At 44.9% G+C, this 72,089-nt stretch overlaps 4 protein-coding genes and 1 long non-coding RNA gene across 6 annotated transcripts in view; 4 read left to right on the top strand and 1 right to left on the bottom strand.

Moving 5' to 3' along the window:
• The window catches only part of abhd15a (abhydrolase domain containing 15a), an 8,382-nt gene extending 5,355 nt beyond the window's left edge, over window positions 1-3,027 (top strand). Inside the window, exon 3 of the mRNA XM_076282162.1 lies at window positions 344-3,027. Within this exon, the coding sequence (XP_076138277.1) occupies window positions 344-911 (568 nt within the window). The 3' untranslated portion in view covers window positions 912-3,027. The remainder of the gene's footprint in view (window positions 1-343) is intronic.
• A 10,143-nt stretch (window positions 3,028-13,170) lies between these two features.
• Window positions 13,171-27,703, top strand: LOC143121117 (uncharacterized). Its single transcript, XR_012986410.1, has 3 exons — window positions 13,171-13,913; window positions 14,740-14,833; window positions 26,944-27,703. It is a non-coding gene; the product is annotated as an uncharacterized LOC143121117 (long non-coding RNA).
• Window positions 27,704-49,557: 21,854 nt separating this feature from the next.
• On the top strand, window positions 49,558-54,934 carry aipl1 (aryl hydrocarbon receptor interacting protein-like 1). The gene is made up of 6 exons (XM_076281505.1): window positions 49,558-49,653; window positions 50,503-50,682; window positions 52,232-52,420; window positions 53,065-53,241; window positions 53,463-53,604; window positions 54,326-54,934. Exons 1-6 carry the CDS (start codon window positions 49,558-49,560, stop codon window positions 54,622-54,624), a joined length of 1,083 nt encoding a protein of 360 aa, XP_076137620.1. The 3' UTR covers window positions 54,625-54,934.
• A 5,091-nt stretch (window positions 54,935-60,025) lies between these two features.
• On the top strand, window positions 60,026-68,865 carry trarg1a (trafficking regulator of GLUT4 (SLC2A4) 1a). The gene is made up of 3 exons (XM_076281506.1): window positions 60,026-60,788; window positions 68,336-68,462; window positions 68,787-68,865. Exons 1-3 carry the CDS (start codon window positions 60,384-60,386, stop codon window positions 68,801-68,803), a joined length of 549 nt encoding a protein of 182 aa, XP_076137621.1. The 5' UTR covers window positions 60,026-60,383; the 3' UTR covers window positions 68,804-68,865.
• A 2,925-nt stretch (window positions 68,866-71,790) lies between these two features.
• The window catches only part of gosr1 (golgi SNAP receptor complex member 1), a 39,985-nt gene continuing 39,686 nt past the window's right edge, over window positions 71,791-72,089 (bottom strand). For both annotated transcript variants that reach the window (XM_076282160.1, XM_076282161.1), the window contains one exon: window positions 71,791-72,089. This exon is cut by the window's right edge and continues 2,999 nt beyond it. The gene's annotated coding sequence lies outside the window, so the exon portion shown is untranslated.

Genomic DNA, 72,089 nt, shown 5'->3' with positions numbered 1-72,089 from the left:
ATAGCATAATTTTTCTTTTAGCAAACATTGAAAATGGGTCCCACAGACCCGAACACCTTACAAGAGTTGTAATGCAGTCCTGTCTCCATGGAGACTGCGGATTGTTCAATGTTGTTGACAATTTCAGGGAAGCAGTGTGATCTCACTGATTTTGGTTTTCAAACCAGCAAGAGCACACTGCCCTACCTGCCACTTTTTGTAACAAGTCTTGTGTTGTTTGTGTGTGGGCACGTGTGCGTGTGTGTGTGTGTGTGTGTGTGTGTGTGTGTGTGTGTGTGTGTGTGTGCACGCGTGTGGGTGTGTGTGTGTGTGTGTGTGTTCTGTTCACCTCACCCTAATGTAGGTACCGGACGGTGCTGGGGGACACGGTGCAGACAGATGCCCTCTTCTCCAGCTCCTCCCTCAGGACCATGGAGGAGGTTCTATTCTGCCGGCCCGGCCCAAAGGCCTCTCCGCTGGACACCGGCGGCGGCTGGGACGCCTACTGGGAGCGCAACGACCCTCTGCGTGACGTGGACGAGGTGGCCATCCCGGTGCTATGCGTGTGCAGCCAGGACGACCCGGTGCGCGGTGAGCCCGAGTCATCCCTCCCCCTGGAGCTGTTCGAGAGCAACCCGCACTTCTTCCTGCTTCTGACCGCCCAGGGTGGCCACTGCGGCTTCTCCTCCGCACCCGTAGAGGGCGTTGTGGACGCCAACGTCTGGAGCCACCAGGCGCTGCTGGACTTCCTGCGGGCCACCAGTGACTTCTTCGCGGCCGAGGAGCGGGCAAAGCACGCGGCCCGCCGCCGGGGGCTCAGCGGCAGCGGCAAGGCGTTGCGCCACCGGACGGTCAGCACCTGCAAGAAGGTGCCCATCTGTTCGCACAACATCCATGCCATCTACAGCTGGCAGAGGTCCTACACCAGATGATGGCGGAGCGAACCACGACTCAGTGGGGCACACTGCCTTGGACTAATACAGGAGTGGGAGGACGCGGGGTCATGTGACTGAAGGCTTAGAAGTGGTACCAGTGTAGATTCACGGTGCGATGAGTCAGGGTTTGTTTGTCTGTTCAGTTTTGGCTGGTGGATGTGTTCAGACAGCTTTGTTATACCAACAGTCATGATGATCTTTCACTGCTGAGCTTTCAAATTACAACTACAAAACAAACATGTGGGAACAATTACAGCTACTGTTTAGATGTTGTTTCATGAACTGTGTCCTCATCTCCAAACCACTTTATCAGGAAGTATTTTCACAAGGTGCACTTATTATTGGTCTTGTTAAATGGCATTTTTCATGAGGTTGCCAAATTGTAGCAGTGTTTTCATGTCATATTTATCCAAGTGTTTCTGAATTCCAGCCTGTTAAACGCTTACTCATCATAAGAAGTATCCATTTACTGATGGATCAGATTAAGGACACACAGACTGGATTGCAAGGTGCTTTTATATTGGGATGTATTGAAGATTTTTTGTCCAGCTCGACAAAATTGGGTTTGCACATTGGTGAACATTAGAAGTCTGTTCTGTATCCCCACTGGAAAACGGAGCATGAAGATCACATAGACAAGGTGTCTGAACATCTGGCATTTCTGTGGGATGGCAGAGGACTCTCTGGAAAAATCGACATGACGTGATGGTCTTTTGGAGAGCAGGGCGGAACCAGTTAGTGGGTTTTCAAGATCTTGTAATTCAAGCCCTGGTTTGTTTATAACAGAGATCACAAGCTCCTCTGGACTTTGTTGCTACCCCTTTTTGTGTGTTTTCTAATGTTGTATGTCAGTATAAATTGTCAGTAAATTATCTTGGAGTTCAGTGGGGGGAAAATTAATAAAATATATGGTCAGTTAATTAGTGTCTTTTATATTTATTATATGAGTGCCCGAAGAGATGGAACATACAAATATATTCCACCTCTCTCTCTCTTTCTCTCTCTTTCTTTCCTTTCTGTACATCTTATGACTCAACTCAGTCATGTTTATGACTCGTGTGTTTATTTGTACAAAAGAGCAAATTTTTTTTAAGCTCAAATGAGATGTTATCAGTGAATGTAAACATAACATGCACAACATCTCTTGGGCAGACAGACTGTCTTCTTGAGCTATGACTGCGTCAGAGGGGAGTTGATCATATGCATGAGAAGTTTCCACCTCGGTCGCTCCTAAAGATAGCCTGGGCCCCGGGTGCTGCTGTCACCGGGAGTGTGGAGCTCTGATTCAGACAGACACTGAAGCCCCAGTCAGAGTCGCGGCGCAGCCATGGAGGCGTGGGTGCCACCGCTCAGAGAGAGTGGGTGAGAGGGGTGCAAGAGAGAGGATGAGAAGGGGAGAGGGAGACAGGGCGAAAAAGAGAACAGAAGGGAGAGAGAGATTGAAAGAGACACGGAGAGAGAACAAAAGAGAGAGCGCTACTGCACCCCCTTCTTTCTGCTCTTTGTGGACATGTCCCTCTTTATCCTAAAGTGAGAGAATCATTTTTCTGTAGAATGAATACAGTCTATGTATTATGACTTCACTAATGTGCTGACACGTTGAATTTACTGGTGGGGTGAGTTATTGGAGAGAGGGCCCTTATTGGTCGATGGGCTGGCTGAGCTGAAAGAGGGCTTTTTCATTTTGTGGTTAATCTCTTTGCTCGTGGCATGGAAAGGGGTCGAGACCGAGACGACAAATGGCGACCTGACAAATCAATACCACAGTTAAATGGTTAGAATTGGATTGTCCTTTAGTTTACATAATGCTGTCAGCCCAAATCATCAGTGAGTCTCATTTAATTAGAGCGACATGATTCACTTTATTTGCAGCAAGGGATGATGCCTTTTTCTCTTAATACTGTATCACACTGCCTAGAGATGGTCATAAAGATTACAGAGCACAACTGTCGAAAATGATTGTTTCATGTCAGTGGTTTATTTATGAGTTCTTAGCTTAAGATAGGCTGCCTGTGTTTTCATGCATTTTAAAAAACATTTAAGTCAGACTATGTATTGAAATCATGCATCGCTCCTTATCATTTTAATTGTATCCTGCATGTATGTTCAATAAATGTACAATCTACATTTGTTGCCAGTTGTAATCTAATTTTACTGGGGCCAAGTAACTTAAATATAAATTCAGCAAAGAAGACCAATGAATTTGGTAAGCCAATGAGGTTTGAATTGTCATAGAGCTCCCTCTAGTGGAGTACAGGAGGCGAACACTTCTGAAAAGGCTTTAGAGGTGAATAATATATGGATCAATATATACTAATACAATTATCATATATCTTCTATTTCTACACATATCTCTAGATCTCATGTTTTTGAAAATTCACAGGAATAAATGTTTGGAATTTCACAGGAATGTTTCTCTGTTGAAAACTAGGATCGGCTTTTGATCTATGATCTATGATCGGAACAAGATCCATTTGAATAGTTTGAGTACGTCTGTTGACATTACAAGAGACTGTTTGAGAGGTTATTCTATGCAGTAGGTGGCAGCATAAACAGTGCACACTGCGACCTGATATGGCAACTATTCCTTACAGAAGTGACTGACAGAGTGACGCAGTTATCTCTCCTTTTGGCTTGGAAACTAGGATTATATTTAGCTCCTATTTTCCTTGTAAATCACAACACCACACACAAGGTCTTTTTAGCTCTTTGGCTGCATCATAATGTCACACAATCAGTGGGGCACAGAGGCTCCCTGTGCCTCCCAGGAACAGTGAAAGCTACTGTATATCATTCACACACACACACACACACACACACACACACACACACACACACACACACACACATACACACCACACTGTACCAGCTGTGCCCAAGTACCAAGTACGCTTAAAAAAAACAGATTTCAGCACTCATCAACAACTTGTTGGTTTTTTAAATGCACTGAATATTTAAAGATGATTACACATTTCTGACTGCTGATATGATATAAAAATGGCATTTAACTGAGGAATGGTTATCTGTATGATAAAGGTAATATGCATGTGGCAACTCATAATCTGTGGGAAGCGTAATAGCTGGAAAGACAAACTGATCCTCTTCTTCTCTCCAATAAGACATTGGACATGTACAATATAGACAACCAGCAGTAGAATTAGGTTAAATGAAAAGAAAAGAAAAAATCTACATCATGTTGTTTTAAAGGGGTCCAATCACACCACCTACCAGGTGTGACCATCTTTTTCTCTCAACCGCAAATATTTGCAGAACCATTCAGGGAAATCTTAGGTATGCGAGTGACGTAAGTACAATAGGTAGGGTGATAGCAGCTAGCGTCAGTTTGGCCTCTGCAGCACATTCTCTCTCTCTCTCTCTCTCTCTCTTTCTTTCTTTCTCTCTCTCTGTCTGTCTGTCTGTCTGTCTGTGCTTGAGCTAAATAAGAATGAGAGCTGGTTAACTCCTTCCCCCTAAGCAAATGTATACACAACAGATCACACATACACACACACACACACAGAGAGAGAGAGAGACAGACACACAAACACACACACAGGAGATGTAATTCAGAATGACAGGCTGCCTGTCTTGGCCCTGGCGCATTTTATCAGTAGAGAAACGGATGCCAGCAGGCTGAACTCCACTGCGGGCTTTGGTACTGCTATAGTGAGAGAAAAATTCTGTGTATGGCCGTATATATCTGTGTGTGTGCGTGTGTGTGTGTGTGTGTGTGTGTGTGTGTGTGTGTGCGTGCGTGTGCGTACGTGTGTGTGTGTGTGTGTGCGCGCGCGCGTGTAAGCGGATGTAGCTGTTATTACCAGGAATATTGGATTTCACACTTCCCTGAGCTCTTCTCTAAAATGGTCGCTGTTGTCAGCTCATTGCATCATCACTCTCGTCTTGGAGACCTTTCACATTGAATAATATATATATATATATATATATATACATATATATAATTATTTTCTTCTTTCTCTTTCTCTCTCTCCTTTCTTTCTCTCTTTGCCATTGTGCAACTCCTGTGCCATGCGTCACGGCCTACGACCGCACACTTGCACTTTGTGAACAGATGAGCTGTAATTAAACTATGGCCGCATAGTGTTCCATTGCACTGATGTATCTGCACAGTCCTCATCCAAACGTTCCCTTTGCAGGGCAGGCTGTGTAGAGTGTGAATGTGGACTCACCCCAAGCCCCACCCTAGGACACTAGGGACCCAGACAATGCTCTGTATGAGGAGCGGATGAACTCCGGCCATGACGGACTTGATAATAGCACCTTACACAATGTTACACAGGTTATATCAGTGTGGCACCACCGGCTCCGTCTGTCTAAACAAGGAAAGCGTAGCCCTGCTGAGGTCGGTGTCAAAGGTGCCTCTCTAGTTTTGGCTGCCAAGAGCACCTTGAGCCCAGAAGGTAATGTGCTTCCGTTATCTGTATGGGCCCAACGCCTCTAATCTACATCCTCCCGCGACCTCCAAAACCACCCCAAACACAGACACACACACACACACTCGCCCATGGACAGACAGACATACGCACACATAGGCACATTTGGAGTCAGGGTGAAAGAGGGCAAGATACATAGCAGGCAAAGCCCAGCACCCCTGGAAAAGTACCGCACTCCTTTCCAGGCCTCAGAAATGTTGTGTCTCATTACCTCCCAATGAGATGACCTTGCTGGGGTAGCTCCCTGTCCTGTGCCCCCCCCCCCCACCCCACCAATCCAGCCCCCCTCGCCTCTGTCTCTCTCATTCTCTCTCATTCTTCATGCTCCACTCTCCCAGGTCTGGCTAGCTGGAGGCATCAAAGGCTTCCTCAGAGAACTAACAGAGATCTGAGAAACTATTTGTGGGGGGTTGGGGGGAGGGTGAGTACCGTGGTGCTGTTCCAGTGAACGTTATTGCCCCGTCTGGATAACAGGCCCTGGTGCATGAGATGCCTGCTGCCCACAAAAGAGATGAAAATGTTCTACACTCGGTGACAAGAGAGTGAGGGGAGCGGATGATTCATGCCTGAGGTTAGCCTCACTATCTGGCAGCAGGCTCCAGCGGAGACGCCTACAGATTGTGGACTGGAGAGGAGCACAATCACTCGGCTATCTGAAACGATTGGAGGGACGAGAACTCATACTCACTTGTGCCTTGTGAACATGACTGTCTCATTCCAGAGAACATTCTAGTCTCTTTTTTTCTGGTGAAAAACATTATATAAATCGGTCAGCTGGGTGCAGCAGAGCCGTACGAGCCGTCAATGAGCTGTCAGAGAGGAAGTGCCTGCTCGTGGTGACCCCCCCCCCCTTCCCCCTCCCAGCAGATCCCACCTGGGGGGGATGAGGGGTGAAATCCATGCCACACTGCATTCACTTCTAAAGCGTGACACTCGGAGCGCTAGACAAGGCTTTCCCGCAAAGGCACACACAGCACAGGCGTAGCCAATGTTAGAACATTTGTTCCAGTTTTGTTTCTATCCTACCTCATTCAAAAAGATAAAGCCCCTATCCCCTCCAGCACACACACACACACACACACACACACACACACACACACACACACAAACACACACAAACACACACACACACACACTCACCGTGAATGTGAGCTGATTTTTTACTGTGATCAGTGCGACACACCAGAGTGGATTGGAGGTCCAGTACGGGTCAGCAGGGGAACCATTCTGCTAAGGGTTAGCTGTGATCTGGTGTGTGCCACCCCCATGCCTATGCGAGTTATGTAAATGTGCGCTGCCGAGGAGAGCAGTGTGCTATAGTTGGACCAGAGAGCTCTATTTGTGGAAAATCAGCTGGATGGACTGCTGGAATCTGTGTCACACTTCTGATGGCCGGATTTTGCTGTGTGCAGATTTTAGATGAGTGTGAAAGGTGCAGTGTATGTGTGTGTGTGTGTGTGTGTGTGTGTGTGTGTGTGTGTGTGTGTGTGTGTGTGTGTGTATGTGTGTGTGTGTGTGTGTGTGTGTGTGTCTGTGTGCACGTGTGTGCATGTGTATGTTTGAGTGAGTGAGAGAATGTGAGTTTGAAGCGGATTGGACCAGAATGGCATTCAAAATCCCAACATTATTTAACAGCCCAGTGACCTCATCTGAGCCATGGAGGCACAACAAAGCCATGTTGTCTGTAGAAACACAACTGCTTATGACATCTGTCTGCAAGGTCATTGTATTTTCTGTGGCTCAGACACACACACACACACACACACACTCACACACACACTACCACGCACACACACACACACACACACACACACACACACACACACACACACTCTCCACACACACATTCTCTTGTACTATCTTTCTCAGTGTGTCTCTGTCACACACTATATGTGTATATATATATATATATATATATATCACACACACTCACACACACACACAGACACACACACCCTCACGGGTTTAACACTTAGAAGAACCAGTGGCTGAATGGACATGTGACTGGAATGTGGACTGCCTAAGGAGGCGTGGGCCAGCGCTTGGCTGCCTCGCTACATAATGATTCAGACCTGAAAAAAAAAGAAAGTAAAAAACCATTGCAGTTTCTCAAACCTGACACAGGGCAACGGGCTGTGACCCAGTCGGCAGTGCTCACTCAGGGGTGGGGGAGAGGGGGGTGAATGTGGGTCACCCATACCCAAAGTGTTGTCACATGTCCCGCCGACTCGTATCACACTTCCAGTCACCCTGCGCATTATGTAACGTGTTATTGATTCCTAAGTGCTCTGAGAAAGCACAACTGCAGTTCGCCTATTACCAGAACGCTGGTGTTGCAATGACTCAGGGTTCACATTATAAAATGCAACGGCTTGGTCTAAAAAGACCCCTGTGCCATGCTTTTCCCTCACCCAGCTGAGATAAGCAGGTCACTAGAGAATACATTTAGAGAATAGTTTCCACCAGCTTGCCACGCATGGTGGGTTGATCAATACTCTTCCACAGGATGGAATTGGACTGTATGCTAATTTGTGGTATGCTTTGCTACAGGGGTAACCAGGATGATCAGGATGATTTAAAAACTATCTGTCTGATTGGATTATATGCTGAGCCATGTAGTCATTCAGAAACGTCATTTAGGCATTTGAATCCTACAGGGGGACGCGGTGACGTTGTTTTTCAACCCGTCGTGTCAAAAAAAAAAGAAAAAAAGAAAAAAAAAAAATTCCACAGGGGGCACATAAGATTACGAGCTATTGCAGTATTCAAATGAGGTCTGTTTTGAAATCCTGAAAGATCAGTTTGTCCAAGGAGAGCGTGTTCCATTGCATGAACAAGGCTAATCATATCTGCAAAGTAGGCCTTGGCCTTGCGTGTGGAAACAGGGAGATAAATGCTTCTCAAACTTTCATCCCTGGTGCCTGCGGGGCAGGTCTGCGGGGGTCAGAGTCCTCTGCACATGGAGGCTGTGGCACCAGGACTGCGGAGAGGAAGAGGCCAGTTATGTGCAGAGTCTTGACAAGTCCAAAGGGGAGAGAGGGATTTTTTTGAGGGGGGGGGGGGTGTAAGGGTGGGATCAGAGATCATGTACAGTTTCCATTCACACCCCTATCTCCCTCACGCACATGACTTGGGTCTCTGCATACAATACGGTGGAAACTGTTGCTACTCCGGTAGTGTCTGGTTACTCCTCATACTCCCCAGAGAAAAAAACAAGCTCCAGCCAGACAACAAGCACTATTATGAAAATGTAATCAACTGTGCCACTGCTCATATTTTTAATACTCCGTGGTCACAGGTGTTTGCATTGATATGTTAAATAAATGCATTGTTGTATACTATATCTATAAAATGTTGCACTTACAAGTAACCATTATAAGATTTTAAATGTCACATAAGCTTGTGACCACAAAGAATGTGCATATTGAAATATGTGTTACAGTGATATGATGCTTTCTTTCCTGGTGGTTTGAAATTATAACCTTTAAAATAGCTTGTTAGCCATCAATTACCCTCTCGAATATATGGTTAAGTGAGGGGTAAACCATGAGATTATCACCTTGTGAGCTGTCAGCCTGTTGGCCTTGGGAGTTGGCTGCCTCCGGGGCCAGACAAAGAGGTAATTCTTGACTCTCCTCCCCTAAGCCCAGGCCAGCGGGAACGCGGAGGAACGCGGCACATGATGTAAATAGAACCGGTGCCTTGTCACTTAGGTGTTGCCTTCGCCGACTGTGGCTGCACTGCTGCTGGAAACAATGTCCGCCGCTCAGCGCACGCCCCAGCAAATTTCCAGAACCCTCACCAACACCCTCAACAACCACCACCCCCACACACACCACCACCACCACTACACACCACTACCACCACACACCACTACCTCACCCTTCAGACTGCTTTCTCTTCATTAACAAGTGCAGCTGTTGAGGCCTTTGTGGAAATGAAAGCAAAGTGGTGTGTTCATGTGATATCAGAAAATATCTAAAATGGCCTGCGGGGTGCGATCAAAACTAGGCTTTTTTTTCTCTTTTTTTCTCTCTCTCTCTCTTTTCTCTCTCTATCTCTATCTCTCTCTCCCACCCTGGCCATTTACACTGTGTCACAAGAACAGTGTGTTCTTCCCTGCTGGAGCCAGGAGAGTGTCAGTGAATCAGTGCATCTGAAAACCAGCCGAGCGATGCGGCTCACTCGTGCTTGCTGCTGAGTCATGGGTCGTCTGCCATGGACTGGAAGGGTGTGTCCCCTCCCTCTATGGAGCAAAAAAAAGAGGAACTTCCCAGTGTACTTTGAGTTTCCTCGAGTCACTTTGAGCTGAAGCTACATTCGCAGCATGGGGGTCTGAAAGGAAGGCAGGGGGGTTGTGGGACCAGCTGTTGAATTTTTTTTTTGGAAGCATACCACCTCTGCCTACCGTTACATATTGAGAGCTGGCTCTTTAAATTGCTGTTAAGTGTCATCTCGCACGCACTTGCCTTTGCTGAGTCACTGGGTTCAGGCTGGTTTTGTAACCTCCGCCCAGCGGGCCCTCTCATTGGCTTGAGTACTCATGCGGCCGTATGAGTGGTTGGCTGCCAGCACCACTAATCAGCTCCGTTTTTTCTCCAAAAGGCAGCTCTTAAAGTTGCAGCAGCGTCTTTTGCTGCATTCCATTGTCTCTAAACTGCAGAGGTGATTGGGTGGGGTCAGCCAGTCAGGAGATATTCTGAAATGTCACCAGAAGGAGAGGGGGGGGGAAAAGCAGGGCGAGAATGTAAGGGGATGCAAGACACGGTGCTGATCACATCAGCAGATTACGCAGTAAAAAAAAACCCCAATGGAATCAGGTCAAATGATGCAAAAAAGCAGTGAATGCATAACAAATCTCTAGAAAGTATGTGAATGAATCAAAATGAATATCAGATTCATTCATTATTTCATATGAATTCTATTTTGGGTACAAAATGCACAGTGCAAGGTACCAGTGCACCAGTCTTCCATCATGCTGCACCTGCATCTTGGCTCCAAACCCCAATCTACTAAAGCTGAACCAAGGGAAATCTTGAGTTTGCATTGCATAATGCATACTGGTTGGTACCCAGTAAAGTAAAGTAATGCACACAGCACAGGGTGGCCTAGACTCCCACATAAGCCTCAAAACAAGTTTCCCCATCTCCATAAAGACCGGTTAAAATCTCCCTATAGTCCTTAGCTACCGTGTGGAAGTCATCTGGAAGATTGTTAGGTGTATGTATGTATGTATGGGGCTGTCATGTCATTATTACCTGTGCAGACCTTCATCGGGGCAGCGTCTTGCTTGGCAAAAGCTGTGATTGATTCCTGGAATCCATTTAAAGAGTGGGATTAATGTGCCCTCAGACACCGGCGCTCTCTGCAGACTGGATGTTCGCTACTATATTTGAGCTGCGTAGCAAAAGGGCTGCCACAACACCTGAGCCTGAGCCACTCTTTAAGTGCTTGCAGAGGACAGTGTGGGAAAGCATGCTGGAAAAGCTCAATTAATATGAAGAGTGGCACTTCATAGAGTATGCTTGTATAAGAGGGAGTATTACACAATTGGACTGACTAAAAGAGATGAAAGAGGCATGTGTGTGATCTGAAAAAAATATAATGTGATTAGATTTACCACATCATACCACATGGATATGTGTGGACTGTATTATGTTACAAGAAAGATAGCTAAAGATAGCTAAAGAGGTGATCATGCTCTCCCTGAACAGTGGGGTACTTCATAAAAAAAAAAATTTAAAAAAAAATATGAACAGTATGAGGATGAGGAATGTGTTTGTAGACAGTCATATTCATAACACCAAAACTTAGGGATGACTCCTGTGCATTCTAAAACATTTCAAGATGAGGTTTACAGTCTTTTTTTTCAACTGGACTTGGCTTCAGTGCAGGCCCCAACAGACAAACTGCTAGGAATTACAGCCTCCTGTCTTCAATTAAGCTCCCACATAGCAGCAAATATTTAGCATGCCTGAAGTAATAGCCACAGTGTTTCGCTACACGGAGGCCGGAGTCGCATATTTTCACCTGATTGTGAATCGAGGGGCTATGCAGCCGCCGAGGTGGTGGTTAATGTCCAAGGGTATTCCTAGACTGCTGTGCAGTGGGACCTCTCCTTGCTCTGCCGCAGAGATATGGGTGTGGGAATGTGAGATGCAGTGGAATGAAATAGGACACTTGGCCGTGCCAGTGGTAACCAGGCAGAAGTATGCCTCTGTCTTTGCCCAGGCTGAGCACGGAAGACACACTCACACGCTAAAGGCTGCTTCGGGGCTGTGGCCGGCCGGGCCGAGTGAGCTATTTCCTGGCTACTTAGCTGCAGAGCACAAATAAATAAATAAATAAAACAATGAAATGGCTGTGAAGAAGAAACATGAATGGCAAAATAAAGCAGCGGAGTGCTACATATACTTTTACACATGCTGATAGATTATTCTTGAATGAAAGTTTTAACATTCTGGAACATTCACTCAAAAACACTATAGCAGTTTCTACACTTCAACTCCTCTTACATCCTATTCCTAGTTAGATTGTTGGATTCATTGCTTTAGGGCCTACTCTCCTTTACATGGTTTGGGGTACCAGTTAAACTCATCACTTTTCTGTGAAAGGCATTTCCTTCTGACAAGTGCTCACATATTACGGTATATTTCACTGAATTTTAGATTAGGTCTATAACAAATAATAGGTGCCATAATTTGTGTGGTATGGGGTACCTATTAAACTTGTGACTCTTCTAAGATAGGCATGTGATAAGTGTTATGGCATGATAAATCAAATGCTTGCAGATTATATAGATTATACAAATCATGAATGTTCATTTGTGTGGTAGTCTATTTTACTGTGGCATTAGTAACTGTTGTGCATGTTAGAAACGTTATGTGCTAACATGTCACGTCAACAATTGCCATCACCCTCATTATCATTCACTCTCCTAGGTTGCTATTTGAGTCGTGAAATATGTCGACAGACAAATGCCCAAGATTTTTATTAGGGTGAAAGCCTGCAGTTTAGAACGGAGCACTCTCTGAGAATGGCAAGAATTTTCAGATTAACAAAGAAATCTGTACTTTCAGCAAGACCCCAATTAAGGTTTCCATTTACAAAACAGCGCTTGTTAAAAAATGATAGCACACGTTTATAGGCTAAAAACACATCAGAAACCACAAAAGCACTTATTGCGCTCTGTTACAACCAAGCAAATGCACAGCTCTTAATATGCATATTTATGAAACTGTTTTAAGGATGAATTACTGAAGGCCTATTTTGCAGACAGGACAGTAACATTGCTTTTGTGTTCCAAATAAGCAATGTTAACGAGATATCGCACCCTACACAGGTAGTTTAGGACTATTTATTGCCCTGTGATGCATAGATGGTTGTTATTTTCCGTCACTGGTTTTCAATAAATAAAAACTGGCATCTGATAAACAATAAAATAATTTCTTAACACTGAAGTATTTGTTTGGGATATTAACCTGTCATTGCTACCAAACACGGTAGTTCTCGTGCCGTGAACTCAACTCTCAGATGGTGGAGTCTTTTCATTTTATGCAATACTATAGGTCAATGGCGAAACGCCTGTCGACTGCAGGTCATTTGATTGGCTGTTCCTACTTTATCCCCGCCTGCCAGCGAGAACAGCATTGGTGAAACGGCCTGACATTTCAGATCAATAAGTGGTGGGCGTCATAGCTGTTCTTTGACGTTAGAGTTTGATTGGTCAGCTGTTGCATTTGGCGTCATTGCACTGCCAGCTGATCGAAAAGAGAAGCCGGTATGAGGAGGGGAGTTGAAGTGAAGATCCGAGAGTCGTCGACAAGCTGGAAAGAGTGGTGTAGATGTGGTATCTGGGTAGCATCTCGTTCTATCGATTTTGTTGCACTAAATTGTAGTAGATAAGGGAATAATTCTGTGTTACTAGTGGATATTATTTGGGTTGGTGGGTTTTGGCTAAGATGGGTGTTTGGTGGGCTATTTGGAATGTCAGAATTGATTTAGGGTTAAGGTGTGGCTCTCTGTAGAAGAGAATATAAGTAAAGACGGAAATCTTTGATTAGAATATGTCCAGATTACATTTGATAAATAAATGGGGTTGTAGGCTATTCGAGGTTTAGACATTTGACTTGGTTTTATGTGAACTGTCGGTATCGAGTAGGCTAACCTTTTTAAAGGAGGAGAGGAAGCATTGGATTACACAGCATTAATCGCTGGATCGTTTTTATGAAGTTAACGTTTCTATGAATGTTGTAAGTAACCATTTTCTGAAATTGCTCATTTAAGCGTTGTTAAATGGTATTCGGATGGGCTATTGCTTAAAGACTGCAAGTTAACATGCAAACCACTGACGGACTGAATAATTGAGAGTTGACGGAACGATATAGGGCGTGTGCGAGCAGTGTAGTCCAGTCGGACGATCTTCAGCTCAGAATTTGAGGATGTCTTTTAGTTGTTTGCACGATGGAAAACCACATGAACTGAAAGCTTTTTATCAAGTTTCTTTTCGCGAAAAACGGCAAGTCATTGGAGGATGTCACAGCAAATGGTGAGTAGCCTATCCTACTTTCCCTAAGCATAGTTCAGTAAAACTTTTCACTGACCGTAGTTTAAAGCAACAGTATTACACATAAAATGCAACACAATGTTATCCAAAACAACTTCACTGCCAATAGATCAATGTTGCGTAGCCTACTATTCCAGTTTCTTAACAGCGGCCAGACGATCTGGTCCAGGCCAAGGCTTTTAAAATGCGTGCAACAGGAAAAGCCGTAATAGCATTAATTTGATCGATATTAAAAAGTGGGCGGCGCTTCATTTGATATATTAATTTAATACTTTTTTAATTAGGCCTAAGACAGATAATTACATAGCCTACTAAATGTTTTTTTCTATGTAGGCCTATTAGGCGGACAAAAATGAAACGCGCTTTATTAGGTGTAGGCAACTCTTCTTTTTGCCTGTGGAAATTCATGGAGTAGCCTAGATCATCCCTAGGCCATAGGCTATCCTACTGTTGCTTTTGGGGTAATGAGATAACGTAGGATAGCCTATAGCCTAATGCCAGTTTTCTGTTCTCTTTAAACTTACTCAATACAGCTCATTATTCGACGAAGACGTCATATTGACAAAATAGGACAATCAACAAACTTATAGCCTACAGTAAGCCTATCCTATATGAATAAATAATTATTGGATTTAGTCCAGTCCTCTCCGCGAAATGAATGCATGGCAAATTCCACCAGGCCCCACCCTGTACATTGCGATATAGATGAGCACGTTCTGCTTTCCCATTTTTCCTTTTCTCTAGACGCTTCTCATTTCTACTGTCAATCGTCCACTGGGACTCTCATTTTGTTTTCTCCCATATACAGTTCTCGTGGGAAAACGTCAGTATTTTCTGGCTGGTTTGCAAGATAGAATCAGGCATCAGGAGCAAGCGAGTCACGGTAGTCCTCTCTGCCAAAGGTAAGAAGACACCTTATCAATTTTGTCTATGATTTACTGTTTTTGTTTTTCTCCCTCTCGATTTCCAGAGTGTTCTGTATATTTAACAGAGCACTCATTCATGTATAATTACTGAAATGAATGGCTACCTTTTGATTAGCAAGGTAGACTATTGGAAGTTGCTCCCAAAATGGTCCCAATATTGTTGGACCATTGGTGAGAGCATGTTCTTTTCTTTTTAGTGTCTTGAAATTGAGGCAGAAATTATGTAATTTAGCAAGTGTTTACAAGCTCCCCAACTCATGCTTATGCAACCATAGTTTGAGGATTTCAACACTCAAAAATGTAGTTTTGAGTTGCCGCATACGTGAAACCCTAAAGAGAATTTGGTTTTAGTTTACCAAATCAAATCCTGCTGAAACAGAAGTTTCTCAACTTTGGAGTTTGTGTCATATGTGGGGGCGCGGTGCCCCAATAGCCCCCCCCCCCACACACACACACACACACACACACACAACACTTTGACTTCACCTGACTGTATTGCAACATGGGGTGGGGTGTGTGAAACTAATGCAGTTCACCCAGAAGCGGTTGTGAATTGCCGTCAAGACCTCCAGGATTATGGTGAATCCTGGCAGCCGGTTGCTGTGGAATGCCACCCTGTTCGTTATACACAGGGGCCCAATTCTATGCCCCAACGACTTGTCTCTTCTGCGACATTAGCGCTTCATCCGTATTCATGGTTGTGATGGGGCCAAAGTTTGCTTCCTGGCCTGCTGTGTGCGGCAGGCAGCTTGGATGAGTTGCAGGACCCTTTTGGGTTGGTTCCCACCCTCTCAAACATTTGAGTTGGTGCTGTGGAGAGATTGTTGGCACTGCACCACCCCAACACCCAGCCCTGCCGCCCCCATTCTACCCTGCCACCACCCCTCCCCCTCCCCCCTTCCTGTGCCACAGCTCGTCGCCCTTTGATGAGAAGGCAATACAGTTATTGAAAATCAATTGTGCCCCCTGTCACGGGCCTCTTTGAATTGCAATGACTTAATACAGCATCCGCTGCACCGGCCAAGAATGAGAAAAATGTGAAGGGCAAATTACATATTTTCAAGTGGAAATATGGCCACTTAGACAGATGAAAAAATACAATATACGTACACGACATGTATAGCTATTTTTCCACACCAGTCAAGAGCACAGTTTTAAATGGCTGCAGTTAACAGGCCATATCAAACTTTTTTCCGTCTCTTAATTCTTTTCAGATTTAGGCCTCAATCACACTTGACATACTTATGACACTCAAAAAATGAATAGGCCTGCCTCGCCCTGTTGCACGTCATATATTTTCATTCAGAGTTAGGAAAACAAATGGCCTGTCCTTTTTGCTAGATGCTTAAAGGACAGTGTGGAGCCGCCAGCCTTCAGTCTTATCCTCTGTTAATGTTTGCTGTGTGCTCCCACAGTCTGGCCATGTGTCTTGTATCGCCAGCGGCACTCGATTAGTTTAGTCTCACCTGCTGCATATACCGTATAGATTAATGCAGACATCCAAGGCTATATGTCTAGAGTGTAGTCGCCCAGTCTGCCTCTTCAGGCGGTATGCATTTGTGTGCGTGTGTATATGTCAGTGTCACAAGGAGAAATCGCTGCAGTGGCTTGCGTGAGCGAGTGCAGTTCAAGGCCTGTGCCGTCGCCCTGTTTTTCCCTCTCGTCCAGCTGCAGATATCTCCCAGAGTTGTTTGGTTTGGTGTGGGGCAGAACTCCCGCAGGCCCCGGGCTTTGTCAGTGCAAAAACACTCAGAATCCGCCGTGAGACTACAAACTGGTTCAGTCGAATACTTTGATTCCCTCTCGGCTTGTTGAAAATGCCTTTGACAAAGAGGCCTTTCCGGGCATAGGTTAGTGAAATTCTTGTGGATTGTAGCCACATTTTGAATTCCTTCTGAGGTGATCCATTCCTTTGCCGTGCTGGGATCAATAGATGCGTGTTGGCCTTAAATGAAATGCTATAACGCTCAGACCAGCTGGTTGGCATCTGCATACATTTTTTATGAGCGTACTGCCTCACAGGTCATTGGTCGTTGTTTTTTAAGAAATCCTCAAAAGCATTGATTCTGGGCATTTTTTTTTACAACTGTATGTAAATGACGACGCTACAAAAACCCTTTCTGAAAGGAAATTCTGGCTTCCATTTGTCACGCAGTGTGTGGAGAACAGACAGTGTGTGGGCTGCGGGGGTGTAGCTCTCTCCCGGCCTCTCTCTCTCTATCGCTCTCTCTCTCTCTATCACTCTCTCTCTCTCTCTCTCTCTCTCTCTCTCTCTCTCTCTCTCTCTCTGTGAAAGCAGTTTGCCTGCTCTGGCAGGGGGCCGCAGCGGCTGCCGTTCTCCTCTGATGGTGGGAGAGGTGCAGTGTTCTGACACCCTGTGTGCCTTTCGCCCACACCATCCCCACCAGTAACACCCCCCCCCCCCCCATCTACACACACACACACACACTGCTTGGTCCTGGGGGGCCTGGGTGTCAGACAGACATCCAGATCCAGACCAGGGCTGAGCAGGCCGATCTGTCCCAGAACAGAGCCACCCCCGCTGGGCCCCCTGTCCTTGTCCAGGCTGGGGATGGAGGGGCCCGGACTGGATCCAGCAGCACCAGCTGGCCTAGATCAAACCTCCACGTCTGGCCAACGCTACATGCCACCACCACTAGCCAGCATAATGTAATGTAATGTCATTCAGTGTATGGGCATGACTGCACTTTCTTCTCTGCCCACCTGTAGAATAAACTGTTGATATTTGGTGTGTGTGTGTGTGTGTATGTGTGTGTGTGTGTGTGTGGTGGGGATTGTCAAACAGCCGAGTCGCATACCTCGGCCTTGCCAGGCTTGGAGACTTGTAGCTCGAGCAGAGCGAGTGTGTTTCCTCAGAGTGCCTGTCCTCAGGGAGCTGTGTAATCTCCCTTGATTAAATGGAGTGCAGGCTTTGTGTTTCACACTGCCTTGTAAGTGACCCAGTTTAAGTTTTTTCGGGCTATTGTTCCTCATGGAATTTTAACCCACCCCTAAACACACACACAGAAACCAACAATGTAGATCTCCTGCCTGCCACGCAGTTGGAGACTCTTGCTGGCTCAGGCAAGGGTTGATTTCTCGCTCCCATTTCTCTCTCTCTCTCTCTCTCTCTCTCTCTCTCTCTCTCTCTCTCTCTCTCTCTCTCTCTTTTTCTCTCTCTCTCTCTCTCTCTCTTTCAGTCTTTCATTTTCACCCATCATTTCATTCCGCTTGCATTCCCTCACTGTGCTCTGTGTGTCTCCTTCCTCTCTCCCTTTCATTTGTGTATCACCCACTCTCTCATATCTCTCTCTCTCCTCGCTCTCTTTTCATCTGCTTTTTGTCTATCTATTCATCTACCTATCTGCATCTCTCCTTCCTGTATTTCTCCCTGTCTCTCCCTGTCTCTCTCAGCCAGTGCACTGCTGGTGTGAATCAGCACAGAGCACAGCAGAGAGAGGGAGAGAGAAATACAGGGAGAGACAGCGGTCAGTCTAGCAGAAAGTAGCTTCTCTCCTCTTCCTCTTCTCTCCTCTCCATTGCTCTCCCCTGCTCTGCTCTCCTATCCTCTCCTCTCTTCTCTTCTCTTCTCTTCTCTTCTCTTCTCTTCTCTTCTCTCCGTTGCTCTCCCCTGCTCTGCTCTCCTATCCTCTCCTCTCTTCTCTTCTCTTCTCTCCATTGCTCTCCCCTGCTCTCCTCTCCTCTCTTCTCTTCTCTCCATTGCTCTCCCCTGCTCTCCTCTCTTCTCCTCTCCCTCCTCTCACCACTCTGCCTCGCTCTGCTCAGACGGTATGAAGGGCCGCAGCAGGCGGAATGGAATTTTTACCATATGTACCAGGCATCTACGGAATGTGTGGCGCAGGGACCTGACCAGAGGAAAGGCCTTGAGGAAGGGGAATGGATCGGGGGGGGGGGGGGGGGGAGGTGTGACAGAGAAGGAACAGCAGAGAGAGAGAGGGAGGGAGAGGTAGAGAGAAAGGGAGACAGTGGGATGGCTAGGCTGCAGGAACAAACCTGTTGAGCATACTTCCATGTAGGAGCAAATGGCTGTAGGGTAAGTGATGGCGCTGAGTGCTGATTTCTGTCAAACCTTGTAGTCAAAAAGCTGCTTGCAAAAAAGGTTTGGGTTAGTGCTTGGTGTTTCCTGCTGTTGTAATGTCAAGTCCCAGTACAAATCAGAAATGAGGCATTAATGTCTTGCTATTGTGAGCAGATGCTCTTAATCACACCACTTAATCGATAATTGCTCTCGGCCGTGGATCTTTGTCTTGAAAACTGAAGCGTTCGCTGCACCTGCCATTCAAGCCAGGCTTCAGAAGACAGCAGAATTTCCCATGTTTGATTTTTTTTTTTTTCTTCATTTTCCGCTACACTTATTTATTTTTTTGTCTTTGAACTGAATCCTCCACTGTAGTCTAGTAGTAGGTGTACCGCAGAGTTTGACCGCAGCTGGACGGAGCGAGTGGAGGCAGCGGCTTGAGATAAGGGAAATCAAGATGGAGATCTTACAGAATGTCTCGTCTAGGTCATCCTAATGCGCTCGTGATCTGAGCGTGTCATTTCTACCCGTAGGTCGGGCTGCGCAAGTGGTGAGCCTGCGTGAGTGTCTGTCTGTCTGTCTGTCTGTCTGTCTGTCTGTCCGTCTGCCTGCATGGCAAAGCTTCCAGAATGTACTTCTGTGGAATGCAGGCTTTGGCCCGGTGTTATAACCACTTCAGGACCAACAGGAATGCAAGGGGAGGGGGAGGGAGGGACTGGAAGCCACTGAAATCATAGCCTGACTGAGTCACGCCAGAAGACCTTCCAGACGAATGCACACGCAGGTGACCTGTGAACACACACACACACACACACACACACACATTTAGAAGCAAACTCTTGGGAGGGGCACACAGAAGAACACCTCGGCAGACTGACACACTTAGACACACACACTCCCTCAGATAGAGGCATTGAGTCAGCGGTCATGGTGCAGTGGCAAACCCTACATCCCCATAGTCTCCCACAGCACAGAAGGTGTGTCTGGAAAACTTGATCAGCTGCTAGGAAACCACCGAATGTACAGAAAACCCATTGTGAGCGTACCACCAGCATTCGGTTTCCTACTGGAACATGAAGCTCTGCTGAAAGACACACCATAGCTAAACACTGGACAGATGTGTACATACGCGACTGTTGGGGAGTTCGTCACTCCGAGGTGGTGACGTCGACTTAAGTATTTTGTTTGTTTTGAGTCACTGGCAGTTTCCTCGACTCTGTCTTGGTGTGTCCTTCCATTTCTGGTCCCCGCGGGAGCGGAGTTTGGAGGGTGACTTTGACAAAGTCAGCTGCATAACTTACAGCCGATGAGAGGAGGAGTACATGGAAGTAGACGACGGAGAGGAAGAAAAAGGGGAACGCGGTGCCTTTTGTTAAATCTGGGCCAGATGCGCTCTGCGTCTCAGCATTGGCATGTGAAATTCCAAAGAGCAGCCCAGGAAAGCATAATTACCTGTGGGTGTTGAACACTACTCACCCATTCCATACACACACAAACACACATAGACATGCGCACACACACACACACTTCATTTGCCGAAAGCGGTCATCATTAGATCTTTACACACCAGCGAGAGCGGATAAACAATCGCAGCTGGCCTGTGGAGGGGACACCATTTTGGTCTGTTTGCTGTGGAGTTGTGCTAAGCACGGAACCTGAGAACAGTCTCATCTCGTCTCGTTTGCATGCAGATATACGCTGCTATGGCACACACAGCCCGTGTGTGTGTGTGTGTGTGTGTGTCGCATTTTGCCCTTTTTAGGGTTTTTCCAGACACATGCCTCTTGTCTGAGTGCATTGCAGTATATTTGATCAGGCTCGTGTGTGTGATTTACTGGATTAACCCTTCCCACAAATGCACATTTTAAATGAGGGAGTGTCAGGAACATTATCATGTCAACTGACAACCCACCATCCCAATAAAAAAAAAAACTCTACCCCCCCCCGCACTAACCCACCCACCATGGCTGCACACAGACCTGCGGTCCATGTTTTGGGAGAGATTTATGGAAAGTCTACTCTCCTCTCCCGGCTCCCGGGACTGATATTAGCGGAAGATTATGGGAATTCCTGGAGTGGCTCTGCTACTGCTGTGTTTGCCCCACAGTCCTTTCCATTGTATAAGCGGCGTGGAATTTCCTCTTTTGCATCTAAACTATTTTGTTTGCTTGCTTGCTCGCTCGCCCGTGTTTGCCGAGTGAGGCCTCAAGGAATGAGTGCTGCAGCATGAAGGTCAAGGTTCAAAGTTTAACTCTCACAGCTACTCTGAAGGTGGGCCCTACAGACCCATCAGTGGACAAGCATTTCAACTTCCACTCACACCAGATGCTCATTCATTTTTTAAGTGGGAATGTGGCAAGCAGGGAGGGCTTATAAGTTTATTTTAAAGTTACAAATGAATTATAAACATGCTATGCAAGGGACAGTTTCCTTTTTTCGCAGGAGAACTAAGAGGGACTGCGTTGGTGTGGATGGGGGTAGTGGCGGTGTTCTGCAGGCTAGGTCCTGTCGGAGGCAGTGGCGTGGGGTGTGCTCTCAGTGTGTCCCCTGCTGAAGGAGACAGTGCTGAGGGCTCAGCAGCATTCGAGCAGATCAGCCATTTATGATGTGTGTCTCTGTCTGTGTCTATGCAGGGCATGGGGGTGAGGAGCATCCAGCCAGGGTTGAGGGCGTTTAGAGATAGGCATCTCTCTCTCTCTCTCTTTCTCTTTATCTCTCTCTTTCACACACACACACACACTCACACTCGCTCTTGTGCTCACTACGTCAAGTCGTTAAAGGCAGGATGAGAACCCAGCATCATTACCACGTCTGGGAGCCTGTGGGCTTGGGGCTTCGTGGAATCCAGCTGGCAGGATGTGTCTGTGACGTCTGCGGCCCGGATGACACACAGCCTTCACTTCCTGTTTACTGCCACTCCCACCCCCCTCCAATCCCACCTCACTTTTCCCAGTACCCAACACCAGTGGGTCTCATGATACATCTGAGGAACCATTTATAGCTCATTCTAAACAAGTCACACTGCTCCACGCTACTTTACATGTAAATGAGTAAGATGCCGTTCTGAATGTCATAGGAGTTCGGAATGGCGTCTCTGTCAAGTGGATGTGATTCATTGGACTTGATGCATTGCATTGAGGCCTGGTAAGCAGGCGGTCCTGTTGGATAGTTTAGTGCTGTTGTTAGTGATTATGGGTAGCTAAAAGGGCAACCAATGTAAATGTATCAGGAATTATAAGTAGATGCTGTAGGTAAGTGGATGAGGTGGTGATAAATTATTTACAGTGGCCACAAATCTAAAGGGTGCACTCTCAAATCAGCCGGACAGGCAGATGCTGCTCTTCTTCTTTTTTCAAGGCGTGTGGTGGACCACTGTAAGTAAACGATAGATGTGGATAGTAACTGTTTGGTAAGGAATTTGAAGTAAAGGTGTGTATGTGTGTGTGTGTATGTACGTGAGTATGCATACTGGGTAAAATGTAGTGGGATACACTTCCGGTTGAAAAGAATCTGTGCATTTTCCGTTTCAAGTGGCACTTCATAACTAAAATGGATTCTCTGTTTTCCCAGAAGGCTCTAGCGGTTTCCATCCAGAGATTCTTGCTGCATTCTGGAGGGAATGCCAATTTATGGCTCCAACCTCAAATTATTCAGAGCAGCAGAGAGGACAAGAGTGCTTCCAGCATTTCCACCACTGGGTGTGTCTCTTTCTTTCTTTCTTTCTTTCTTTCTTTCTTTCTTTCTTTCTTTCTTTCTTTCTTTCTTTCTTTCTTTCTTTCTTTCTTCCTTTCTCTCCTTTCTCTCTCTTTCTCTCTCTCCCTCTTTCTTGCTTGTTCTTGTTGTTTCCCTTTTTCTCTGTTTTTGTACACTTCTTTCTTTCTTTCTTTCTCACTCTCATTTTTCTCTCCCCCTTTCTCACCCAGTCATACACACGCACACACACACATATATATACGCACTCTCTCACTCTCTGTCTCTCTCTCTGTCCGTCTGTCTCTCTGTTCTTTTTGGGCTTTTGCTTGAGGAGACAAGTATGACAGGAATTTCACATCTCCAGCCACGGCCTCTGTGAATGGCGTGGAGCTGCAGTTCCGTAGAACACGCTGTTCCTACTACATAATTGTTATTGCTGTTTAGCTCGGGTTTTATTTTGGAACGCTGGCTTCCTGTGCAGAGGAAAGGCAAAAAATCAGGATTTTACATTAATTAAATGGCTCTCCCTCCACCCCCACCACCCCCACCCTGCACCACCCACCCCTTGCTCTCCTCCCGGCCCCCCCTCCCCTCCCCTCCCCCCTTTCCTCCGGCCGCCCGGCTTCCTCTTGGTTATTCATCCGGGTGCTGAAGAGAAGCCTGACGCATTGATCCGGGTGTCACGTTGATAGATTTATATGGCCCGTTATTTACTGCTTTATGGCGGACAGGGAGCCGCTGGGATTGACTGCGGAAGACTGACCAGTCTCGCTCGCTCGTTTGCCTGCACTCTTTCTTTCTCACTTGCTTTCTCTCACTCTCTTCCTTCCTCCGTCTCTCTTTCTCTCTATCTCTCTCTCTCAGCCTGTCCAGATTCTCCTCTTAGTTTAGTGGTCAGATGAGAAGCAGTTGCAGGATTGTGGTTTATATGCTGTGTGTGTGTGTGTGTGTGTGTGTGTGTGTGTGTGTGTGTGTGTGTGTGTGTGTGTTAAGGGTTAGTGAGTGCACCACCTGGAGAGGTTCCCATGACTGACTCCGTGCAACGAGGTGTGTGTCGGCTCTCTTTAGATGTGCACGGCACCAAATTTGGGCCCATTCACCCGTCGCCACCAACCTTTTAACTGCCACGTCGAGGGCGGCGGCGGAGTACGGCCATTTGCGGAAGGGCAGTGACACGGCTCCCCACGTCACCCCGGCAACTGCCGTCCTGGCGGAGGGAAGCTGGTGAGAAGCAGGCAGGAGAGGAGAGGTCTGAAGCACATTTTTTCCCCCTCTCCACGTCGCCACCGGTCTTTGATTAATGGCTTCATTTGAGGAGCGGGGCGCCCGGCTCCTGTGACTTTAGGGGGGATGGGAGGGATGGTGGGGTGGGGTGGGGTGGGGCTGCATGGTGGGGGTGCTATTTAGGCCACAGGGAGTAGCATGTGGCTGAGCAGAATGGGAAAGGGGGGTGGTGGTGGTGTGTGTGTGTGTGTGTGTGTGTGTGTGTGTGTGTGTGTGTGTGTTAGGAGGGGTAGCAGAGGATAAGTCACCACACCAGGCAGCCTCATCTTCAGTCTGGTGTGCCGGCTGACTGTAATTGTTCTGGGAAATGTCCACATTGGACAATAAATCACTCACTGGGAACAGAGTGTTCCATGGCGACGACGAGCGAGGTTGTGTGCAACTGTGTGTGTGTGTGTGTGAGTGTGTGTGTGTGTGAGAGAGAGACAGGAAGAGTGTAGTATGCTTGAACACTCTCGTTTGTCCCTCGGTGGGACCAGTCCAGTATCCACCCAGCCCACCCCACCCGCCCCCCTCCAGCGGGGTCAGGATGAGGTTGGCATTGTGTGCTCTTGCTGGGTGGGTACTGGCTGCCCGGGTACAGCGGAGAGCACAACAGTGGTTTGGGGCAAAGCTGTTGTTTTGGTCATTTTGGAGGTCCAGGGTAGTTGGTTTCACAGTGTATTTTTAGAGCGTTGGACAAGTGCATCGGCCTGCTTGTTGCCCATTGTCTTGGATGATGGCATTGCCATGCCATGCTCGGTAAAGTATAATGTTCCAACTGGTCGTCAAATGTATAGTGCAGTGTTTGTGTGCGTTTGCGTAAATATTAGTGTGTGCGTTTGTGTGTTCGAGACAGATGAAGGTCTGCAAACTAAAGAACATTGAAGTGCAATGAGGTGTATCTGTGCGGGCGTGCACATAAGATAAAGTGTGTGTGTGTGTGTGTGTGTGTCTGTGTGAGTGTATGTATGTATGTGTATGCATGTGTGGGTGTGTTTGACTCCTGAAACTATACTCCTCAGTTGTCCCTGCTTGTAGCCTCCTGGACACAGAAGGAATTTTATCTCCAAACTAGAACAAAGAACAATTCAGGCATTTAGGTGTCTGATATCCACACGCCGAAGACACGGCAGAAAACACAACGGAAAACAGGGTGGGGGTGGATAGGGGTTCACCTAACCCAGTACGATCGGATTGTCACAGGCAAACCACATTTGTAAATTTCTTTTTCCGGCACACACACACACACACACACACACACACACCTTTTACCCTAGTCTGGTTTCATCTATCTGGCAGTCAGTTGAGGAGTTAAACGAGTGAGGCCAGATGAAACAGGGCTTTGCTGTTTGGCAGAACCAGCCATTTCCGTGTCACAGTGTGTTTTGAGAGAGCAAGTGTGTGTGTATGTGAGAGAAAGGCTGTGTGTGTGAATGTGAGAGAGAGAGAGAGAGAGAGAGAGAGAGTGTGTGTGTGTGTGTGTGTGTGTGTGTGTGTGTGTGTGTGTGTGTGTGTGTGTATGGTGCCTCTGGCTAGTGCTTTGCGCTCTGGCTCTTTCCAGCGTGGCGATGGCGGCGGTGGTGTGGTGTAGCTCCGCTCAGCTCCGCTCAGCTCAGCACAGGCAGGGGTCGATGGGTTCGTGCCGCTGCCTGCCTGCTTGCCTGCCTCCCTGCTCACCCAGGGCTCGTCCTTGAACCGCTTCAGAAATGCACGGCCACAAAGCAACCTTTAACACACTGGCTGGCCCAATCAATGTCTCTTTGAGGTGCTGTGTGCAACCCCCCCCACAACCTCCCCACCTCTAAAAAAAAAAAAGAAAGAAACACTCAAGTCTTTAAGCATTACTGCACGCATTGGTGTTGAGGAAGTGACTGCATACTGAATCTGCTGGTTTTATTTTTAGAATGAACTAGACATCAATTTTTAGCTTTTTCTGATAGTCGGATGTACAGTAGTTCAAATATAGCCTACTTTACTTTTTTTTTTTAAAAACACATCTTTGTAGGAGATTAGCTTTTCTCCTGTAATTCAGTAGGATAAAAGTACCCAGTTGCCTACATGTGCACAAGAGTATTCCTGTTTAAGTCGGACAGCAGGAAAGCGATCCTGATGCTTTGACGATGAGGTTTACAACACGAGTCATGAAATCTGGAGTGTTTGAGCGCTGAGGAACTCCAGAGCTGAGCTGCCGCACGCGCCCACACGAGTCCAGAACGCCTCTTAAACACACGGCCTGTGTTCCCTGGCGGCCACGCCGCTCCCGAGCTCCCGTTAAAAAAAAAAAAACTCGAATAGAAACAAAAGTTCTTCCCTGCTGATCAAACAGAGCTCCTTCTCTGTCCCCGGCTTGTCCGCAGGGCCAACCGTCTGTCTGTATTCAATTAGGAGCAGGGGCCGAGGAGGATGGGGGAGAACAGGGAAGTGGGGGATGAATGTGCCACTCAAATCGCCTCCCCTCGTGTGTGTGTGTGTGTGTGTGTGTGTGGGTATGTGAAGATATTAAGGCCCAACCAGTAGGGCCTGTGGTGTCTGTCACAGACAGTTCTCATATAAAGTTCCAGGGTTCAATCACACACACACACACACACACACACACACACACACACACACTCAAAGTCAATCTAAGCTTTGTCTGGCTAATGCCACAGTAAAGCGCCATAAACCCCGACAGGCCTGTGGCTCTGGGTGAGGGATGAGTGCACACTGTGGCCTGTGCGCTCTGAGGGCTGGGGCATTTTTACAGTGGCCGGCCCGCGGCTATCATTTAGCACTGGGGAGAGGCCCAGGAGATGGGGTGGGGCGCCAAACGGATACTTCTCAGCTCCACTGGGTGTTTTTTAGTGGAAGGATTGAATGTTCACTGGCTGAATGGCTGGAGTGAGGGGAGTTTTTTTTTTTTTTAAATGTGTGCTAAAAATAGGTTTGTAAATGGGATCAAAAGAAGAATTGAGAAAAGAGAGAGAGAAAAAAACAGAATGCAGAATATTCCTTGTCTATAGCTCTCACAACTACACACCCACTGTCTTAACACTTGTTTCGCTTTCTCCTTCCCTCTCCTCCTCCCTCCCTTCCCCTTGTCCACCTGCAGGGTAAGTCTGTCCAGCAGTGTTCTCGTGGCCGGGAGTGAGCAGTGAGTGGACCGCCATGATGGACTCACCTGAGGGAGACCGTGCTCACTGGCTGACCCGCAGCAGTTCTTCACTGGCAAGCTTTATGTTCTTGTGTACCAGCTAAAGCTGCCAGCTGAAGAACTGTTGTGGTTGGCTCTTGCCCTGCACACACTCTCCTCTCATGGCCTCCTTCCCCACCCCCCTAGCACCAGAACCTCTGATGCCCCACAGAGAGGAGGAGGAGGAGAGGATCTCTTGGGCTTGAGGGAGGTAGAGCTGCAGCTGAAGAGTAGCTCTCTCTGCTTGCTCACTGAGCCTCGATCAGACCAGACATCAGACACAACACATCTATCTCTACTACCCACCCACCGCACCTCTCGCTTTCTCCCCCTACCTCTCTCTACCTCCGTCTATTCCTCCCCTCCCTCTCTCTCTCTGTCTTCTTCCATCCCTCCTCCCCTCTGGCCAGCCTGCCTCCCCTCCTCTCCTCACTCTCGCCTGGCCATCTCTAACTGGCTGAGCATTTTTGCTCAGGCATAAACAAAGGCAACTGGGCAGGGCCCGTGCTGACTCAGCCACATTCCACACCCTGGTCACGTCCCCCCACCCTGTCCTTATTTGGGTGCGGAGTAGGGCAGGGGGCTGCATGATGCATTTACAATGCAAACAGGAACTAATAGCCTCCATACATCTGCCTCCATCCCTCTCTCTCTCTCACTCCCTCCCCCCCCTCTCTCTCTCTCACTCCCCCCCCCCCCCCTCTCTCTCTCTCTCTCTCTCTCTCTCTCTCTCTCTCTCTCTCTCACCCCTGCTATCATTACTCTCCTTTGTGGCTGATGGCAGAAGAGTAGATGATGAGGCCTCTCCCTCTCCCCATCTCTCCTCACTGTCCCTGCGTCTCTGACTGGGACATGTGTTTCTGTTTATTAGTAAAGTCACAGCGTTCTGCCAGAGAGTTGATGCTGAAAACACTGGCTGGTCATGGCTGATTTTTTTTATTTTATTTTATTTTATTTATTTTTTATTTTTTTGTAATTTTCATTGTTTTGTGTTTTGTTTTGTTCCCTTGCCCCATGGTCTGAATGCCCTTGCTGATTTTGTTGTTGTTGTAGGTTTTTGTTCGGGCTGAATGTAACCATAGACACGCACCACACACACACACACACACACACACACACACACACACACACACACACTTTCGTGCCACAGAGGCCAGCCGGACCTCGATGCGTCGTAAATCGTACTTCAAGGGCGAAAGCCGCCGCTGAAAACAGGATATGAAAAAATGGCCTGCTGGAAAGTGCCAAGCCAGATGAACACAAAGGTAGGGAATGTTCTCTAGATACCAGATGCCCACGAGGAGTCCAGTCAAAGAAAGAGACAGACTTTATTCATTTAAAGTCCATTCAGTTTCTGTCAGCATCACATGGCATAGTGTAGCAGTACGGTGTAGTCAAAGAATTGTTTTTCAAAATAGAAGATGCATAAAATATTCAGGGAAATATAATTTCTCTTCTCACTCTTTCACTTTTTCTTCTTTCTTCTTACTCCCTCTCTTGTCTCGCCCTCTACACTCATACTATACCTGCCTAGACTCGTGGACACACACACACACACACACACACACACACACCCTGTCTACAGAATTGCACACCTCTTAGATCTTCACCCTGTAAGACATCCTACTTTGCTCATGTAACAGAGCCGCCACACTCTGACCCCTGTGCAGGGTTTTCCCCGGTCATGGGCCAAGGTGCCTTACCTGATCCTCTAGGCTGCAGCCAATCTGGCCCCAAGTACATTAAAAGATTGCAGAGGGTCCTCTCGGCTCCGGATTTTAAGCGACACACCTAAGAAGCCTGTCTTTGTCAGAGGTTCACATGGTGTCCGTGGGGCTTAGACCCCAGGTTGCATTATTATTATTATTCTTTTCTAGATTAAATATAATTTCTGCTGTTTGTGTGCAGAGTAAAATATGTATATTTGTATGTATAGTGAAGATTAGCATGTGTGAGTGTGTCCTTGGGTGCTCTCATGGACTGTACCTGCTTACCTGGTGCAGTCTGCCAAGAGGATCAAGAGGTCAGACAGATCGGCTTCTCAGAGATCACATCCCTTTGTCACACACACACACACACACACTCACTTGCTCTGTAATTTGGAAACTGGGTGAAGGGTCACAAGCAGGAAGTCCTTGCTTTGTCGTATCAATAGCCATGTCAGTGACATATTTTTGAATAATCAATTCAATAAACTCCTAAGCAAATTAATTATGTTGTCTGAGTTTTTTCCCTCTTTATTATTAACCATACACAATGTTTTTCAAAGTACAATACCATTCATTTTACAGACGATTTTATTCAAACCGATTACAACAATTTCTACAATTGAAGAACAACAGTCACGCCTCAGTAAGTTTAGGGATTTTTAGAGAATCAGCACAAAGTATTACGAGTTCAAGTAGATATGCATGGTAAGTTTGAGAATGTGAGGCATGTTAGGATTGTCTGAGGTGTTCAGAATGGAGAGAGATTCTTGAAGATGGAGAGGGACTCCTGCTCTGCTGGTATTTGAGTTTTCATTTCACCGTTAAGGAACTAAGTGACAACAGTGAACCGTGACTGCCTCGTTGCTTGCCAAAGCTAGGAAGTTTAAAAAGAGACATTCAATGAGACAATGGTTGCCCCCATTCAAGAAAAGCTGAGCACTGTGTGATGATTTGAGAATCTGTGTGTGTGTGTGTGTGTCACTGTTCTGACAAGTGTGCTGTAGGCTGTATGCCCCTCAACCTCTCCAATCCTCCTGTTGGATGACTCATCTCTCTTCACATGCTCTGACAGGGATCGGGGAGCAGAGAACACATCGGGCTCCGTACCAGCCCCCACCCCTCACACATGCGCATACACACACACACACACACTACCTCTCTTCCCGTCCCAAACCATGTGAAAGCTGCTTAAAGAGATTATCCCAAGTACCAGGCTACTGGGAGATCATTAGGCCCACACCTGACAAAGACGGTGTTGCAACGCTGCTCCCTCATCCCGCAATCTCAACTTGACCTCTGCATACCAGGGTCAGCGGAGTGGGCAGGCCATGGAGCGCTACATGAGGAGATGGGATGGATGGTCATGTTTTACTCAAATGGGCTGAGATACTTGTTTTGTGTTTTTTATGATTACTAGCAATTAGAATTCTTCTAAGTGAAAGGTATAAAATAACATAAATATAAAAATGTAATGTACTTCCAGATAAAATGAGATGATCTGACAAAGATATAAAGAGTTAATTTTTACTGTTAAACAAATGAGTCTTACTGTGAGAAACTATGCTATGCAGTGGGTTCACATACTGTAACACGCTCAGTTTGACCTAAAAAAGTGCTCTCCAGCGGCCATTTTGTCTGAGTGGAAGCGAGTCACATGTCTCTAGACAGTGACTCAGTGCACTGCTTCCCTGGGTTCTTATGCTCTACTGTGGCTGTGGCCTAGTCTCTCTCTCTCTCTCTCTCTCTCTTTCTCTCTCTCTCTCTCTCATACCCACTCAGTGCACATACTGTCCCTGAGTCTACACCACATCTAAACTGACCCTTGGTAAATATGAATTCCAGCACATGAGTCACTGCACACACACACACAGACAGGATGTGGAGTGAATTCCCCTATATGTGCACTGAGAATTGCCATTGGAGAAGAAAAGAAAATGGCCGACCGCTGATATTTTTCCAAAAAATATCATCTGTAATGCTGAGATGGGGGACGGGGGAGGAATAGCAGAGAGACCCTTTCTCTCTCCATCCTCCACGCCCCCATGCATACCCCAGACCGGAGGGGAGCGTCTGTGCCTCCTGCTACCAGAGGCCAGGCGGTCTGTGGGACTCATTAGGGGCTCCTGTAAAACCCACCCCTGGGTGTCTCATGGCAGCAGATGACTCAGAGTGGATGTACGCACGCTGGCTACGCCTGCTGTCTACGCCCGCCACTGACTAACAAGCCAAACCCCCACAGCCCTGTATACGTTCTACTCAACACACACACACATACACACACACACACACACGCTAAACACACACATACACGCTAAACACACACACACACATGCTAAACACACACACACACATGCTAAACACACACACACACACACACACACATATGCTACACAGCTCGCTTGAAATAGATGCAAGAGATTTGTGTGGATGATGGGAAGAGAGGAAAAAGGTGGAGGAGTTTTGAGCTTGAGGGTGGGAGAGAGAGAGCGCGATAGAGGGAGAGAGAGTGATACAGAGAGGGAGAGAGAGAGAGCGATAGAGGGAGAGAGAGCGATAGAGGGAGAAAGAGCGATACAGAGAGGGAGATAGAGTGATAGAGGGAGAGAGAGAGGGATAAGGATCATTGTGGGCCTGAATGAAGGGAACAGGAAGAGGAGAACAAAAAATGCATTGTGAATCTTTAATCTGCCGCTTCTGTACCTTCACACTTAATCCTGATAGTGACGTCAGGTACAGGAGCTGTCAGACAGACAGACGCTTCTCTCCCCGCTCGGCCGCAGGCCGATTATGTAATCCCATGGAAAGTCTGAGCCGGGGGGACACACACACGCACGAGACAGACAATCTTGTTAAAGGGACATGGTTCCCAGGACATGCTTTCTTCCCTCTCAACATCTGCCATTCGCTGCAGGTTACATACTCCACACCCGGAAGTGGTTTAACCAATAGAGTTAAAGCTCACCCTCCTGCCCGCCAACCTCCCCCGAACTGGCGCTGATCCGGGTGAGATGGTCCATCTGCAGCTGCCCTCTACAGACACCACACCCAAAAGAGGGTCCGCACAAAGAGCAGTGGTGGCGCTGGACTCTAGATTGGACCGGGCTCCAATCGGAAACAGGTCTGGGTCCGAACCGATCCCAGTTCATACAGTGTTTAGGATGTGTGGGAACTATGAACGTACTTATTTATTTTGTAAAAACTGTCCTACTGCTGGTGGTGCTCCCAAGTGAGGAGTCTGGGCAGTAGCAGTCGAGTGGAGCTGCTATGTTTCCTAAAAGGTCAGAGGGCACAACACTTTTGGAACCTACTGGAGGAGGTAACTCAGAGTTTACTATGTTTGAAAATAGCACAGGTAATTAACACCTGCTTAACACACACACACATATACACAGGCATACAGTATGAACACCCAACTTCTCTTTTCCTATCTTTACTCACAAATGTCGTCAGAACACACACACACACACACCTTTTACCCTAGTCTGGTTTCATCTATCTTGCAGCCAGTTGAGGAGTTAAACGAGTGAGGCCAGATGAAACAGGGCTTTGCTGTTTGGCAGAACCAGCCATTTCTGTGTCACAGTGTGTTTTGAGAGAGCAAGTGTATATGTGTGTTTGTGCGTGTGTGTGTGTGTGTGTGTGTGTGTGTCTGTATGTGTGTGTGTTTGTGAGTTTGAGGTGTGTGTGTGTGTGTGAATGAGAGAGCGAGAATGTGAGAGAGTGGGTGGGTGTGTGTGTCTCCTCCTCATGTATATGCTAAGTCACACTATCCGCACACACTCACTGACATGTGTAACCTGATCTTTGTTCCTATGTTCAGTTCTTGTATGAGTTAGCTGTCATGGTCAGTTCCAGTTTCTTCGCTGCTAAGCTAAGCAGAGAACAAGCTGTCCATGTGAACATGGTGACATGGCAACAGACCAATGGGGACAAGCGAGAGAACTAATGCACAGACATTGTTTGGTAAAAGAGGAACGACAGTCTCCACAGTGACTCTTTGTTTCCCTTCCACTTTCTCTCTCTCTCTCTCTCTCTCTCTCTCTCTCTCTCTCTCTCTCTCTCTCTCTCTCTCTCTCTTTCTCTCTCTATGTAACTTACATAGAGACTGTCCTATGGTAAACCCACAGGTTACGTAGCTGAAATCATGGAATTGTGCTGTATATGCATAGTTCTCAGCTGGTTCCCGAGGCAGCAAAGGCTGCTGAGGCCTCTCTCTCTCTCTCTCTCTCTCTCCCTCTCTCTCTTGCTCTCCTCTCTCTCTGTGTCTGTGATCCACATGTAAGGCCACGTGAGAACAGTCTGCCTTTGATTTGCCCAGGCTATGGGGCCCTATTGGGATGTGCGCCGCATGTGCGCTCGCATACTTCAGGAAATTGTCAATAGCTGTTCTCGCGAACGGAGAGCACAAGTTCCTCTTCCTCTCTCTCTCTCTCACTCACTGGGGCCGACGGCACATGGAAGCCGTTACGACAGACATGCGATGGACGGATATGCCAGGCAGACAGACAGACAGACGGATGGATGGATGGATGGATGGATGGATGGATCGTTTTTTCACTGTTTTGCCATCTCAGCCTGTCTGTGTTGTCATTCTCTCTGCCTCTCTCCCCCTCTCTCTCTCCATTCTCCCCTCTCTCTATCCCCCCCCCCCCTCCCTCATGCACCCATGGTTTAATTGACCCAGTTCAGGAATGCCTCAGGAGAGGGATGACTCTGGAGGGTCATAGAGTGCGTCTGGGAGCGGTCAGCGCTGTCAGAGCAGGCCGTCAGACGCCCCGCTGTCTGCTGCCGTTGCCGCTGCTGCAGCGAGCCATCACCTGCGGCGCCACGCTCCGCCACACTCCACACTAGGCATGTGCAGGAGAGCGCAGCTGACACCCCAGAGAGGAGGCGGGGAATACTACCGAGTCACACACACACATGAGCATGCCTGTACACATGCACGTACATATCACACATACATACAAAATGTACCATACAGACAATAACATACACAATAACATACAATAACATACACAATAACATTTTATATTCATTAGGTTAATGACTTGATTTTGATTTATATCTGTGAGTTTATTTTTGTCTGTTTTAATATATAGTATATGTACTATATATGGTATCAGTGAAAACATCGTGATATACGTTCAGTATATTTCCTCTATAAATTTCAATTAGCTCTAATGGAAAATAGCTCATATTGACTCCAGGGGGGGTTGACACAGGGTGCTCTATGCTTAATAATAATAATTCAGCCCAAAAGCCAACCCTCTATTTAGAGTCAGTCTTATATTTAACCCAGACGACCAGACACACATACACACTCTGCAGTGACACCCTTGCCTTCAGCACACATGAAGATACTGGGTGTATTGAGGACACCCACTTACATTTTTCCCCAGAAGTGTTTGCAAATCCTCTGACCTGAGACGAACTCCAGATTACTCAAGAGCACAGATTTCCCCCTAAAGTCAGCTGGAAGTGCCACTCTATACTACCACAGCCTTTTGCATCACATCGAAAGTCCCCCTTCCTGTTAATATAGGATTATATCTGAAGTGACATCATTAAGCTGGAAATTCACCATATGAATTCAGGTCCCACTTGTTAAGATTAAATAGGCTTTAGGAATGTAACACTTACATATTTCATAGCAAAATTTACAAAATAAATGAGTCTCTGAGGTAGGCTCTGTTGGTGTCTACAAAATGGACCCAATTTGTGGAAGAAGATAGATAGATAGATAGATACTTTATTGATCCCCAGGGGAAATTCAAGCAAGCAGTCGAACAAACATTACTGAAACTCCCTACATCTGAAAGGGATTTAGTCCTTCTCTTAATAATTAATTGCAGCATTAGTCGTATGAATGGGATGTCCATTGTCATCAGACTCTGCGTTGTTTTCCTCTGCGTGTTTCTTCCTTAACTGTCCTGCCACCCAGGGCGTTGCAGGGTCCCTGCGTGGGAGTGTTTAACTGACCTCTGACTCCAAGGCTCTCTGTGGGGAAGAATGTGCTAATGCAGCGCAGCTTTGGCTTGGACCCCACGGCTCCCAGCACGGCTCTCTGTCTGCGTCGCCACAGTCCGCAACGTTCCACTCCCCCCTGGGGACCGGTGCTGACCAGTCACGCCAGGCGCATGCCGTACTGTGGAGTGCAAAACCACAGACCAGAGCTCAGCAGAGCATAGCCTAACTTAGCATAGCTCAATACAGCACAGCCTGCTATGCAGAGCTAACATAGCTCTCTGTGTAGAACACAACCACAGGGTACAGCAGCACAACGCAGCAGTGCATAGCTTAACAAAGCATTGCATAAGAGAGCAGCCTACAGCACAGCCATAGCAGCATACCACTGAGCACAACGGCATGATATGACAGAACAGCAACTTGAGCCATGTAGCACATGACAAAGTAGTATTGAATTATATAACATATGCTGTATGTACAGTGCATAGAAGACTGCAGAAGCTAATAACGTGTTATTATATAATGATAAAGTGTTTAGTCTAGTGTCAAGTGTCTACAGGGTGCACAACTTTGAGGAGCACTTCAGCTGATGTCACAGTGGAGTCATGCCATACTACATTCAGCAAAACAGTGGAATGTAGCAGAAATGTAGAATCGTGCAGCACAGAAGAACACATCATAGCACAGTGAACAGCAATGTGGCACAGCCCACTGGACGTGTGCATTGGGCTTGGTATCCTGTGGGACTCAACACAAAAGAGCGCATTTTTACAAGTCCAAATAGACTGTGCAGGATGAATAACAGAACAAGTCCAGTGTTGTCGGGTTAACAAACACACTGTACATTACGAAAGCCTAAACCAGAAGTGGGAGTATGTGTGGTGTTGGTCAGTGTGTGTGTGTGTGTCCTGTAGGAGTGGCCAGGCGTGTGATTAAAAAGTCCCATGCAGCTTCATCGGTGTAGGCTAGAGCACAGACTGAGACGAGACTCCACAGCCTGTCTCCACTGGGCTGAGCAGAGCAGTAGCAGAGCTATACTAGACCACTAGACCGGATGCAGTACTGTGGTGGTGGGGCAATGCACATGGTCCCGCACAACCTCACAATCACAGCATGGTGCCAAGCAGAACAGCATATTATATAAGAGCACAACAGGGCACTGTGCAAGGCCACATATTAGCACACAGCACAGTCAAGCCAGCTTTACTGTTGCAGAGGGCATTATGAATCCTGAATGGCAGCATGGTTGCAAAAAATCAACACAGCTTGGGACAGCACATAGTTTGTGGTAAAAGCAGTCCTATCTTCTGGCTGCATTTTCCAGAATCTACTATCCTATAAGGCATTTGAGACGCCACAGTGATAAAAAGGGGGGAGCTAAAAAATGACTGCCAAAATAGTTGGGGTCCAAGGACATTAAAAGAGATCAGGTTTGTGAAGGGTGCTTTTGAGATGTAATAAGTCACAGGTTACCAGTTATACTGTAAAAAAAATGTTATGAGTACTGTATTCACTTTTTCAATTACTTCATCCAAGTAATGTACCAAATCACATTTGATTTCTACATGGTAAAAAAATGCAAAACAACAGAATGTTATAGTCTACATAGAAGCCTTCAAGTCTACAGAAAAAGTAAATAATCATATTTACTGCCCAACCTGAAAGAAATATAATTTGGTATGTTCACTGAGCAGACCTAATTTCTTACCAAATGGGGATTTCTTCAACAGGACATGAGCAGTCGTAAAAACATAGTTGGAAATGCAGACATGTCTTGTCCAGCAAGCTGCAGATGGGTGCCATGCATGTCCATGGGTGTGCATTAATAGCCTATCAATAATACTGTAGCTCTAAGTATAAATCTTTGAATATTAAAGTATAGATCTTTACAGCAATGAGAAAGCCTGTCAAAATTCTGAATGATATGTAGGCTATAGGCCTATATACCACATTTCAATACTAGTTATTTTAGACCTTTGTGCTGCTTTCAAAGTATTGATCATCCTATTTTACAGACTCTAAATCCTGAACAAATCCTGAATACAGTGCCCAAACCCAGCTTTTGGTTTACCTCTCTGTCTTCCGCTGATCGATGATCATAGTGAACATTCACTCATATAAAAGTAAGTTATGTAGTTCTGCAAGGTTCACTTCTTGTAACCCTGCTCATTTCTTTGTACAGATTTCTTTCTCTGTAAAAAGCAGTGTTATGCTGTTTGATGATACCCAGCTGATGAAACTGCAGCTATTACTATTGAAGACAATGTCAAAGCATGGATGTCTAACAAGTTCATGGTCCTTTTCTGTTAATTTTGCATTTGATTGTGTTGTGTGATTGCATTTGATTTCTATAATGTTCCTCATCGTAAAAATTCAAAGAACTTGGGGATTTCATCATCTATAGTTGATAATATCATTCAAATATTCAGAGAATCCAGAGAAATCTCTGTATGCAAGGACCGGGTTGAAAAACAGTATTGGATGGCCACGATATTCAGGCCTCAGGTGGAACTGCATTAAAAACAGACCTGAATCTGTTATGATGCATGGGCTCAGGAAAATCTCCAATAACCTGTTCACACAGTTCAATGCTGCATCTATAAATGCCAGTTAAAACTCCACCATGCAAAGAGGAAACCGTATAAACATGATCCAGAGACACTGATGTCTTCTCTGGGCCTGAGCTCATTTAAGATAGGCTGAGGCAATGTGGAAAACTGTCCTGTGGTTAGACCAATGAAAATCTGACATTCTTTTTGGATATCATGGATTCCACATACAGCTAAAGAAGAGAGGGACAAACTTTGAATTTAGACGGTTTCTTCATAGCTAATGAGTAGAAAATGCATTGTTTTGTCACGTAAGGACTCTCTGATATATTACAGACATTTTGAGTCTGTTAAGAGGCAAAAAACGTTTAGATGATGCTCCCAGAACTAGCATTGTAGCTGCCTAGGAGTACTGGCCATTAGCCGCAGCTACTCAAGTTCGGTAGCACCGATTTTGGTCGTCATTTTTCTTGTCGACAGTAGGCCTACTCGACGACGTCTAGAGATCAAGAGCCATGTAAAAATCGGCCGGATTTCTCCTTTAATATTTTGGAGCAACATATGCTGTCATCAAGATGTCTTTTTTAGGGTCTTGAATATTTCCATTTGGCATGTATTACACAAGTCAGGCAAGTATAGAACAACATTTCATTCTCAATATTCCAGCAACTGGTCTCCTCAGATCCCAATTAAAGAAAAGGTTATGCAACACAGTGGTCAGCATGCTACTTTTTTGAAACGTGTTGCTGGCATCAAATTCAAATTCAAATTCAAAATGAACATACATTTTCCAAAAAAAAAAAATGTGTTTCAACGATATGTTGACGGCACTATTTTCAGTTAAAAATGGGGTTTATATGATTTCCTAAACATCCCATTCTGTTTTTATTTACAATTTACAAAGCGTCCCACCTTTAAAAAAAAAAAAAAAAAAAAAAATCAGGGTTGATGCCATAGGTAGTGTAGCAAGGTGAAACACAAACTTATGGGAGTGACCGAATCAGTGTATCTTTAGCATGAAGTAACCATCAGCCTTGGTGACACAGTGTGGAGGTGTTTATGGTGTTGGAAATGAATGGCAGGGGAAAGACACCCAGCCAAACCCCATTTAGACTCACTCAATACCTCAGAATGGACCTTCTGTAATGGCATTTAACATGTTCCACACCTGAGACACACAAGGAGGTTATCCCACAGACATCCCAGAATATCCCGGTCAGCTGGTCTCCAAGGGTGACGGAGCTAAGCCAAGCCCACGTGAGAGTGTGAAGGTGGTGGCTACGTCAGCAGGGCCATGTGTCTGTGTGAGATTGTGTTTCTCTCTCTCTCTCTTTGTGTGTGTGTGTGTGTGTTAGTGAGTGCATGTGTGTACTGCACTGGTGTCAGAGTGTGTGTGCGTGTGCCCTTTGTACTGCCTGCTATGTGCGTCGGTATGTAGCTAAAGGTCGAGAGAAGGCACATGGGGCTCAGGAAAGGGAGAACTCCGTGCACTCCGTAGCCATGACACCCAGAGGCCAACAAAGCCTTACTGTAGTTTTCCAACCTACTGTAAAGCAGCTGTATGTTAAGGGCTGTACACCAGAGAACTCTATATGACTTTAAAAAGACTTTTCACATATCAAATGTATGCCTGTTTTTATGTACTTGCTGTGTGTGAGAGAGTGTTGGTTGGTTTTTTGTTCTCAGTCTGAGCAAAGACAATTAACTCACATGAATCCAGCACCACATAAATCGATTGTGAATTAATCAAAACAACACATCAGTCTGTTGGTATTAATGGCTGAATGAATCACAGGTTCAATAAAATGATGAGTCACCCCCTCCGCCCTCTCCACCGGCGATGTAGCATGCCTACCGCGCCAGGCAATGGCTCTGGCAATAGCATCGCTCAGCACTGGAATGAGTTTCTAGAACATTCCCATGGATGCCCCATGGCTGGCGCTGGGACAACTCCTGTCTGTGAGGTGTGTCTGCAGGCCCAGACAGATCCTGATTCTGCTCCTCGTGCTCATGAGTGCTCCGGCGGCTGCTGCTGCTGCTGCTGCTGCACACGCCCAGTGAGCCCAGCCCCAGCCCAGCCTCGCCCCGCTCCTGTCCCCAACCACCTCCTGCTGGAAAGCACAGGTACTGCACTGGCATTTACTGTGCGTGCAATGCACACACACACACACACACACACACACACACACACACACACACACACATAAAGAGAGAGAGAGAGAGAGAGAGACATATGCTCACTGACTGTCTAACCTTCATACACACAACCATGTAAAAACGCACAGACAGATATGTCTCTTTCACATGCACATACTAAAACAAATCAATTCTTTTTTTACGCACACAAACACCTTCAGATATGTACATACATACTCTCACACACATACAGTACATACACTATTTCAATTACATGCACACAGAGATTGACCTCAATAATATGCTTAAATATCACACATACACACACACACACACTCTCTCACACACACACACACACACACACACGTGCAGTGGGGCAGATGTGCCGATATGATCACATGCAGAGACATGTCTCACATGCACAAAAAAAGGTAAACATGATCTTTCGTATACAGACCAACAATCTTAGGGGTGCACATATACATACACAGATGCACATGTACATACATACACTCTCTCTCTCTTGCTCAATACATCATTCTCTCTCTCTCTATCTCTCTCACAGACACACACACACACACACACACACACGCACAGATGAGCTCCCTCTTAGTCTCTCACATGAACACACACGGACACCTTTGCACATTCTGTGAGCTCTCCATCTGTTTTCCAGCTGAGAAGTGCAGCCAGTTAAGCACCACAATGCTTAGCAGTGTGACAAACAAACCATTACGAGACTCTTCTGTCATTAGCATGGAAGGAGTGAGAGGGAGAGAAGTAGAGAGATTTTACCTAAGGGGTGACACAAACACTATTAGATTCCCGTGTGATGGCCCTTCTGCAAGCTTGGGCAAGCCACGTGTGTGTGTGCGTGTGTGTGTGTGTGTGTGTGTGTGTGTGTGTGTGTGTGTGTGTGTGTGTGTGTGTGTGTGTGTGTGTGTGTGTGTGTGTTGTGTGGTGTGTGTGAATGTGTATGTGTGTGATGAGACAAGCTGTTTAATCATGCTGCTAAAAGTGGCAACATACAAGGCTCCGTGACCACATCCCCCCACCCCCTCCCAGTCTTATCTAGGGCGTCTAATGTAGCCCCCCCCCCCCACACACACAGGGATGGGCAAAAATACATCAACATTTATTAAATACACTAAGTGTTCGAAATTGAAATACGAAATATAGTGGCCACGACATGTATCGACATAAAATAAAATACTGTATTTTTCTTTTTTGAAAATTCTAAAAATATTATTTAAAGGGAGCATGAAATCACTTTGCAAACCTTCCATATCTGTCTATTTTATCTCTTCCTTTATCTGTACACTGACTCGGTTGATTAAATAGACGGTGTTTGAGAGACAGAGCTTTTCTCTGCCTACGAGACATGCCGACTATGCTGACCTGCCTGTTCCATTTCACAGCCTAAATACTGTATCAGAGATGCACTCAAAAAGTCATAACTGAACTTAAAAGTGGTATAAAGTGGAGATAAGTCCCTGACATTGTCAGTGCATGCCCAGATTGCTGGATATTGCACTGTGCAACGCTGTTGATCAGGAAGGATCATGACCCTTTTAGTTGTTATTTACCTACCGTGTAAGAGCTAAATGATGTTATATTGCCAAGGGGATAAATGTGAAATTTTCATTGTGTTGCTTTAGGTGATACATGGGGTAACGTTTTGAGCAATATTACAGGGCAACCACAAAACCAGTTCCATGTATTCCAATTGGATAATTCAAGTTCTCAAGAAGCTGATGATTAATGTTCTCAAGAAACTTGAGGTTGGTGTGAGAGGGAGTGTATTATGTGTGTGAGTAACCTACACGTTACTCATCTTGCACTGGATCATCTTCCTGAAACTCAAGAAGTCTGGTCAAATTTACTAAATCATCACCAGTCGAGGCTACATTTATTATTTTGCACTTTTATGATGTCATCACCAAAAGTATTGTTTTTTCCAAAAATATTTGGCAGTATTTGTAAACTACAAAATACACACCTAATAAGTAATACCAAGTCATTTTCTTCAACCCAATAAAATACAAATGACAAAATACACACACACACACACACACACACACACACACACACACACACTGCATCCCACAATCTGGAGCTTGAACCCACCCAGGCTGCCTATTGGTTACTTGGCCCCGCGTGCCACCCTGGCAAGGCTGTGGACTGATGCCAGCTGAGACGGAGTGTCAGTGGAGAGTGGTGGGTTTGCAGAAGTGGAGTCCACAGGGATACCCACTGCCCGACTACCTGCAGCTCTCGGAGGGCTAACACACACACACACACACACACACACACACACACACATACAAGAGCACAGACTGGGACGATACAGTAATTCAATGTGGCATCGCGCCCACGCAGTGACATTTCAGCCAGCCAGTGAGTGACATGGAGTGGATAGAGTTAGAATCTGAGGAGGAGGTTAATATGAGACCAGACTTGCTGGTGATCAAGACGAGGATGTGACAAGCCATAAAGACCAGAATTTACTGCATCCTTTATTTAACATTGCATGACATAATGCACTATTTTAAGAAATGGCTGCATGCTTGTGTGTGTGTGTGTGTGTGTGTGTGTGTGTGTGTGTGTGTGTGTGTGTGTGTGTGTGTGTGTGTGTGTGTGTGTGTGTGTGTGTGTGTAGAGAGAGAGAGTTTACATGCAAACAGCTTATTATTATGTGAATGGAAATGTGGCATTCCATGTACATGTAAATGCTTATATGTGTCTTTGAGTTAGTGTCAGTACATATCCTCATGAATATCATGTGTCTGTGTGTGTGTGTGTGTCTGTGTGTGTGCGTGTGTGTGGCCGGGGGTTTGAGGGGTATAGTGTTCTGATTACAGAGTGCTCTCTTACAGAACCAGCAGGCTCTTGAGGGCTGCGGACACCTACGGACACTTCAAGTAAGAGCTGTTCCTGGATTAACATTCTAATGTTGTTCCTGGAACAACAACCCTTTAACCAATCACTGCCATGTGATGTCATCAATGTGAGCCTTCTGCTGCACCCATTGCCATTTTGAAATTTCTCTCCAGAATGAGGTCACTACATCTTTTATCTCAATACAGTTAAGTCCTTGCATAGTTTTGTGTAAAATAGTAGTAAAATGAAAAGCAATGAGCAATCAGAGATTTATTACCTTAAATGGTGCTGGACCAACTTCCTTATGATGAGTTGATGACCCAGGAACAACTTCCGTATGATGGCCCTGGAACAAACAAGCAGACAAAATTCTTCTTCAGCAGATTGTATAAACTTACCTTATGAAAGCTTTAATGGTAATATCCAGGGGCAGAAATTACATTTTGAAAATGTGCACATCTACTAGCCACTGGCAGATATGTATTACCTATTAGCATGCTAATTAAACAGCTCTCCCTACCTGCAATACATCAACACCCTGACTTCATGGTTCGACAGCAGCTTCCTGGATCTCAACATCGCAAAGACCAAGGAGATGTGGCTGGGCAGCAGGAGAGGAGGTAACAAAGACTCTGTGCCCACCTGCAAGCCAATCAGCATGAAGGGTCAGGAAGTGGAGCTGGTCACTCAATTCAAATATCTCGGAACAATAATAGATCACCAGTTACAATTTCAAAACCATGTGGACTACATATTCAAAAAAGGGAGACAGCGCCTGGCCCTTCTGAGGAAACTCAGGAGCCTCAACACCAGCCAGCGCACAATGACCATGGTCTACAAATCTCTGACCGAGAGTGTGCTGACGTTCAACATCGTGTCATGGTATGGGCACCTTTCGGTCAAACAAAAGAACACACTGGCACAAATAGTCAACCAGGGCGGAAAGATCATTGGACATAAACAACATCAACTCTCACACCTGTATTCACAGATTTTATTTAAAAAGGCATTACAGGTTTATCAAGATCCAACTCCCAGTCCCAATGGCAAGGAAGAATGGTTACAAGCGGTCATTCATTCCATCAGCCGTGACCATCCTTAACAAAGAACTGCCCATAGTCAGATAAATGTACAGTATATGCGGTTAGGCACTTTATGTATTTTACTCATTATTATTTATATCTTTTAACTCTTCTCTGGAGCAAACTGGACTGATTTCATTGTTTTTACCTATACATTATGTTTATCTATTTATTGTGCATAGTGTTGTCTGTGATGTGTGTGTGTGTGCTTCTTGTATGTCTTTCTGCCACTGTCAAAGACAATTTTCCATTTTATGTAAGTTTTATGGACATTAAAGAAGTCTAAGTCTAAGTTCATTAGCCTAAATATATGGTTCCTAGCCTAGCAGCTAACATTGGCACAAATTAGCATAGCACCAAGATTGCTAAATTAACTTCAAAGTTACTTCAACTGCTGGGTCCCCTCAAAATAAATGCATAAAAAACAAAGCATAGCCTATATGGATTGTCTATATTCAATGAATATTAAGAAACTCATTTGTTATCATAATTGTATGGTCCCTAGCCTGGCTGCTAACATTAGCACAGATAAACTTGGAACCAAGTCAGCTAAATCAAAACGGCAAGGTGCATATGTTTAATGAATCTGAGATTTTGCTCTGAAAAATGTTACTACTATTACACAAAACTATGCAAGGACTTGAAATGAATGAGAGCTCCTCCGCTGCTCTGTTTATTACCCTGCTGTCCAGGACAGAGATCTTTGAGTCATCTTCACTAAATGTTGTACAACCAATACTACTCCTACCTTTAAAAATCTGCTATCATTACAAAATGAGGACGGAACTGAAAACTCTTTTAATTTCCTCAAAGCCACACTCTGTTTCCCTTCCTCTCTGTCTGATGAGAGGAAATAGGGAAGCCATTTTGAGACTACATAGGTGGCATTGTCTTGGCTATGTGTGTATGGTTGTCGGGGAGAGCTGGGATGAGGGGTGTGCTTGTATGTGTGCACTTGTCACAAGGAAGAGATCTAACAGACAAGCAGGCAGGGGCAGGGTGTGTGTGAATGACACAGGGGGTGGGGTTCAGACCTCATATCATGCTGTCACATCAGCTGTGGAGAGCAGGCCAGGCATACACACACATGCGCACACACGCACACATGCACACACACCCTGTCTCATGCTCTGTCACATACACATTTTCAAATGCTCTCAGTCAGACAGACAGACACAAACACATTCACATACATACTCTCTTTCTTTCTTTTTTTCTTCCCTGTATCTCTCTCTCGCTCTGTCACGTACACTCATTCAAATACTCTCAGACAGCACACACACACACACACACACACACACACACACACACACACACACACACTGCGGGTGGCAGCAGCCTGGGGTATATCTAATAAAGTACCAGCTTAGTCCGGCTCAGCTGCACGAGCATCCAGTAGTTTCAGTGGGCGGAGGAGAGCGTTTGAAAAGGGCAGAGATGAGCTTCCTGAGGAGGAGCTGCGGTAGCTACACACACACACACACACACACACACACACACACACACACACACACACACACACACACACACACACACGCACACACACACACACATACACACACACACACACACACAGACACACACCCTGTCCCCCCTACTGCTCCCCTCCCGCTGGGGCCTGCTCCTGTCTCCCCTCAGACAGCACTGCTGGGTCAGCGCCACGTGTCATACTCTGACAAGCCCAGGGAGGGCGGGACGCTCGGAGTCCTGCTGTCTCACACACACAGACACACACACACATACACACACACACACTTCTTCTCACACATAAATATACACTCCCTCTCTCCATACACACAGACATGCATTTCTTTCTGTCAGACAAGTGCCATTACATACACATACACACAGGCACACACAAAGGGACAACACACACGGACAACACACACACACACACACACACACACACACAGACACACACACAAAGGTACGCACACACATTTCCCAGTTAAATGCCCAGGGACAATTCATGGTGCGACGTCAGACTCATACTCATCAGGGCACTTTCCCCTGCTTTTGCTCATTACCTTGGTTGGGCTCCAATCACACAGATGCAGTAAGCTGTTAGTCTGCATGTTAAGTGACCACTAATGCAAGTCAGTTGGGTGTCTATTTGTTTGTGAGCCTCTTCTTAATGGCTTTGACAAGACATCCATCTGAGAGCACACAAATGCATAAACATACTCTATGTATGCACGTACACCACAGAAACTCAAGCATGCAGGCATAGACACATGCACAGGCATACACATACACATGGACAGGTGTGTGGAATCGTGATATACTGTACATATGCACACAAGCACACATATTACACACTTATTAATGTTTGGACACACACACATGCATACATATTCACATGCTTCAGTACACACACACACGCACACACACACACACACACACACACACACACACACACACACACACACACACACACATGAACACGCACACAATCTGTGGAATAATGTGTGGGCTGAGTAACGTAATCATGAGTCATCCTGACATCAAATCTACCACTCAGTGTCATGAACATCTGCTCACATGCAAAGCAGGTGGAGAAAGGATTGTTGCACTGGATAAACCATACACACACACACACACACACACACACACACACACACACAGGAATACACACATTACGTAACATATACATAATGTATATATGCAGACATTAAGAAAAATATGCATAAACAAACATTTAGTTGTACTGTACACTGTGTCTGTGGTTTATTCACAACATATAAGTGTGTGTCTCAGCCATAAAGCCATATGGCAAGTTTCACTGGTAGTAGTCCTACCCATGGCAACACACTAAATGCTAGACCTTGGAGTGAATATGTTCTGCACCTACAGTAGAATGATTGAAGAAGTCTTCATAAGTCTGTTTTTATCATAATATGAGGTGTAATTGGTCAGTTCCAGCAACTGATCCACTTAAACCAGCCTTCCATAGGGACCGTCATACCCATAGACTGTCACTGGTCACACCAGTGTGATGATTACAATGTTCTAGTATGGTAGAAGGTAGAATGTTTTTAAAAGTGTCTGAGTTCATCAAAGTGGGATTCTATAGTTAAGCAATATAGCATGAGTGAGAGTGGAATTAGTCATGGATATTCCCACGGGTGTTGTTCGGGCGTAGCCACGAGGCCGGAGGCCGAGTGGCGCAGGCAACAAACCACGATCAAACACATTCTTTTTTTTTATCCGTTCCAAGAATGTTTAAAGCACAAAGTGTAAAGTTCCAAAAGAACTCTTCCAGTTCAGTTCTAAAGTAGAGCACAAGGATGTAGGAGTTCCTCTTCCATTTCACTTCCTCTTTGGGGTCACTGATTTATACACTCATCTACAATACATCTGGCAGCTATTTTCATTCATTATGAAAGCACACATTTTTACAATTTTTATAATTTCTTCCTTTACAGGCCTTGAGGGTTGAACTCTTGACCTTTTGCAGTGTCTCTCTCACCACACGTTATCAGCTGAGCCTTGGAGTGTGAGTGTGTGTGTGTGTGTGTGTATGCTTGCACGTGTGTGTGTGTGTGTGTATGTGTGTGTGTGTGTGTGTGTGTGTGTGTGTGTGTTTACAGGCCTGCCAGCACTCTCTGAGCCCCAGCCTGCTTCCCGTGGGAGGACAGCTTCAGCAGGGCCTGGTGGCTGAGGTTTCACATTCAGCCAACCACCCACACATACACACATACACGCACACACACACACGCACACCCACCCACCCGCACGCACACACACCCACACGCGCACACACACACACACACACACACACACACACACACACACACACACACACACACACATGCTCAAAATCACATAGGCACCCCAACAGCCACAAGAGGGCGATAAACCGTCTCATAAAAAGAACTGCTTGGGCAGGGTCCAAGCACACATACTGAACAGTTGTGCAAGAGTGATGACCACATGATGTAAGGAATGCAAACTAAAGAACAGTTTGTTGCTTTGGACAGTTACATTGGATTCACACTCAAACACATAGCACATGCACAGCTCTGTCCCCCAACACAAATGTCAAGACACCAGCAATCTGTGCACTATGCAGATATATTTGGCAGGGATATCTATAAATAGGCCTTCATTACATCACCAGTACTTAAACACTTACAATAAATTTAGATTTCTCACTATCAGCAGAGGCTGTTAAAGGAACACGCCAACTTTTGGGGAAATGAGCTTATTTGGCAACAACCCTAGTTATGTAAGAGCATACATACCCATCTCCTCTCTGTGTGTGCAATAACCCAGTCTGACACTGTTAGCCTATCTATCTTGACATAATTCACTGAAAGTGGGTTAGACCAGTTATCATATAGGTAGCCTAGCTAACAGGGATCTAGGCTGACTGACTGGTCTAATCCACTTAATGCCAGAGGTGGACGAAGTACACAATTCCTTTACTTAAGTGAAAGTGTAGCTACATCATGTCAAATATTACTCCAAAACAAGTGAATGTTGCTAAGTCAGATTTTTACTTAAGTTGAAGTACAGAAGTACTTGCTTTTAAAAATACTTAAGTATCAGAAGTACAAGTATTTTTCCTTTTTAATGTATTGTAATGTAATGTTTATTTGGACATTAATAGGATATACATCCTTTGGTCGTCATAGGACTTGAAGAGACCTTTAGTTCCTTACATCCAACAAAAACATTTTACCTATTGTCGTGACTTTGCAACTGTTCAAATGGATACAATAATATAATTTAAATCATTATTCATTCTCTGTTCACAAATCTAAAACATTTTCACTGCCGAATACAAAACCAGAATTAGGAGTAGATTATTTATCGTTTAATAATGTAGGGTATCTAGCTATGTGGTGAATGTGAGGTAATTGTCTAATTTCATTCCAATTTCACAATGATCATGGAGGATAGCCTGGTTAACACCATGCCACTTCTCAAATGTCAATTATTAACAGGTTTGTCTGGGTTCTCCCAGGCTACATGGAGGATGTTCTGATGAAGAATCTGTTGTCACCATCATTACCACAGCCAATTCATCCAAGTTCAAATTGAACTATTGAAAAAATGCTTCAAGATGCTCTATAACATTATTGCATTTAAAGAATCAAATGTGGTTAAAAGAAACAAGTACTTCATGTTCATATTTCAAATGTAGTGGAGTCAAAAGTACAGTATTTGTTTCCAAAAATATTAATAGTCAAGTACAGATACTCAAAAAGCATACTTAAGTACAGTAATCAAGTAAATGTACTTAGTTACTGTACACCTCTGCTTAATGCTTATATGAATCAAATTCCACATAAATATGTTTGTACTCTATATAATATGTATGTAGTGTATTGTTAATGCTTGACAGCAAAATCTTGAAAAGATTCTAATTCTGTTATGCAACAAGAGCTGTTCCTGGCGGTAATCCGTGGCTGTCTTTACAGAGCAATAGTGCTCGTAGGCTGTTCAAAGGCTCCAGCTCCGTGGGATGTTTCTGTGCGCGCCGCGCTGAAGCACGCCACTCAGCTGGCAGCCAGATGTGTGCAGCGAACGCTGGGGTCACTGAGTCCATTTCCCCAGCCCCTCCGCCCGTAATCCCAGGCACATAGCTGAGGACCACCGTGTCTGGCAGACAGCATTGGAGGTTGAGAACAGGGGGGGGAGCTCTTTTTCCAATCTCTCTCTCTCTCTCTCTGTCTCTCTCTCTCTCTATCTCTCTCAGCTTGGTTCATGTGGGATAAGGTACACATCCTAGCCCAGGTGTTTTGATGGAAGAGCCGAGGAGTTCTGGCAGGTTCCAGACCTCTCGGGCAGTTGATGGTAATCAGACAGAAGTGCTGAGGTGAGGGCTTCTATGGATGAATGGGTCCAGGAGAGGGAGGGGGGAGGGGGAGGTTCTGAGCCCTAATCTCATTATCCTTGTCCTTTTAATCCCAGAGAAGCGTCGGGAGTCTACAACCGGCTCTCTCACACCAGCACACTTACTTGCACTGCTCATACAGGGGAATCTCTTGCACTGCACTCAAACCCCAACACACACACACACACACACAGTGAATTTTCCCTCACAGGGTTGAACGTGCACTCATTTACACACTCACTGAGACTCACACAAAGACACAGGGAAACACACACACACACGTTAATATTATCTCCAACATTCAAAACGAACACATCCATTCTTCTAGGACACTAAGACCTGTTGCAGTTCATACAGATCCAGACGAGATGGATCAAACCATGTGTCTTGGAGTGGAGGGGGTCAAGAAGACCATCCTATATGGTGGCACTGGGGAAATACCTAAGTTCATCACTGGATCTAAGGTAAGGACCTGGACCCACGCCACAGCTCAATTCTGGCTGAGATTGCACTGTTCAGTATTTAGAAAGATTCACAGACAAAATTGGTTTCAACCTTAGAATCAACACTCATGCAGTTAAACATGCAGTTAAACAACACTATATTTCAGGATTGGGACCTTTACGGTGCATTAGAAAACGACCCCACTGTGCTGGGGCTATTTAAAATGCAAACGTTTAACAGGCTAAATCATATTAACATTACTGAATCACATGTATCTATTCCCAGAGGGGAACTATAGGGGCGACCCTGTCAGATTGAATAACACATCCCCATTCATTACAAACAGAAGACAACAGAGGGCGCAGAATGGAGAATATTCTGAGAATCTTAGATATCATATTAGCATGTTAGCACTGACATAATGTTAGCACTTTAACAAGGCATGCATGATAGCAGATAAATAACCTTGACACTGATATAGGTCACTATACAATCTTTAAATGTCTCCTTTCATTCCATCTTTAGCAGATACAGGCAGAATGGGAGAGTCAGGGTCTGACAGTTTCATGCACTCTTTTAGCAGCGTGTTGCAGCCACTGTAAACGCATCCTGTTGTTGCCTCATAGTAAACTGTGGTGCTGACCAAGATAAATCAAAAAAAGGAAAAGAGTAGATGTGTTCCTTTTTCTGTCAAAACTGTTGTTTTAGCTGTTTTGCCAGCTGTGTTCAACTAACTTGGAATTAAATGTGCTGAAATCTTTGTTTTGTCATTCCCAATATCAAACACACACACACACACACAAACACACACACACACACACACACACACACACACACACATAAACACACACACACACACACACACACAGGTGAAGTTCCACTTCCGTACAATGCTGTGTGATGATGACCGCACGGTGATTGATGACAGCAAGAAGGTGGACATGCCGATGGAGATTGTGATCGGCAACATGTTCAAGCTGGACATCTGGGAGACCCTGCTCGCCTCCATGAGAATTGGAGAGGTGTCCGAGTTCTGGTGTGACATAACGGTGAGTGAGCTCATGTTTAAGGAAGTGAGAGGCGCATGTCCCATGTCCATTGTCTCAGATTACCCAATGCATCCTCTTTTCTCTTCTACCACCATACAAATGAATGCTTACTCAGGGGTTAACACTCTTAAAATGAATGTGTTGTCCCAATCTGGACACAGAGATGTGTTAAAAAAAAACAACGCAAGTTGTATTGTTTTCAACGCAAGTTGTGTTATTTTCAACACAAATTGTGTAACAAATAAACAAGTGAAACAACACAGTGTTAAAAACGACGCAAGTTGTGTTGTTTTCAACACATTAGTTTTAAAGGAATTATCCGGAGTAAAATGCACTTTAGATCAATGTACGGATGATTGGGAGTACATACGTTTAGTTGACATCCAAATCATGTCATTCGGATGTGTTTTGAGAAAGTTCGATGTTACCGTTTTTAGTCAAAACTCGTTAGCGTGGAAGTGAGAAGGGCATATTATTTCGCCACTACAAAACGCTATTTTTATACCTCTTCTACAGTTCCAAACAACATTGCACTTACGTGGTAGTGAGTAGAGGGTCCCTAAAGCCAAACCGAAGTATCCCGAGGTCTTTATGTGGTCGGATAGAGAGTCCAGAATGAATTTCATCAAGCCAGTACCTTTCCGGAAATGTTGCCATCATTGCTGCCATCTTTAGGGGAAAGTCCGTAGGAGTCGATTGCCAAGTGTGCTCTGGAAATTCACAATTTCGTCACCGTTTAAAAAAAAAAAAAAAAACATAGTCCAGTATTTCTTTTGAAATTGAAATTAAGTTGTATGGACTGGACTATGTTTTTTTTTATTTTTTAAACGGCGACGAAATTGTTAATTTCCAGAGCGAAATAATATGCCCTTCTCACTTCCACGCTAACGAGCTTTGACTAAAAACGGTAACATCGAACTTTCTCAAAACACATCCGAATGACATGATTTGGATGTCAACTCAACGTATGTACTCCCAATCATCTGTAAATTGATCTAAAGTGCATTTTACTCCGGATAATTCCTTTAAGAGTGCAGATATGCAGAACTAATTTGTTTTAGATGGAAAGTTAAGTTGGGTTATGAGGAGGCCTCGTGGAAGTAAGAGCAGTAGTGCTAGCTTTGATAGATATTTGTTTGCAACTTTAGGAATTTTAAAAACACTTTCACACGATTACTTCTGTCCAGTGTTGTGTGATTAAACACCACCCTAACTGTGATTGACAGATGGACTGCTTAGAGTGGGTGATAATCTGCACCAGAGCCACCTTTCTTAAGCCTCCTACTCACTGAGTCACTGCTGCAAATCCATTATCACATCTGTGCCATAGATACAGCTAACTTAATTTAGTCTGCTCCTACCTAATCCACTGGCTGGTAGTTATTTATAAATTGGACAGCTGTTGCCATTTTTGTGTGTAGTAGTTGTTGAGTTTTCACATTCTTTCTTTTTTCATTTGTATTTGTTTTAATGGGTAAGATATGAATAGTGTTATAAGATACAGTGTTGAAGTGTTAACTGTGAATGACACATCGTCTCCTCCTGTCAGCACACTGGCATGTACCCCATCTTGTCCAAGAGCATGCGGCGCATCGCAGAGGGCAAAGACCCGACGGATTGGCATATCCACACCTGTGGCATGGCCAACATGTTTGCCTACCACAGCCTGGGCTACGACGACCTGGACGAGCTGATGAAAGAACCAAAGCCCCTTTACTTTGTGCTTGAGCTACTCAAGGTTAGAGGGCATTGTTATAGTATGTAGCAAACACAAATACATACATACACACATACACAAAAATATACTGTATACACACACACACACACAAACATACACATATACTGTACACACACACACATATACACATACACATATACTGTATACACACACACACACACACATATATATGAAAACCCCACCCCACCCAAGACATACACTTAAAAACCAGCCTGGCAGAAATGTTTTAAATATCAGCTATTAGAGTGGCTTTCATAATGTATTTCCTATAGAGAGCACAGCACCTTGTGAGCCTTAAGTGAGCTGAACTGGTGGTGTATTGGGCCATGCCTGGCCACTACAACTAGTGTGTACCACACAGCTCTCTCTCTCTCTCTATTGCTCTCTCTCTCTCTGGCTGTACACTGCAGTGGCCACCTGTGGCTTTATGGGCCATTATGAGGGACCAAAGAAGTGCTGACCCCAGCAGAGAGAGATGCAGAGGAGAGCAAGAGGAGGTTCTCTGTCTAGCGGGACATAAATGATCACAGCAGCTCACAAAATGGCCACTAGGATGTGCAATAGGACCATGTACTGCAGTCTAAGAGATGTAGAGTGGTTTATTGTGTGTGCATCTGTGTGTGTGTGTGTGTGTGTGTGTGTAGGTGTCCCAGCCGAGTGAGTATAACCGTGAGACTTGGGCCCTCTCAGATGGAGAGAGAGTGAAGGCCGTGCCTCTGCTCCATGCTCAGGGCAACAAGTTCTTCAAACAGGGACGCTACGAAGAGGCCATCCAGAAGTACAAGGAGGGCATTGTTTGCCTCAAAAATGTACAAACAAAGGTACAATGGAAGTACTACCTCTGCAATGTTCAAGTTATGTCCTTGATAAACAGAATGATTTGAACAGAGGTCTCTCAGCAAAAGATTTGGGGGAAAAAGCTGAACCTTTATTCTATAAAAATGTGTGTAGGGCGTATTACAATGTATTTCTGAATGTTTTTATTGTGTGTGTGTGTGTGTGTGTGTAATTGTGTGGTTGCGTATTGTGTATCCTTAATCAGGAGAAGGCATGGGAAGTCTCATGGCTGAAGCTCGAGAAGATGGCGAACACACTCACACTAAACTACTGCCAGTGTCTGCTTCGCACAGAAGAATACTATGAGGTCATTGAGCACACCACTGACATTCTCAACAAACACCCAGGTAGGCTATGCCTGTTCTCTCTGATGCATCAGCATATGCACTCATGCTTACCTTAATTAAAAAATGGTTCAGATGGTCCAAATAGAACTGAGGCAAGGTCCAGATACAGAATGTGAAGATCCCTCCTAAATATTCATGCAAACCACCTGGATTAAGAAAATTAGCAAATGTCCTTGTAGCATGAGGTCAAGCCGAACTTACTCAAACTTTGAAGTAAAATGTCTGGGCTCAGTGCAAGGATATAGTGAAATCTTTGCTGTACCTTTATTTTCTGAAGCTTTCTCTGGAGCTTGCTGGCACTTGTAGTCTCATGTGTCATTGTGCTCCATCATGTTGATAATGTTTGACAAACACTCCTGGCAGGCTTGTGCAAAATTCCAGAATTGAATTGAAACTGGCTCTTAAATTCCAATTCAATTCTTGAATTTCACTTGCATTTCAATTTAGGTAGCAAACAGGAAGCAGAATTGCAATTCGAATTGTGCACAACCCTGACTCCTGGACATAATATAGGTGGGATAAGAACAGTATATTAGTATGTACTGTGAGCTGTGTAGCAATTCAGTTCAATTCAATTCAAAGTTGCTATATTAGCTAGATCCAGTTAAGATACAGTTTGGCCAAAGCATAAAGAACAATAAAAAATAACACATTCATGTGTAAAATAATACTGACTAGGAAAAAAACAGGCAAATTGGCATACCCTTACCTGTTTTCACAGGCATCATGAAAGCCTACTACCTGAGGGCCAGGGCCCACTTAGAGGTGTGGAACGAGGCGGAGGCTCGGGAGGACTTTGAGAGGGTGCTGGACCTGGAGCCTGGCATGAAGAAGGTGGTGACGCGGGACCTGGGTGTGCTGAGCATGAGAATGGAGGAGAAGAACGAGGAGGACCGCAAGAAGTACAAGGGCATGTTCGAAGAGAGACGCAAGCAGCGAGAGATGGCACACAACACAGAGTCCGAAGAAGTGGAGCAACAGACCGGAGAGTCTGAAGTGTCCGACACAAGCCAGACGTGACTGTTGACTGTGTGAGATGAAGGAGAAAGAAATGAGCATTTTCACTGCTGTGTGCTGAATGTAATGGAGTTGGAAATGGGGTGTTGGATGTTGTTTGCTCAGTAAGAATGCAATGCTGTCACACTAAGAGGTCTGAATAATTGTAGAGAATAGATCAGATTCAGTCTAGGCAGCATAAAAGTGTTATTGATATAAACATTGTGAACACTGGAAGGTTATGAACTCTAGTCTGAATGAAAGAAACACCATTTAAACACTTAATTATTTATTAAGACATTACTAAAGCATGAACTTCAGCATTTAACATCAATTATTGTTTTATTATAGCCTACTGAAATCCATGGTTTGACTGTTACACTTTCTTAGATACACCTTGCCATAAAGCATTATTAGATACTGCATGTGTAAATGGAGCGGATGAATGCATTTGGCATACACCAATGTCTTACAGTCAGATTACCCTGCTGTCTACCCATTCCCTGTTACAGGTGATCAAACACTGCCATGATGGTGTCCTATAGCATCATAAGATGTACTACAAGGCATATTGCATTGCTTTGAAAGTAACTGAAATAAACAGAAATAAACACAAATGTGTGTTATTTCTCCTCCATTTAGTAAGAGATTGGAAGCATTTCTAGATTATTCTAGTACATTTGAAAAAGGATCATAAAAGAAGCAAGATATCTCAGCATAATCTAATCAGAAGAAACAGTGGCAGTTATCTATGATGATTTCTATCTTGAATAACATCTTCATTTCAAGTTAGAAACTGATCACTTTGGAGAACTAAAATATTCTTCAGTGGAGACCAGTGGTTCTCAACCTTTTTTCAGTGATGTACCCCCTGTGAAATATTTTTTCAGCCAAGTACCCCCTAACCAGCGCACACGAATTACCTCTACGCTTCAACCACGACTCCATCGTTTGAGTTTTGACAGTGATTGACAGGTGATGGCTGGTGGCATGTGACAGGTGGGGTCAAACCATCCTGGTATGGGGGGGGCACTGGGTTTTTAGGATAATGAAATTGAATAGCCTACTGAAATATAAAATTCATTTTATGAACTTATATGTTCCTGAAATATTTATTAAATAATTGTTTTCAAAGTATTTTTGCATGGAAATCTCATGTACCCCCTGGAGTGCCTTCACGTACCCCCAGGGGTACGCATACCCCCATTTGAGAACCACTGGATTAGAACATGCTTCTTTTAGGACAGTTCATATTATTTCAAATTGCCAATGTTTTTGTTTGTCTTTATACAAACAACAACATTATATGAGTTTATCACAACACTCACACAGGAAAGAAGTAGCACAATATGTGGCTTCCTATGTGACATAAATTGGCCTTAAATTCTTGGAAGGACTGCTGAACTACATTTAGATGAAGGGCTGTATCCTGGACTTATGGGGTCTTCTTCTCATTCACTCCACCCAGGATAGACACTGTGGTGGACGCATATCCATAAAATCAAACAGAAAGGTCTAGAATCTTCCATCTGCCATTAGGTTGACAGTTGATATTTAATGGAAAGTACAGCACAATGGGAAACTCCTCAAAGTGACTGAGCAAACTGAATGAACTGAATATTTGAGTATGTTGGTTACATGCCCTTCGAGCCAACAAGCCTGATATGAGTAACCTTTCGTCAACAAGAACAGTTAACAAGAGAGAATCAATCAACTCACGGTAAATACAAGTGCCTCAGGCCTAGATTAGCCATTCCTGAATAAGCTGGAATGTAGTGTGACAAAAACATGCTCATATGCAAAGCACATAAATAGTCTATAGGTAGTAGCATATATACTGACTCAATAAAAATAGAGATAAAGATACACAGTCTTTAAAAATATGTGTGATACGCCAAAATAAATATTTCCCCCAACCACAACTAACAAGAACCATATCCTTGCATTAAACTTATTCAAGGGTAGCTTCTACACCCATCACAGTTTTTGTAACAGAAAAGGGCAGATTTTGACGATTGATCTGATGTTTTGGCTTTGGCTGTATGTTTGATCACTAACATCAAGTACACAAGCCCACAGTCAGAGATCCCTATACAAAGAACAAAATGTACAGTATGTGTGTGTCTTACTGTAAGTTATCAAATGGAAGGATATTGGTTCCGAGCAATACTGGAAGGTCTCGGATAACCATATGACTCCATATGTGTGTGTGTGTGTGTGTGTGTGTGTGTGTGTGTGTGTGAGAGAGAGAGTGATGACTAATGCTCCAAAGCTGTGAAAACAGCTGACTGCAGAGAAGGACATGAGAAGGGCCACAACCCAGGTCGATGTCATTACATCATATGGAGCTTACTTTCATCCTGAGGGAATCCCTCTTCATTGTTATGCTGGGAGACACAAGATGCACGCAGTGTGGTGCTGATAACAATGCAGACTTAGTCAAGCTGCTTTTCCTTCAAATGTATTTTAAATGAACTGAATGATCAGTCGATCAGCTCACAGGATTAATAAAAGTGGAATGAAAACAGATTTGGTAAAAGCAGGGAAAGACAGCTACACTACCAATGGCTAGGGGCACTGCAATGGCACAAAAATGGGAGACATATACTGTACGTATCATATGCAGCTATATGACTTAAATGAAATAATCACCTAATCATGAAGAAATACACCATCCTATGATATAATGGCTAACAATGCTACTTAAAAAAAAAACACACATACATTCTCTCAATCGTACTCAGGTTGAGAACTATCCCTTTCTTCTCCAAAGCTATTGAGAACTCAGAATTCCTCTCACGGAATAACCTCGATCCAAATCAATCTGGCTTCAATAGCGGCCTCTCAACAAGGTAAACACAAACAATGCTTGAACATTCTATTTGGGCCCCAATCTACTTCCTCTGCATTAAGATAACATATGGAATGTTAAAAAGGAAGTCTTGTGGGGCCAACTATGATGCTGATAATGGAACTTTCTTGAAAGGGTCCATAGCGGCCTCTCAACTGAAACGGCTCCGTTGTTTGTGACAGAAGCCTTGTAGGGCTGAGCAACAGCTCAGTCCTCAGTACTCAAGCTAAAAGACTTATCAGCTGCTTTCGTTAACCAGTACATCCTACTTTCCATACTCAGATATGGGTATCAAGAGCACAGCAATTTCCTGCATCTCAACTTCACCACAAGGGTACCCCAAGGCTCGATGCATTTATCCGCTCGCAAAGCTTCCCTCATGTCTTCTTTATTTTGCTTTGCCGATTATACACAACTTCGAGGTTGCGAGAAACGTAGGTGTCATGATTGATTTTGAAATAAATGACCTATGGCCATGTTGCCTCGGCTCCTGGTACAGGCCATGCTCACGGTACAGGCCATGGTTAGGTCACTCAAAGACTTTCGCTGGCCCTTTTAGCCAGTGAAACAGCGGCGTGTCTGGTGGTCTTTCATCAACCCAAATGTTCAAGCCACGCACCCGGTCTGAAATATCCCTAAGGCCCGTTTCACTCCGGGACACGTGAGCGTGTCAGCTGCGTGGCGTGTCCATTTTTATTCCGGCTCCCACGTTAACAGGTTAGACCTTGCACACCGCCTGCATGACACACAAGTCTCAGGCGCGGCTCGAGCCGCGCTGAAAATGCGTGCATGCTAGGAATAGGACTAACTGCTATTTTTCACGCCACATGCAAACGTGTTGGAAGCGTTTCCATTTAAAATAGTGAAGAAAAAAAATGACGAAATGAGACACTGAGATGAAAAGAGGCCACTGTAGCGCCGCATCAGATACGCTTCTGGTAAACAAATACACAGAAAACGCCACGCAGAAGCCACGCAACTGACACGCAACAGACACAAGAGGCCTAAGGGCTGATTCAGACTGCCTGCGTGGCGTGAACGAGGCGTTTTTGTTGCATGTCAGGTGCGTGGCGTTTTCTGTCTTTGCACACCAGAAACGTGTCTGACGCGGCACTGTGGCGGCCCCTCTGCCTATAATAAAACATCTCTTCACTTTCTCTTTTGAATGGAAACGCTTCCAACACGCTTGCGTGTTGCGTGAAATATAGGCGTTGGTCTTATTTCTAGCAGGCACACGTTTCCGGCAGGGCTCGAGCTGCGCCTGAGACGTGTTTGTCACGCAGGTGGTGTGCAAGGTCTTACCTGTTAACATGGGAGCCGAAATAAAAACGGACATGCCACGCAGCTGACACGGCCCGTTTCAGGCCGGGAACATGGCGTGAACGTCGTGTGTCTGTTGCGTGTCAGTTGCATGCCGGCTGCATGGCGTTTTCTATGTATTTGCTTACCAGAAGCGTATCTGATGCGGTGCTGCGGCGGCCTCTCTGCCAATTAAAATGTCTCTTTTTCTCACATCATTTTTTTTCTTCACTGTTTTGAATGGAAACGCTTCCAACACACTTGTGTGGGCGTGAAAAACAGGCTAGTCCTATTCCTAGCATGCACGCATTTTTGGCGCCTGAGACACCTGTAGATGGGTGTGCATACCATAGCATAGAATTCATTCCTGCAGGCGCCCCTGGACACTGCATGCACACTCCATCCAAACTATTCTTCTCTATGGTTCCCCTATGGTGGAAAGCCCTACAAGGGGCAGGGGCGTTCCTGTCTATCTTCAAAAATCTTTTGAAGACCCAGCTCTGGCAAGAGGAGCCTACCCCCCTCTCTTTACACCAATACACTTAACTTGTTGCACTTACCATGACGTTCTTCTCTATCCTGTCTAACCCTCTACAACCCTAACTTGACTCCAAATGCTTAACGAAATGAATACATGTGAATGTGTTATGGCACCTAAGCCTATTAGAAACGTGTCGAGTATCACAAATCTTATATATGTACAACTACTCTGTATAAATTATGGCTGCACTTTATTCATAAGTGTGCCCAGTAGCTCGAAGAGAATCACATCAAAACTGAACCGCGACAAAATATGTGACAGCAGAACCTCGCTGATAAAATTTCGCGTAATGCTAGACGGTATTGCAGCATGCCCCCAGGGGAGCTGGAGCAATGATAACGCAGCAGCAAGAATCCGCCCCGCGTACTGCTCACTCTTGGCGCCCCTCCACCACAGCGGTGCTGATGCTGAGGGTTGTGCGGTGCGCTGCTCTGCTACAAGTTCAGCCAGTCACTCTTGTTGCTGCAGCGTGGAGAGATCAAGCCCTATCAAGCAGCGCAGTATCGCTGCGGAAGCACAGCACGTTCTTTGTTTGTACACAAGATCTGCCAGAAAGTGACTTTGTTACTAGAGATTTTCCCCTTAAATGTTTACATGTTAAATGCAAGCACGTCGTTTTTCACAAGGATGCAACGGGGAGAGAGCGCGGGACAGGAGGCTTTTGAGTGATTTGTTCCCGTGTGGAGTTTTTTGTCGTTGTGGATGGATAAGGCGCGTGCACGTTCAGAAGAAGATGGTTTTCTGATGACTGTGGATTGAATGGAGCTGCGGAATTGAAGTAAATTCATTACTGTTGATCTAGGAGGAGGGATGCCCATATGCCCAAAAGGAGAAGCAATAGAGGAGTTCTGTCTTTTTATCTAATTGCCCAAAGCTCGCGTTTATAATTTAATTAATTGTAAAGAGGAGACTCTATCTCCAGCTTTTATCAGATTTATACAATAATTGTAAAACTAAATGATGAAACATGAAGAGAAATATGTTTAATCCACGTATGGGAATTTAGCATTTCAAAACGTATCGATTACACAAGATATTTTCTTGAAGACCGGGAGTTTTTTTTCCATACATTTGTCGCTTTGTGCTTGAAGAATGGCGATTAATACAGATCCAGAGTTTGAGAAATCCACCCTGGGAGAAAATGCCGCCGCGCAGCCCCCCGAGTCCCATGAGACGGAGAAACTTCTCAGCGTCACCACCACCGAGCCTGGGGGCAATGGGATGAAGATGTCCAGCTCCTTCACCGTAAATATGGGCAGCGACAAAGCCTTGGATGCTGACCAAAACGGCCACAGTGTGCCATTGAGGTCTGGTTCCGCAGGGCACCTAGGGGCTGCTCCGCTGTCCCCGTCCCGAGTCAGTTTAAGTCGCACTTCTTCCACCGGGAATGCCGCGCAAGAGCAACAGAAGCCCAAAGACTATCTTATTTTGGTTATTCTGTCCTGCTTTTGTCCCGTCTGGCCCCTCAGCATCGTTGCACTGGTATATTCAATTATGGTAAGTAGCCTACCCGTCTTTGCCAAAGCCCCATGTGAACACGTTCATGTCCTTAGCTGGAGAACAAAAAGATTTATATGGTGTAAGAAGGAAGAATATTATTGAATTAATAAAAATCACAAAGGGTTTCACGGGGGGCTGTATGGTCCTCATGGTAAAACCTGCATTCATCATATTTCTATATGTATGTGTATTCCTCACTGAATCCAGAATGGGAAAGTTTTTGCTTAGGACTTACTATACAAACATTTGTCTGCCCAGATGCTCCCATTCACACTTTTGGTCAAGAGGAAATACGCACTGAACACCTGTCCAGGTGCACCCTCGGGCACATGCGAGCTCCTGTCACTTAACACAGCTGAGATGAATGATCAACACAGTAGAATATTGATTTTCATTGTGTAAAAGTGACTAAAGGCATAATTGCTGCTAAATTGTACGTTTTCACAACCAATCACTTGACCTTTGACAAAGGAAAGTACAATGACATAATCGAGTTGAGAAATTATGTAAAAACGTCACAACTCCCGTATTTCCATATTTGTAAATCACATTTTTTAATCTTAACAGACGGTGCATTTCAGTACAAAAGTTACCTGAATAACGACGTTAGCCTTCAGTAAATGCCATATATTAGATGGTGTAATTTGGACAGTGTTTCACTTGCAGGGCGTGGTGCCATTCAGTCATTATTTTCCATTGGTTTGTGTAGCCCTACATCCAGGCAGAAGAAAATTGGCCGTTTTGAACAGCTGAAATGAATGCAAATATTGTACTGAAACGGAATAATGTGTGAGTAATCGTTTTTCACGACCGTGGCACACGTGAAAGACTGCTTATTAAGGTCATTGTGCGTTAAGTTGTTCGCTTGGTGCGCGTTCAACACTGCAGCTCGGACTCAGAGGCTCTATGTAATGTTTTGTGTGAGAAACGTCTGTATTGCCTGTGTCATGCGTGTTTGTAGTGCAATATGTTCACGTTTCATCCAAGCATTTCAGGTTAGCCTTCGGCCTCTGGAGAGGTTTCTTATCCAAGTATGTGTGTTCTCATCTGGACGGTCGGTCTGAAGGCTAAAGAGGGGAGTCCACGGAGTCACACAGATAGATTAGGCTGACAGTGGGACATGACCCAGTGTGCAAAATTAGGCTACTGACCTAGACTGCAGTACATAATGCACCGACTTCTGAGGAAATTTCAGATGGCATTTTCACAAAAGTAAATGTAAAATAACCCTAGAATGTATAATGTAACTTACTTAACAGACGTCTACTAAAACACTAGAGACAAATCTGAACCTATCATTAATATTTCCATGAAGCTGTTTAATTATTAAAGGGTGAAAAGCTACTTTTTGCCATTTTGGAGGGCTTTAAACTCAAAGGTTGAGAAATTTCCCTTAGAAATAAATTCCAAAAAAGTGGATAATTAACTTCAAAATGAGGTAATAATAAATTGATGATTTTGGACCCACAGTGTTTTATCTTTAAAAAAAATAATACAGGTCTGCAACTCTGAACTGCAGATTCATCAAAAATTTTTTGTCTTTATACACTAGCCTTACAAAGTGTTGTATAATTAATGATGTCTTGGCTGGATATACGGAATTCTAAACCCATTTTAATTATAACCTTGTAATTGAGCCAGCTTGGAAGTAGAATGAAAACTTCCTGATACTGGCAACCCCTGATATGACTATGAAAGAACTGATGGCCAGTGTGACTGACTCCTCTAAACAACAAATGAACTCATGAACAAATGAACAAATGAACTCTACGGTAGCAAATTGGCTCAGCAACTCACATAGAAGCATGCTCAGCAAAGGAAGAGTGGGAGGGAGACCTTGTCACCAGTGACAGTGAGGCAAATAAACTCTGTGTTCATGTGAGCCTCTTGTCAGTTTGGAGGTGTACAAACAGCCTTTACCTTCCCCTCTGTTTGTGAAGTCCCAGGAAGAGACAGAGGGAGAGGGAACAGGAGAAAGGGAGACAGAGAGGAAATAAGAGCTGGCATCTAACTCAATACAAGGTGAGAGGAGTCAATTAGCTGCTTCTGCAGAGGGCCGTTTGCAGCAGTTAGCCAGACATCTCCCAGATAAACATCCCCTCTCTGACTTCCCCTGGAGCAGTGGAGAGAACACCCCCCCCCCCCCCCCCCCCGCCACACACACACACACACACACACACACACACACACACACACACATACACAAACACATACACACACACACACACACATACACAAAGGCACCACTGCTTCATCAAAGGCAGGTAGACCAGTCATGTGGCCTAGACTGTGGACAAACTGGAATGAGGTTCCAGAAGAAAACCGATTTGAGGAAGGGGATTTCCGAAGCAGAAGACTAGGAGTCAATTAAGGGGAGTGGAGGGCTGTGGAGTAATGGCCTTTTATTGCATTGACCCAGCTCTGCAAGTAGAGCAGGCAGGACGCAGGAAACACGCAGCCACCACCACCTCAACGGCTGCTGCTGCTCCTGCCAGGGCACGCTTGGCAGATTTACATGTGAAATATGGGCCATTGTGCGTGAGTTATGTGTGAGTATGTGTGTTTGTGTGCTGCTGGGACTGCAGTGCTGATGGCGTTAGAGCTGCATGTGAGTGTAGTCAAATGGATGCACGTGCAGGAGGTTTCTGTTGATGTGCGTGTGTGTGTGTGCGTGTGTGTGTGTGTGTGTGTGTGTGTGTGTGTGTGCATGTACGGCATGGGCAGAGGGTATAGTGGTTCAGGTGTGTCTGTGTGCAGTTAGTCATTCATCTATTTTTGTTTTTTAAAACTTGACTACCCTGATTGGCATTTAACTAATGAGAGGGAGAATTCACAAGGGGGACCACGATCTCTCTTAGACCTGCACAAAAACCAACCTTGGTCAAATATGGGCTGTGAGGGGAAAGAGACAGTGTTCAAGAGCAAAGTCTAAAGGGCAAGCAGTCAGATTCAGCCCATGATCGGATATCCAGCTCTATCCAGAGGTGGCTGCGGACGTGGTATTTTTGTCTCAGTCAGATGGACTGACCAAAAGTTAAGAATTCCCATCCCTTAATTTCTCTACTTTTTGTGAGGATTACAAGGACTGTTTCTATAGCCCGAATGGCAAGTATGAAGGCATGCATGTTGATGGATGTCCTTCTCTCCCTGCCTCACGGCTCTCAGCCACACCTGATTGGCTGTGGAGAGTGAGGCAACCAGGAGATGGATTCTGTGTGGCTTTGCGTTTAGCAGGTTTACCTCCTGCTTTTTACAGTCACCCTAACAGGCACTAAACCCCCCCCCCCCATGTGCCGCGTTCCCTTTGCTGCTGGCTGGCTGGGCTGCTCTCTGTATTATTAATGGCTGAGGCTTGTGAGAGAGCACTTAGCCCCCCCCCCCCCTCACACACACACACACACACAGTCTCTCTTTCTCTCTCTTTCTCCCTCTCTTTTTGTCTGCAGTAGAGGATGCTGTGGGGGATTGCTGGGAGTGGTGGTTGGTTGTGGTATAGCAAGAAGGATGCCGATAGGTTTGTCAGGAACGTGTATTGGCCATCGATTGGCCTTCCTCCAAGCCGAACATGTGGCATGTGAGGAAGAGGAGGAGTTTGGGGGGAGGGGGGGGGTTGGGACGTCTCACATTCATGAGAGAAATACAGGCATCCCTGCCTTCCAGGCAAATCAATATGCCCATTTATCATAGGCCTGCTCCCCCTTCACCCCCCACCCCCCACTACCCAGCTCCTGGGCTCTGGAAAAGCCACCCTGAGACTGGCTCGATCCCACTGCTGCTCGCCATTACTCCCGAAGTGACATTAAAGCGAAATGAAATCCTCTCGGAAAGGACACGGCTCCCGCCTGGAGCGTACGGGGACTTGAAATGACAGCCATTCAGCTCTTTTTTTTTTTTTTTTTTTTTTTTTTTTTTAAAGAAGAAATTCCGGAACATTAATAATAAAAATAAAAATCGTACTGTAGAAGTTCCAGAGGCATTGCACAGAAGGAGAAAGTTACAGGGAGCGTAAGTGCACCTCGAGTGGACGGCTCTCTATCACCGTGCTCTTGTTTTTAAGGGCCTCCATTGATTGGAGGTGCTGATGCGGCTTTTCGCTGTGATTGGACTTTGGATCAATAGAGCTTTGCTGCCCTGGCCACATATTATACCTCTGCTAAGATATCAGGGCCAGTCTGCAGTATTTGAACTGAGACTGGGCAATGTGTGTGTGTGTGTGTGTGTGTGTGTGTGTGTGTGTGTGTGTGTGTGTGTGTGTGTGTGTGTGTGTGTGTGTGCGCGTGTGTGTGTTCGGGGTGGGTGGTATAGCTAAACAAGAGGGGCTCACTTTTTGATGAAACTATGTAAAGCTACCCCCTCCACCCCGTCCTGCCAGGAGAGCAGAGCAGAGCAGGGGGGTGTGTGCCTGTGGTCCTAATCAGAGCTGTGGAGCCAGAGAGAGGTGTCAGAGAGGGAGGCCGACAGGCAGGGGGACGTTAGCCTGCACACCCAGCCTGCCTGCCAGCCTGCCTGCCTGCCTGCCACTCTCAGCGGTGGAGCTTAGCTGTGCGAAATCTCAGCAGCCTTGCCGAGACACTGTGGCGACAAGGAAGTCCACTGGGAAGAGAGGGAGCAGGGGAGAGAGAGAGAAAGAGAGAGAGCAGGAGAGAGAAGAGAAAGAAAGGGAGATCAAGGGAGGGAAAGAGAGAGAGAGAGAGTGTAAGGGAGGGCGAGTGGGCTTCTTGTTTTCCTAGGCTACAACTGTGCTGTAATCCTATCCTTTATTGTAAATCTCCCTGCCCTAAGCGAACACAGCTCAGAGTGGAGAGCACAGATAGGCCATTAGCATAAAGTCATATGTGCTAACACAATGGGAACTGGCAGGACACGCTTTCATAAAAGGCTTACTCTGAATGGTGCAGTGATGTCATTGCACACTAGGAAGCGAGTGCAGGTGTTTTTCAGAAAATAAAGGCAACATTTATTATCTTGATTACTGCCAGGTTTCCTGGCATCTGATTATGTTGAATGGAGTTCTTGTAAATGAAGATTAATGCGGAACGAAATCATAAAGTAAGAGTACACCAGTTAAATGTAATTGGGAAGAATCTGGTCTTGTAAAACAACTTCTATTTTGATTTTCATTGGTGACTTCTAAAATATTGCCAGCAAGAATATTTGTAAAGGGGCTTTTGAAGACTTTTTTGAAGGTCCACTTCAGAACCAGTTCTAGGATTTTGAGGGATTTTGACAGCACTACTGTCCGACGCTACCAACCCTCCCAATTCTGTCCCATCTCCTTGTAAATGACACAATTGCATTTCAATGAGAGTCACTCTTGCAGTAAATATCCTTTCCAAATTTCCCACCTGCTAAAATACATTTTCTCTCTGACTTGCTGTATTATTGCCTTACAGTGAAGTATTTTAAGCTTCCACATCTCCACCCCCACCCTGCAACCAACGAAACATAACACATACATTATTCAGGGGGTGGAACAGGAGGGGACTTTTTAAAGAAATTGTGCACTAGTTGGACTGTGAACTTTAAGTCACCTACAGGATGTAGTCAGGGTTTCTTCCAATGCCACTTGGACAGCACTGAGGGGTGGAGGGGTCCGTAGGCAGAGATGTAGTGGAGGCTAAACGCAAGTAAACGCAGTTTATCCACCTCTGACATGTCAGAAATAGAGTTTATCCACCTCTCAAAAGAGTTTATTCACCAATTGCAACTTTTTACATTCAAAAATCACACTTTATTATCCACATTCACAATATGTACACTCACCAACATTCTAGGAACCATTTAATACCACTGGTATTGTTATAAACATTGGACAATAACCTCCATCATTATCAAACATGTTCTGAATGCCTTTTTTAAAAATCTGATACGGCATGGCGCAGTCCACCTCACATTGATCACAGAATTCATAGTTTACCCACCTCCTATTTTACCATACATCTCTGTCCAAAGGGGACACTGACTTTAGTCCTGCATCCATTTCTTAAAGACCAATATGGGTTGCCTGAGGGGTCTTACTCTTACCATAAAATACCACAAACATATGGAATCAGGATGTGTGATAAAATAAGGCATCTGAATGAGATTGTCATGATAATATGAAAATGCACCACTGAGTGTTTTGAGGTTGGCCACTGCATCTACAGTGTGTGTGTGTGTGTGTGGTGTTGTCCTGGAGGGTATGGCAGGTGGTATTGATTTCTTTAATGCAGTCTGCTGAAGGGACGCCCTCCCATGGGTGCAGTGAGGGTTAATGGGAAGATGTGGCGGAGGGCCACTGGTAATGAGAGCACAATGCCATTGGTCAGGTTTCTTGTGTTGTCCTGGTCCACTCAACACAACATATAGTCCCCTCTGACCTCTAGAGTCATGGAGGAGTCGTTCCCTCCAACCAACCCTGGCCTTTATCTTACAAGCTCTGCTGGTCCATCACTCTGTAAAACTGTTTAATTGAGCTTGTGCGTATAGGTCAATAGAAAAGTGTAGTCTCTCTAGCAGTTTTCCGTAGCCTTGGTGAACCCAGATGAACCTATACATTTGAATGTGGAAAGAATCCCATTGACACCCATTTCAGAATCACCAAAAACCCAGGATCCAATCGCAAATCATTTTAATATGATGACAGATGATGGCAGTGCATTCAACACAACCAATGGCAGGGTTAAACAAAGGTTTATTTTCTTTGGAATCTATAAAACAACTGCATATAAAACCTTCATTTACCAGAAAGAGCTGTTTGCTGCACTTCTGAAATGATTTGGTAAGACTTTAATGAACCAGTTTAAGTTTAATTTCACTGTTGGTTACGCCCCTGGAAGACGTAAATCAATTAAACCTTTCCCGGCTCACTCTCAATCTCAATTGAGAAGCAGTCTGGTGTCAACCAGGCAAAGTTTTTCTACCCTTCCTGCAATTTCAGCCGGTTTCAACAACCCATGTGCAACAGCAAATAAAGACAACAGTGTGTAACAACACTCACACATGCTGCTCAGAAGCACACACTTGAGAGAAATCTGAATTGAGAGGAGCATAATGCACTGCACACACCCCTCCTACCTCACTGCCTTAATGGTTTCCCAATGAAAAAGTAAACTTGAGGTGTTCTCCAATAGTATTTTTGATATTAGCTCTTTGCACAATCTTTTTTAATCAGTGGCGATGTTTCACGTGCTTATCGGTCAAAGAGTATCTGGTTGAGATCACTGACTAATATTACTCTAGTTTATCAACCAATGGTTGGAAATGATTTATATTTCTTTCCTTTCAAGTATTTCTCTGCTGAACATCACTGGAATAAGTTTTCAAACTCCATGTAAAAAAGTATGTCTTAGTCACAGGAATATGTGTCCTTTATCCACTGGCCGTTTAGCAACAGTTAGTTTCCCTTACCTGCATGAGGTGGAGAAGACAAAGGGCTTCTCTAGTGTTGACTAATGGGTGTTCATTCATATTTGAAAAGGATGCACTCAGTGTGGTGGGTTTCACTGTGGTCTCATGCCATGTTCCTGTCCCGTGTGTGTGTGTGTGTGTGTGTGTGTGTCCAGTCCAGAAACAGTCAGCAGCAGGGCGACTTGGATGGAGCTCGGAGACTGGGGCGTCTGGCTCGCCTCCTCAGCTTCGTGTCCATCATCCTGGGCCTGGTGATCATTATTGTCTACACAGTAGTATTAAGTAAGTAAGGCAATACAGCATCTTTTCCCTGCTCCCCAAGACCTGTCTGCTTGTGTGCCTTTAGTCCTTTACTTGTCATCAGATTTGGAAAGATCTATAGAGAATTCCATCACAGAATGCAGATCTTTAAGCAAAAACAAGTAAGGCAAGTAAGGCATATTCCCACATCTGTGCTCTGGCTATAAATATGAAACCTGAATGCACATAGGTCTTTCATACAAATCTCTAACTTTCATTGATGAAATGACTGACGAGGTGTGTAGGAGGTTCTCTTAGGCAGACTGTTATACAGATAGGACTAACCTTGTTTTTCTCTCGTTTCAGCAACAGCAACACAATGAAATTAACATGCCGAAAAACAAGCAACAGCAAGGCCACGTATCATTAGAAAATACCTCCTTCTCAGCAACCGACAAAAAAAGAAAAAAAAGAAGAAAAAAAAACAGATGCAAAGTAAATTCATAGGTGCAAGTGATGCATGCTTTAGGGTTACAATATGCTTGATGAAAAAGAAAATAAAACCTGATATACTGTCCAACGTGTCCAAAAGTAATTAGTGGTTATGACTTGCATTCAGTACACAAGCCGCACTCAGCTGTGCAGATTCGATGAGAGAGGAGGAAGAGGAAGAGGCTGACGGAGGTTTCTCAGTTGTACAAGGACCACTGGGCCTGAAGGGAACCAATGGACTTTGCATAACCATTCTTTAGTCCCAGCTGACTAAAATATATGAATATATTTGCAACATACATATTATATATATATATAATATATATATATTGATGTACATTTTTAAAGAGATTTGTATGCAGTGGTTGCAGTCAGAGAAAGTCACTGTTTGATGGTTGCCTTGCTGCTAACTGTAGGATTTGTACAGACTGGCAAACTAGCTGGGGAAAGGGAAACCATGAAGATGGGGTGTGGTTTTTATTTTGGCTAATTATTTTGTAGCGTTAAAAAATACCACGTGCATGTCTCTCTGAAGCATAGGAAGCCAAACGATTTTCTTATTCAAAGAGAAACTGACTCGACGGAAATCATTATTTCTGTGCCAGTGAGAAAAGGGTGTGGTTCCAATAATCAGTGGTAAATGTACATACTGTGAGATCAGTGCTAGAAAGTCCCAGAAACTCATGCGCCTCTCCATATCGATAACGCATGCCAAGCCTGATTGAGCCTGACACACCCCAGATTGCCCCCTGTGCATGGGTGCAACTGAGGAGGCATGAAGAACCCCTGGACTTCGTCCAGCTCAAACCCCTGACCCCTTTCCCTGCCCCTACCCGACTCCCCTGATATGTGTACTAGCCGTCCCCCGATACCGTGTAGTGCAGTATACTCTTCACCACTGCACTATGCCCACTACCCACATACAGGCCTTACCTACTGTCAACCTGTATTTGTTCGATAATATATACATGTATATTTATATATCCAAGTTTATGTATTCACACAATATATAGGCATGCTTTGAACAAACAGTACACCATCCCTCACGGAAATCCCTGTTGCAAGCAGGCTATGAGGCCAATGCAGGGTGGGTACATTGTGACTGGACACTGTATTGTCTTAATAGTACTGTAATGCGCACACCGATCTGTGACATAATTTAAAAAAAATGCCCATTTGGTTTTTGTCAACTCGTGCACAATAAAATTTGCCCATCTGCCCATTACTGAGAAGTTTGGATTTTTTTTTACTACTGAATAAGCAAATAGTGGGTCTTTCATAGGGATTGGTTGGCATAATAAATATTGTTCAGTCCTACTTTTTGACGTTTAAGACTTGATGAGCAAGAAAAGCACTGGTTCAGTGAAAGGCATGACTGTCATAACGGTCAACAGTTATATGGTGCCTGGAAAGAACACAGGGAACTATTTCCTGGGTTTTATGTCTCCGAGGTCATATCTGCTGAGTACAGACGAATACTCTCAATTCAAAGATCCCTGGAGATAAAGCTCAGGTGTACTGATCAAATTCTTTCTCAGCCCCAAGTATAGACAACAAAGCACTTGATACATGCTGAACATCCCCCATCCACAGTCACTGAAAATGGGAGCTAAAAAACACGTCCAAAAACCTTTGACCAAAAAGGCACCTTTCACATTTAGTTACACATAACTCCTCAATCAGTGCACTGTGGACATTTTCCATTGCTGGTTTTCCAGAACAAGATATTTTGGTGACCTCTATCTAAAAGTGTTCAAGCATCATCTAAAACGTGCATTGATCTATACTGAGATTGAAAAAAAAAAAAACATATAAATGTGAAATTTACAAATGATCAGGACCATACATTTGATTGAGAATAGTGTATCTTCTTTTGTATGTATATTGTTTTTTTTTTGACAATGGCCAGTACAAAATATAAGAAAATGTCAGTGATGTCCAACTCATGACTATTTTCCACTGAAGAGAATGATTTTACATACTGTCTTGTACGTCGCACATATCTTCAAAGACTGTTATTGTGTATTCAGTCATCCACTGCTAAGACCTTGAATGAAATGTGACTTTCTATCCATGTATCTTTTTAGCAGTTTAGTTCTCTTTTGGATATGTATGTTTTTCAGACCTTTATTGTGTACCTTTCGCATGTATGGAATAAACTTTAACATGCATGGACCATGGTGAGTCTTATTTACTTGTAAAGTTATGGTTTAAACAATAATACAATAAATAATACAATAAATTAAATACAAATTCTCCACAACAGTAGGTGGATTCTATAAGATATTGAAAATATTATATTTTTGGAATATTTCCATACTGGACACTGCTCTTTTGATATCCACTATAAAATGAGATTGTCTGAAGAAAAAAACCCTCTACTGATTAGTCTGAGACTATTCTCTGTGATCAATGTGAATTAAATCAACAGTTCAATTAAACAGTTACATTTCAACATGAATAAGGGGAGGGGAGTATGAAGGCTTACATACAACACATACGTGGGGGTGGTACACCCCATAAACTGACGCGGACACGTCTGGTGGATGTTTGCGTTATGTCAGTATTGTGGCCCTGAACAAAATGTTGCCCAAAATTCGTTCTATTTGAACACGACAAGAAGTGAAGTCCCCACCCCCCACCGCTTTCCCTTAGAAACACACTTACATAGACACCCGCCTCCATTTTTAATGGTCCTGACTGAAGTTACCCTGAATAATGGATGATCTAGGAAATGGCACAAGATCTACTGCCTGTTTGGGCACTTCGGTCCGCAACGGTTCTGTGGATCCCCAGATCTGCCTCACGCCATGTTTGCACTTGCATGCCCACATCACACATGCTCACACACTGCAAATATGAGAGCTTGTATTATTGGTTGATTTTTTTTTATTAACAATAATCATTATACAGAAGAAGCATTACAATAAAAATGGTAATGAATTACACTTTGCCTTGGCAGAAGCCTAAACAACCAACAGTCAGAACCTCAAGCAACTCATCCATTTATCCATAAAAGAAAAAAGATTTCATGGCAAGGACACCAAACCATTCAACAGTCTTTAAAACTATTAATCCAGGGCCAACACAAGCTAGAAAAAAGCTGAGAGAAAAGTGTTAAAATTACCAACTGAAGCATGTAATTAGATTGTCATACACTCTCATCACATATGTTTA

Source organism: Alosa pseudoharengus, unplaced genomic scaffold, assembly GCF_046254945.1.
Source record: "Alosa pseudoharengus isolate Yale_2024_CS ecotype anadromous, Long Island Sound unplaced genomic scaffold, YU_APseudo_1.1 YU_APseudo_1.1_scf_13, whole genome shotgun sequence".
Classification (NCBI taxonomy): Eukaryota; Metazoa; Chordata; class Actinopteri; order Clupeiformes; family Clupeidae; genus Alosa; species Alosa pseudoharengus.
Note: the sequence above shows the minus strand (reverse complement) of the source record. Positions and strands in the feature narration are given on the sequence as shown.

Bases quoted from the DNA above. Each gene is read 5' to 3' on its own strand.
- aipl1 (XM_076281505.1), top strand. From the start codon at position 49,558: ATGGATCAAACCATGTGTCTTGGAGTGGAGGGGGTCAAGAAGACCATC. The intron at 49,654-50,502 runs GTAAGGACCTGG...ACACACACACAG, and splicing joins AGTTCATCACTGGATCTAAG to GTGAAGTTCCACTTCCGTAC. The intron at 52,421-53,064 runs GTTAGAGGGCAT...GTGTGTGTGTAG, and splicing joins TTGTGCTTGAGCTACTCAAG to GTGTCCCAGCCGAGTGAGTA.
- trarg1a (XM_076281506.1), top strand. From the start codon at position 60,384: ATGGCGATTAATACAGATCCAGAGTTTGAGAAATCCACCCTGGGAGAA. The intron at 60,789-68,335 runs GTAAGTAGCCTA...GTGTGTGTCCAG, and splicing joins CACTGGTATATTCAATTATG to TCCAGAAACAGTCAGCAGCA.